The sequence below is a fragment of the Pistacia vera genome, unplaced genomic scaffold, assembly GCF_008641045.1.
Source record: "Pistacia vera cultivar Batoury unplaced genomic scaffold, PisVer_v2 Contig35, whole genome shotgun sequence".
NCBI lineage: Eukaryota > Viridiplantae > Streptophyta > Magnoliopsida > Sapindales > Anacardiaceae > Pistacia > Pistacia vera.
Window position 1 is genome coordinate 1,567,399 of NW_022196168.1, and position 71,292 is coordinate 1,638,690.

Consider the following 71,292-nt stretch of genomic DNA (forward strand, 5'->3'; position numbering starts at 1 on the left):
ACACACCACTTATCTTTTACATTTAGGGATACTTCCCTTTTTTTTTTTTTCCTTTCTATTTCATATATCTTTCATCATTTTATCCCATGGCTATATAAACATCAATGCATACACATACAAATAAGTATGTAAACATAGTACACAGTCATGATATAATATCTAAATATTATCTAACATGAGTATAAATCATCTCATGATGTAAATAACATCATAACTCATGTAGTGCAACTAAATGCATATGAGGCATTTTACGTGTAGAAAATCAGACTTTTTTTAGCATCTTAAGCACTTCATATCATCTAGCCTCAAATTCATCTAGAGCTCATATTATCGGGAGGCGTGCTTACGCATTATTTAACATCTAAAGTATATATTCATCTTTCCTCAACCGATATACGAGGATATGCTTACGCATTTCCCATCATGTCTATATGCATCTCTAACATCTTATGGCATGTAAATACATATTTTGGTGAGCTTAATACTTTTAATTCATCTATGGATTATCAATCCATTTATATTACCTCTTACTCACATACATGATCTTAAAACATGTATTACATTGCATCTTAATGCCATTTCATAACATTAATCATGCATTGACATTATGACCATGTATATCTTTCAAAGATCATCTAACTAATGGGTAAACATTAGTACATGTCATAATTACAATAATACATTAATAATCAATTCATAATCATAGGAATTGATCATGTTAAATCTTAAACTTTAATAACCAAAAGTTTATACTTCAAGCCATTTTCCATCCATTTCTCAACTGAATTGGCTCCTGGCATAAACATAAAAGTTATAGGTCTATGTCTTAAATTTCTAATGCTTTAAGAATCGTCTCATTTCAATTTTTATAACTCAAGTTATGGTCGAAATACTGAAGCATGTTTAACATAACCCCTAAGCTTACCAAATCCGAATTTTTCATATTAACTATGCCACATCAATTCCTATTGACAATTAACCAATATGTCAACTTATGGATAAAATAAACCTCCCCTTAATAGTCTTTAACATCTTAAAGGAAGTGTAAAATCTCATTCCCATAATCATCCATTATTGTTATAACATTGTAAGCTAATGCAAACAACACTTCAACATTTCTAATAGCAACCATTCAACACCATGTGGCCTTCAATACTACAAGTTTTGCCACAATCAGCATCCACACTTCATTTTCTTCAATAACATAACAACTTATAAAACATAAATAGCAATAACTTCATGAATAATGAATTCAAGGCAATAAGTAGAATAAATGAGTTCAACTACACTTGCTATCAACTAATTCTATGCCTTAAAGCCCTAATTTAAGGTTTCATAAAAATCTACAAACCCTTGCATAATCCCTAAAGTCATGGGAGGTTCTTCCTTACCTTTTTAAAGAATTCCTCCAATACATCCTTTGCCTTTGTCTTCTTTTACACCTTAATCCTACATATATAACATTATACCTCAACATCTACTTCAAATCTTCAAATCACATCAAAACTAGAGTTTTTAATCCTTACCTTAAACCCTTCAACTTGAAGATCCAAGGCTCCTATCTTGTTCTCCTTGAAAAATTATGCAAAACTCCTTTAAAACTTAGAAAAAGAAAGCTTGTTTCATGGAAGATTTGAGAGAAAATGGAAGAAATGTTGAAGAAATGCTCTCTCCCTTGGCTTGAACGAATTTCATCTCATTTATAGGAAAATATTTCATTAATTTTCCAAAACTATGCTATTGGCCCAATTATTTTAATTGTATAACTCCTAAGTCCTTAATTCTTCATATAAGGGCATTTTGGTCATTTCGCACTAAACATAATTATTACTTAATTAATGCCATTAAATGCAATTAAGCCTACTCATCCTTGACTTTTTCAATGCTTATCCATGGGCAAAATGACTATTTTGCTCCTAATGCCTTTCTGTGAATAATTGATTCATACCATTCCAAATGAATCGACTATTTTTCCCTTAGTTAGATTTTATGCTTTTTAACATAAAATTAACATCTAAATGACTATTTTGAGTTAGAAACATACTTTTGACATCTTGGGTATTACACCGCACCTGAGGAGAGTCTCAGAAATTGCCACCCATCTGGCTGGAGGGTTTTTTCGAGAGCGTTCTCCCGGGGCCATCAGGTTTAGTTGCAACGCATAAGTTGCCCTGATGCATTCAAGATCCCCAAGGGTGATCGAGGATTGTGGCTTTTTTTCGTAGCCTGTGAGCTGGAGACGGCGAAGATTGAGCCAGTTGGATCGAAGCACAGTTGGACAAGCACGCAGCGTCGAGGTCCGAGCTTCTAGCGACAAACTCTTCGGATATCCCAAGGGACACATCCCCTAGTGCTGTCGAGCCAACTGGTGAATCGAACATTCGGTCTATCATGACTGCTAGACGAGGACATGGTTATAACTCGACTCTAGGTACCTGAAAAAAGAAGTGAACATGTGTTAGAGCTTGAACAACTCGGCGACCATTCCACATTCGCTTCTATCTCAATCACCCAAAATAGCTCGCGCAACACAACGAAGTCACGCGACCTACCCAAGACACCCGCGGCCACTACGATTAAACCCTTTTAAAACTCGAGACCACTGGAAAATCACCCCAAAAACCCCACTAAAATCTTAAAACATCCAATGTGGCCACTACAACAACCACCCTTTAGTACAAAAGTCAGAAAAATGAGCAAGGAAGAGAAAAAAGTCTTATCGTAATAAAGAAGAGCGTTGAGAACTCGTAAGAAAGACCATCGCGATGACATAAGAGCAACGACAAAGAAAAGCAAAAGGGTGGAAGAACTTTCAGAATGGCTGCTCTAAATATTCACCACCTTTTATAGTGAATTTTGCATGGAAGACAAAAGGGCGGAGTTCAATCTCGACCATCTACTCGCAACTGATCCTATCCCTTAATTCGTTGAGCGATCTCAGCCCTTGGACGTGGCCACGTGTCGACCATCCACGAGGTGCGACAAACTGTCAGAAATGATAATCATCGTCGCACGACGCCTCAACTTTGCACGTGAACAGTTGTTATCGTCCACGCGCGACGAAACGTAACTAACAAAGGATGCCGCAATTAATACGACACTACCACATGGAAATTACATTTATACCCTGACTTTTTGTCTTTGAGTTTGATAGGTGGCACGGGTAATACTGTCCTAGTGTGTAGAACGTCGACCAAACGTAAGGTCGGTTGTGGAAGCTCGATCGAGCATGCACTCAGAGACTCACTGTTGAAGCCGAGCTTGGCGTCAGATCGAGCAATAGTCTTCGAAGCCCGAAATGAGCATCGAACACTAGGGGTAGATGTTGTGTGGTTTTTCCGCCAAGCTCGGGCCAACACGAGGATATAGCTCGACCTAGAATGATCTTGGCAACTATGATTGATTGACATAGCATAAGCTCGTCGAGTCGTAGCTCGACCTAGCACAAGCTAGTCGTAGACAATCCGAGGAATCAATCAATCAATCAATCCCCAGATTACTTCAGATCTTGGATATCGCGGGAATAACTGAATCAACTGTTATCGTTGCGTGATCATAGCGCTCAATTGCAAGGATATCGAAATTGTGATTCAAATAATTTGTAATCCCCTTAATTTTGCTCTTTTCTTTATGTAAATCTTGCATATAAACCCCCTAAAACAATGAGGAGGGGGATACAAATTCTGGATAAAAACTACATGGTAAACTCTCACAACATATACAAAAAACACAGTGGACGTAGGCAGTTTAACTTCGCTGAACTACTTTAAAATTTCTCTTTGTCATTTACTTTCTGGCATTATCATTCACTCATTGCCGATTACTTGTAATCACGCACACATCAGTTCCGATCCTGACAAGGTCGATCGGATCTCGCTGGTTGGTGCATAATTTTGTATCAACAATAGATAACATTTTAAAAGCACAACAATTTGAATAGTAAAGTATATAAAAATCCAACATTTTTTACTGATTGATTTGAGTGTTTTGAACTATTAGATGAGTTGACTTTGCAAGTGGAGTCAAATGTAATACCCACATTCAGAAATATGATAGGGATTATTTTATAGTCATAGTGAATATATTTAACTAGATTTATGGAGGAATTCCATAAAAGTTTCAATAGGGGCAAAATAGTCATTTCACATAGAATCACGTGCTCAAGTGAAAAGTGAGTATGATAAATAGAATGTATTAAGTGTGCTAGCCATGAGAATAGAGTGGTAGAAAGATTATGGAAAATACACGTGTATATATATATAAGGCTTCAATTGACAAAACCCTAGCCATTCTCATCCCTTGAGCACGCCACCTTCTTCCCCCATTTCTCCTCAATTTCTTCAAAGTCTTCCAAGAGAATTACATGAGAATTCATGCCTAAGTGAATATATGTTCATTTTGTGGCTTTCTAAGCATGAATTAATGGATAAAGTGAGCAAAGGAAGCAAAGAAAAGGATTCTTGCAAGAAAAAGGTAAGTAAACCCAATCTAAGCTTTAATTTGAGTAGTATATGTGTAAGTTGATTCTTGGGTGTTTGTGTATGATGTATGATAAGAAGTATTGGCTGTTTAGATGTTTGTTTGATGGAGAATAATGTGTAGAATTTTAGCCAAGATGAGTAGTTATGTAGATGTGATGTTTTGGTTGAACTTTGGATGAAATTTTGACGAGTTGATGTTGGAATTTGGAAGTGTTGAATCCGGCCAAATTTGAAGTTAAGTTTGGTGAGTTTTTGCTCCAATTTTGGTGGATTTGGAGAGATGTGGAAGTGTGGCCAACCAAGTATTTGCATGTGCATGTGAATTGTTTGATGAAAATTCAAAGAAAAATGCATGCATGAGTTTGTTAACTCTTATTGAAGAAATTGTTTGAGAAATGAAAGAATTGGAGTTGAAAGGTTATGTTAGGCTTAACCAAGTGTAAGTTTTAGTATTCAAGAGTGCATTTTGTTATGGCAAAATTTAGAATATCACTTGGTCATGTTAGTTCAATGAAATGAATGGCTTTTAGTGCATAGTTCAAGCTGCTTGAACTTTTAGCATTAGTTTGAATGGCATATTGTATTTAGTCATTGAATTATGAGTTTTGAAACTTATGACTTTAGAAAAGTGATGGCCAGAATTGCATATTAAATTGTTGCAATAGTGTAGTATTGATGATAGAATAAGATGGGTGATTATATTATAATATTACAATATGCCACAATAAATTGTCAAGCTTGTATGCTTGAAATTAGAAAGATCATTCAAAGAATGGCTTGGCCAAATGAGTATATTGTTGTTTCTTGTTTTGAGATTAGCTATAAACAATATGTAATAAGTGATTTTATTGTATAAAGAATAGAAAAGCTTTCACAAGTATAAATAACAAAGAAACATCAAAGAAATAGAAGTTTAGTTTATGTATTAAATACATGACCATTTTAGAAATTGATTGGTATGAGTACAGTTTTCATGCCTTATTATATATTACAAGCTATGGAATTGTGCTAGAAGATCTTGAGACTATGTTGTATTGGCCAAGAGTTCAGTTAAGAATGTTAAAAAGAAGTTAGAATTTAGCCAAAGTATATATGTTGTGCCATATGTTAGATTGAATTTACAATGGTTGATATGGCAATATAGATTAATGTTTAGAATGTAGCCAAAAGAAAAGAAGAAAGAACGGCATGTATAACAATGTTGATGGTCATGTTAAGAGAATGAAAATTTATGGCATTAAGATTTGTATTTAGAAATTTGTACAAGACATGTTTGTTACATTAGAAAATATTAGAGAGTAGAATTTGTGAGAGATAATGTAATTGTGTACGTGTACATTTTACATAGCATGATAGAATTGAAGAATTACAGAATTATGTAGAAATTATAGAATCGCGTACGTACACACGATGCATAGAATTCAGAAATAAAGAATGAAATAGAAAATGTTTAAGTTAAGCGTGTTACTAGAATAGAACTTTGGGCTTTCCAGAAAAGTATAGAAATAAAAGCCTTAGAATTAATAGAATACATGCCAGAGTCAGACACGTATTTTGGGATCATGCATACACAGCATATAAATGCATGACATAGCATGGCATATATTTCAGAAATTTTAAAATTATTGGAAAATGTCTAGCTAGTTATTTTGCAGATTTACAGAGCATGTTTTCAGAGGGCTGTTGCGATGGGGAACCTGTGAGCATTTGCTATGTTAGCTAGTGGCAACAGAGATGCAAAAGTTTCCCACATGCACGCCGCCATCAATGAGCAGCCTCAGAATAGAAAACATAATTGTACAGTCCACTAGAAGTGCATGTGGATGAGGACTATACCCAGAAAGAATTTCAGAATATGCTTACACGGCCAATGTTCCAAATCCATGTCTCAGCGTAGTCCGATCGGCAAACCAAAACAGAAAACAGAAAGAGTTTCAAAAAGAAAGAAAAATAGAATAAGAAACAGAAAACAGAATGAGTTTTAGAAAAAAAGAAAAATAGAATAAGAAACAGAAAACAGAAAGAAAGAAAGAAAAATAGAATAAGAAACAGAAAACAAAAAGAAAGAAAAATAGAATAAGAAATAGAAAACAGAAAGAATTTCAGAGAAAAAATGAAAAGAATTTCAGAAAGAATTAGAAAAGAATTTTCAAAAAGAATTAGAAAAGAATTTTTAAAAAGAATACAAACATGATCATTTGCATATGCATTAGACATTTTATGTGCATTGCATCTTATGCATTTATGCATGGATTAAAGAGTTTATTTTATTATTGCATGTCTGACTAATCAAGAAAAGAAAATAGAAGCCCGTGAGAATAAAGAAGAAAAGAAAATAGAAGCCCATGAGAATAGCTAAAAAAAGAAAATAGAAGCTCGTGAGAATAGAGAAGAAGAAAAAAATAGAAGCCTACGAGAATAGAAAAGAAATTAAAGATATACAAGAAAATAACAGAAATTAGATTCATGCTAGAAAAGAACAGAAATTAGAAACATGACAAATAGCAAGGAAACTTAACGATTTGTTGAGTAGAGAAAGAAACAGAAAGTTATAATCTAGTAGAGAAGAGAAATAAAATGATAAATAATAGCACATCACTAGAAGGATTTAGAAAGATTTGAGAAAAATATAAGGCTGCTAAGTAGTACGCCTGGGAATAAAGAAAGAAAGCAAGCAGAAATTTAGAAGCAGTACAGCGAAAACAGGGACACTGGAGTTAGAGCATAGTTAGATTTGGTTTACTTACTGAGCATTTATAACTCACCCCGTTGCTTTCTTTATTTTGCAGGTATTAGATTATAGTGGTTGGGAGACGTCAAGCTGGCAAGATGATTACTCACACTGTCTCAATGAAGGAATTAATGTGGATTTATATATGTGAGAAATAATCATTGTATAATAGTATGTTATAACTGGATTAAAGATAAAAATTATAGATAAACACTCTTTTTTAAGCTAGCAATTATCTAGATTCTTTCTATATGATACTCAATGAATACTTGCCTAGTGAGATATTACATCAAAGATAAAAGACGAACATAAGAGGGGTAGTGAGATGGCAAAAGGTATAGTATAGTTTAAAGTTTTAACCTCAAAGTTTTGATTAACTGAATCAATGACAATTGTTAAAAGAAAAATTGGAGTTTAGACGTTGAGGGTGAGAGGGGGTTAGTTCTAATTAGGGATGGCAAGTTTCCCTGTGTGTACAGGTACCCACGAGTCCCTACCAAAGTTTTGGAGACGGGTCGGGGCAAGGATGGGAATGAAAATAATTAAGTATCAAAAAAATTATTTTAATTTTGTCTTAAAAATATATAACAATTTCTATTACCACATAACAATTTAAGGTAAAAAAAAAAAAAATTAAGAGTTTCAATACAATAACATTTTTTTATTCTAACATTATGTTAATAGAAATTATTCAATTATGATTATAGATTTATCATTCTAATATTATATTTTTAGTAATTTAAAGTTGAATAATTTAATAAAAATATTATTGGTGCTTATTATTGAATAAGTCAATAAGATACACTTTCAAATTTATCATGATAAAATATTAAAATAAAAAGAAAATAATTTTTTTATTTTTAATATTCAGGGAACGGTTCCCTGCCCGTTCGGGGATCGCTCCCCATCCCAGTTTTGGCCAATTCGAGGATGGGGATCAAATTTTCTTTTGGTGATGGGATGATGATCCCCACCCCTACCCCCCTTGATTGCCATCCCTACTTAGTTGCATTATAAACCCTTGATTGCCATCCCTAATTCTAATTCTTAGTTGCGTTATAAAATTTTCAAAAAAAGTACAGAAATACTGGATCCACAATCTTTTATCACAACCCTAATATAACAACTCATCATTGGTTAGTTCGTAAATAGATAATAAGACTCATACAAGCAAACAAAACTTATTTTACAAACTGACTAATGACACGCTACGCATAATGGTTGTGAGAGAAGATTATGAACCTAACTTACTCAAAAAAAAAATAATAATAATAATAAATAACAGCCACGAGTTGGGTCGGGCTGTTTGGACTTTCTACTCACCCAACAGAATTGGATTTGCACCTAAACAACCCAATACCAACACGATCACTGTGAAGACCCGACTCAACCCGATGTGCACTTTTTGTCTATTTCACTTTTGCTAACTACTCCCGAAAAACTCAAATTCACCAACCTTATAAATCATTGACATATGTTACAACAAACAAAACTTTAGAAAGGCAAAGCCCTCATTCTACATGCTTTGAGCTACAAGAAAATAATCAATTGCCATAAATTAGACATGCTCTTCCGACTCCCTTTTTCTTGAGCCAACCAATGCAGTTTATCATGTATGTTCAACTTGTGCAGCAGTAAGTATTCTATTCCTTCGAAATTTTACTTCTCAGCATCATGTCCAAGCATGTATTTCACTTGACTTTTTCTGTTTTTTCTTTTTTCGTTTTTCGGCTTTTGTGTCTGCCCTTGCTTCTAAACGTTTTGATTGATATGATCGGATTTCTTGTAACTTCACCTTTGCATCTTGGAAGAGTGCGTCTGACCTCAAAGCCATCAATTGCTGAAATCACAAATAAAAATTTAAACCTCAGGCTTATTTTTATCAGAATTCCTAAAATTATCCATAAAATCAACCACCCACCTTGAGATGATCCATTGCAGCAAGATTAAAACCAATAGTATCTTTCCGTTCCTGACACAAGATCACAGCCGCTTTAGTCATTGAGTGATCTTCAAATTTTTCATATGTATTATTTATCATGAAACAACCTGACTAATTGAAATCTTGAATAAAAGATAAAAGATGTGTCGTTAAAGGGCCACCATCATTTCAGCAAATTGATTAAAAACCCATTGATACAGCAAATTTAACACAATCATGGATATTACAATAATAGGTGATTTCCTCAGGCATCACAACAAAATTTCATGCAGCAAAATTCTTTGTAACAAGGAATAACATTCAATCAACGACAAAATTACAAGGAATTATCCTATTTGTAAAAAAAAAAAAAATATATATTAATTATTACAAAAGAATCGATAGATGTAACCACTGTACCCACATCAACAATATATAATTTTTTGCAAACATGCAAGCACACTTGGATAAGCAACATATCATCTTCATTTTTTATTTTTATTTATTTTTTATTTTTTATTTTTTTTGAATACCAGTTTTCATTGTCATATCCTACAAAAAGATATTTCGTCCAGAATTCAGAATATAGTGCAATTAAGGGAGCAATAGTGAGAAACAAATTTAATCAGGAGAAGTTCAGATTTTGGAATACTCAGCTAACATATTACAGTATTTCCAGTCACCTACACAAACGTATTCTAAACAGAAATAAGAAAAGAAAAACACATTGTTACCTTGACTCTTGCATATAGGAAGTCTTTCAGAGCAGTCAACACAGGTCTGGCTGCTGGGGTAGTAATTAACTGATTATGATGTATTTGCAATAGCACCGTAGCAACCCTGCAAACAAGCTCAACCTGCATATAAATTATAACAGTATTACAAATTATATTTTACCAAGATAATTAAACCCATAAAAATGAAATTTGCAAGGAATTTGAAGATAGGTCATAAACCTAAAGCAGAGACAGAAAGCTGCCAATGGAAACTTCCAAAATAGTTACCACAAAGTTTGGCCTTCCAAATTAAAAATCATCTGACTTCCATGTGACACAGTAAGCAAGAAATTTTCAGTTTTTTCATTTTTTTTTCAATAGAAAAATTGTATACAGTACCCAAACCAAATTCACAAGCATGTCAATGATCAAACTAAGAGTGGGATGGAATGCAGGGGTAAAAAATTAAGAATGGAAAGAAATATGACAGGCCATAACTTAATTTACATAACAAAAGGCAGTATATTCAATTGTAACACTACAAATGCCAAAAATTCTGTATATTCCAAAGTGCGAATAGAATAACCTTATCAGGATTAGAAGCCCAATCCTTCAAGTAAGACAGAAGCTTCAGAGCATCTGCAAATGGTAACGCCTGAACAGAAAATAAATATCAAACTTTCAATTAGAAATTGATCAACAGTAAAAATGATAAATGGATTACCTCAACAATCCAAGAACTACTGTAAAAACTATTTTTACTCACCCAATGAGAAAATATGTGAATTTTTTACATGCCTGACAAAAACTTTTTTGACTTTTAGAAGCAAAGGTCCAATTTTTCTTCCTCTTCTTTTTCTCCTTTGTCTGATTAGCAATGGTTTCTGAACCCACATAGTATGAGACTATTATAGATGCACTGGATTTCTTACTAGTTTATTTATTTATTCCGAGTAAGCCAAAAACGAGCATCTTTGAGGTAGAGAGGGAAAAAAAAAATACCAAACTCCAACAAAATAAAAATTTAATTGTGGTGACAGTGATGAGATATAAGCTAAATACAACATTTTGATAAGCACCCTAACTTGGGCAACTTACATATGCAGAGCACTTAATCTAGAGCTTCAGTTGAAACATGGGAAATGCAGACCCAAGGTATTAAATAAGCTGATAATAAAACTAACCTACAAAAGGTTACTAGTCAACTACATGAATACTCATCAAGAGCAATTTACGAAAAGCATTGTACTCTAGATTTTCGTCAAGCACAAAATTGTAAATAATTTAGCACACTGAAATTGATAACATTTGGTTCCCCCATTTATATTGCTTTCTTTTTATCCAGAGAACAGAATACTAAGCGGGATGGCAAGAAATGAATGAAGCGCTATTGCTTACCAGCAAGGTCTGCTCCAGATCATTAGTGTTAACATTTGAGAGCGTACGGAGAACATAATCTGAGGGAGACAGCCCAAGCATTCTTATATCTGGTTGAAACTCAGCAACATTTCCCCTGGTTTTCTCTTCCTGAAAATCACAAAAATAAAGTATCAAATGCAATAAAAATGTTATAAGTTACTGTTAAAGTCGGCCCATATTTTATTATAGCAACAGTATTTTGAATACGAGATTGGCATCACGCTGCCCACTTCCATACACTTCATCTGCATTATATATATATATTTTTTCTCTGATCTTTCTTGAAAGTACTGAGTTCTAATAGAGACATATCATTGAATCTTACAGCCTTTTGACTCAAGGTCCTAGATTATCACAGAACTGATACCAGTTTTTGGAACTCGAAAAAGTAAAAAATGTGATACAGACAGGACAACAAAGTAGGCAGAAAGCAAAAACTTATGGGTAAGACCGCGTAGAAAAGAAATAAGAAGACGACTGGATAAGGTTTCTTAAAACTACAAACTTAACAAAAAGCACTAGTAATTGCAGATTAACATAGAGAATTTAAAGCAAAAATTGTGAGCATTTGATCCTAATGATTAACATATTTATGGAAAACAATGCTTTTTTAAGAGCAATAACAAGGACACTCAAGACTTAAAATTTGTCTTAAAAAAACAAGATAAAACTAATTATTTGACTGTGCAACCTGAGGGAAACTGCTCATGAACTCCTATCTTACCTCTCTTCATTATGATAGAGGGAGTTTCATCAAAGAGGGTAAAAAGCAGTACAGTGCACAGTAACTCTTTCTTCTCTGATAAGTGTTGCAGTGGTTCTTTCATAAGGGAACATTAGTACCTCATAAGACTTAGGAGAAAACAGTGCAAGCACAAATCAGATCAGGATGTGCTATGGTTGCTAGATAAAAGGAATGTTACTATACCTCATGTTGAGCAATACGATCCAATTCTTCTTCTGCTATGTCTAGAGCTTCAATAATCAAATCAGATGCTGTAAGGGTTTCTTGAGTTTTCTTCCCAGCTAAGGCCACTGCTCCCTCTTCTGGGATTTCTTCCTTGGGTGCATACCTGTTTTCTATTGCAGTGTCAAGGTCAGACTCAAACATTTCCTCCAGCCTCTTTTCTTTCTCTTCCTGCATTTTCAGGACTCCACTCAGGCAAAAATTATGGAAAAAATAAAAAAGCCAAAGCTTAACATGATTGCAATCAGGAGAAAGGAACAACAGCATCACTTTCTCAATACCACATTATCACTGTAACACTCAGAGACAAGAAAGTACCTCAATGAAAAATGGCTCTTCTGTACGATCCCAACGACGTATAGATCGGTCATGAGATCCTGTGACAATAAAATCACCACGGTTGCTGATCGCAAGACACCAAACATCAGCATGATGTCCTTCTAGAGTTAAAAGCAACTCAAACTTATCAGCATCCCAGTATTTGACAAGGCGATCTTTCCCAACACTAAACATGTAATGGGTATTGCGCACAAATTGCACCGCCATAACACTGCCACAGAAATAGGTTGTTTAAACAAATTTACTCCAAGTTCTACTGTGGCACTATTCAAATTCAATATACTAGAACCTAATCTCATTATTCATTTATATAAATGCATCACCTATCAGCATGAGCAAAAATGGATTTATGACAGTCACCAAAATCCAACCCCCAAATCTTCAAATTTTTGTCTGCAGAGCCAGTCACAATCAGATCTCCATCTGATGAAATATCCATGCATAGGACAGGCAACTTATGACCATATAAGGAAATGAAAAATTTGAGTGAATCCATAAAAAACACCTGAAAGAAAAATGAACGTAAATGCATCAGCAACGCAACATGCTTATGGTAACAAGAGAAAAATGAAGTCATAATGAGAAGATACTCTTAACAACAAACATAAAGATAGGAAGATTATTACAATGAAACAACCTAATTCATATTTACAAGTCCTGTATGAGAAAAGACTTATGTTAGACAGAAGAAGCTATGGAAAACAGAACATATTTTTTTAAAGATTCAAACCAAAAAATTATAAATTAGATATTCTTACCATAATCCCACATATTGAAAGCAATACACAAGTCAAACCAAAGAAACAACTAAAGTAAAAATTCAAATTGGGCACTATTAAAGAAAACAATAAACCTTCACTGTGCAGTCCAAAAGTGCAGCAGCAATATACTTAGCATCAGGACTAACAGCAACAGCTAGAACATCATCATTCATCTTTGTAGTCCTTAGATTTGACAACAAGAGAGGCTTAGAGTCCTGTGAACCAACAGAATCAATTTAGCATTCTAACATATCATATACTAAAAATGCTAGAATCTCAAATCTCTATCATATTACAAGCAAATGTTTCAGGCATGAGCTGCTTTGATTTATCTGCAGATATTATAGAAGTGCGAAAAAAAAAAAAAAAAAAAGGATAAACAAAAAATGAAAAACAAGCCACCTGGGCGGTTTGGGTTGGGTTTTAGGAAACCATTCAGGTTTTAACAGGTAGAATAAACCCAAGTCGTAATTCATTTTAGGTTGGTCTAGGTGTAATTTTATCATACCAAAAAAATGCAAATTGAACAAAAATATATAAATTTGTTAAAAAATAAAAACAGGTATCAATCTATATCTCTAGGGTCAATATATTTATTGACTTGCAAAATTGATTTGTTGAATTACATTTTAGTGAACCTAACTTTTCTAGCTTAGTTTGGATAAGGCCAAAACTCATCCAAATCAAACAGTACACATCCCATAAACTATAAATGTCATAGATGAAAATTACATCTAACATATGATAAGGTCCCAAGTCATGTGTCCTCCCCTATTCGTAAAAGAACATAAACATCCACAAGTATCAAGAGAAGATAAAATTTGAATTCACTTATCAACTCTCTCTCACATATATAACTTTTTTTCTCACGCACTTAACCAAAGGAAATATTTCAAATATACTCTCTCTTAAATAAAAGCACCCAAATAGAACATGAATGTTCTCTATACATTATCATCACACAGTATTATGCTCTGCTTTTAGTTCCCAGAACACAGAATTGGCAAATTAAAATACCGCAGGAGAAGGTATATATCACACCTGACCAGGTTTCTGTTTGAATTGATACTCCCAGAATTTAATATCATGATCTGCACTTCCTGTCACAAAACAATCTTCATTTGGAATGGACGCAATCCACTGAATGGAGCCCCCATGGGCCTCCACTACTTCAATGCAAGTACCACTTCCAATGTCAATGATTTCTATAGTTCCACTTTTAGTTCCAACAAATGCATACTTGTTATTAGGAACAATCAGACCACAGAGTCCATATCCAGAATCAATAGTTCGCAGGCAAGAACCAGTACTAGGATTCCAAATCTTCACTGCATTGTGACTTGTTGACATCAAAAGAGTGTTGTCAGAACTAAGTGTAAGACTTCTGACATCAGAACGGTGTCCCGGTAGCTCAATAGCAAGTGTTTTTGCATTTGAAGAACTCTCAATAGAATAAAATTCCAATAAATTATTGTTCAAAGACAATGCTAAAGTAGCTAGTGAGCTCTTTGGTTTAATTGGACAGAAGGAAATGGAAGAGATTTTTTTACTAGCTCGAATCGTTTGAAGCAGTTTAAAAACATCAGGAACTGTAACCACAAGGTTATTCCCATCCTCTTGAACTCCATGATTTGTGTCTCCATTTTCAGTTATTTCAACTGCCCCTTTTGTAGATTTCTTTTCTTTCTTCCGATGAATCCTACGTTTTGCTTTACGCTTTGCTTCAGCATCATCCAATACACGGAATATCTCAACTGTCTTCCCAGCCACTTGAGATGCCAGTAAATCTCCAGACTTACTGAATCTCACAGTTGCAACCCGATCTTTGTTTTGTCGCTGAATTTCACCAAAGTGCTTCAAAACTTTCCATTTATCTTGAGAGGCTGTATCAGCATTGTTCAATTTTTCATTTCCTTTGAAATCAGATATGGATTTCCCGTAAATTAAGTCATGCTTAACAGTATAAAATCTAAGTTCCACATCTGCTGAACCACTGACCAGGTATCTTTCCTCAGGATCAACATCTATGGACCATATTTCACTATGATGACCACTAATTATTTGCATACAATGCTGGGTTTCTAGATCCCACACTCTTAAAAATTTATCCTTGGAAGAACTAACAAGCTTTTTACCAGCATCCAAAAAAAGGAGGTCCGTCACCTAGAAGACATAAAGAACCCATATCAACACAAAAACAAACTCAGTAACAATCCAAAATATGGGGTATAGATAGAATGCTGAAATAACAAACCTGATCACGATGCCCACGAAGGCGAAAGAGACCTGTCTCACCAACCACATCCCATAATATAACATCATTATCTTTGCTTCCAGATGCAAGCAAAGAGCCAAGCTTGTTATACCGTAAAGCTGTGACAGCCCCTTTATGTCCATTCAATGTGGTCTCGCAGGTTCCCTTGTCACTATCCCAAATTCTTATACTACCATCTGCATACCCACCTGCCAACTACATTAAGAACAATTTTTCAAATTTAAGAATTAAAATGAAATTAAAAAAAAAGATATGTTCCAAAAATTACAACCGTCAAATTTTTTAAAACTTGTAGAAAGACTAAAAAAAAGGCTAACTTCCATTAAAGTTTATTTGTTCCTTTTTTTGGGGAAATTTAATTGAAATATCATGAAGTTCGGCCACATAAATCCCAATTCACTAGTTTCAAAATTCGTCAGAAACCTCCTCGAAGTTAAGGAAACAATCATTTTTTTTCTCCTAAAATCATCGCACACCTGCTCAAGTTTCATGAAATTTATCAAAAACCTCCAATACAAAGAGCCTCTATGTCTGCTTTCCAAATAGATGGGTCCACCAGTAATACAAATCAAATTTATTCATTTTTTTTCTTTTTTCATCATCGACTTTTCTTGTCTCCTAAGCAACAAAACATAAGCTAAGTAAGAAATACATACCAGAGAAGAAGGTGAAGAGGCTAGAGAGGTGACAGCGAGGGAGGGACCGGCTCGTGAGGAGGTAGAAGTGGCTAGGGATTTGGTGCAGACACCTTGACGGACGTGCCAAACTCCGACTTTCTCAAGAGCCGGAGCGAGCAAGTGCTTGCCTGAGCTGTCATATGTGATGTTTGAATCGACGGACACTATCACTCCAAAGGCAGCCGCCGGTTCGTACCTTAGGTACGCCTTCACCATGATTGTGTTCAAATGATGTTGAGCGAGGTTTTTCAAGGGTTTAACGGGTTTATGTGTTTTGTCTCATAGTCATGGGTCAAATCCTAAGGCCCAAATTTAGGCAATTGGAGGATTATTCTTTGGGCTAAGAATAAGCCCAAACTATCACTGAATTTCAAAATGTTAAGGAGCTCCTCTCACATGTTTTTTCCTTTATGATATTGCTGACGTGTATCGTTTTAAAATCTCAATTGAATTTTCATCATAAATTTATTTATTATAAGATTCTTTAATATTAGGAAGGTAAAGAGGTGAAAGTTGAAATACAACTACCTCTGGTTAAGTGGTTCGAGAGGAACTCTAAAGTGTATTTTTTTTTTGTGACCGAGGGTGTATGGGCCAGCTTGTGCGCACCTCAAATAAATCTCTCAGGACCCTGAAGTAAACGACCTGATAAATCTCTTCAATAGCCCCTTTTACTCTTTTACCATCAGATCACCCAATGATGGTTACTCTTAAGTGTATTACTCAAGAGGTCCTAAGTTTGAATCCTTTTAAATAGTCACGAAAACTCTTATCCGATTGATAATTTCAAGATCTCGAAAGATTAATTGAGATACTCATAAATTAGACCGAACCCTAGTTATTTAAAAAAAAAAAAGGTTGAAATACCAACGGATGGTAATAATGAGTTCACCTTCCAGAATAAAATCCTAAATGCGGACTCTCAATGGCGGATTAGATTATAATAAAGGGGTAGTCGGTTGTTATTTAAAATAAATTATTATGACAAGTATATATAAATGATACGCCGAAACATATTTTTTTAGTAGAAAATGATGGAGGCTTTACCTATTTGATATTAGAAACAATATATATATATATATATATTTTAAATGATGAGTAATGAAAGAAGACAAAATTGGCATATATAGTATTGTTAAAATTGTCATGGTCTCATGGAATTAATTTAATGTGGCAGTGTTTTTATGTATTGTCTGGTGTAAACGTACGTACTATGTCCCTCAGATGCCACAATCATTAAAGCATCCGATTCTACAGCAATTGGTTGGCAGCATAGTTATAGTTATTCCCATACATTAGTTAACTTATAGATTATAAATGGCTCATGGCCGTGTAAAAAGCCCCTCCTTATTGTTTTTATCTCTATTCTTTGAAACAAGATTTAATCTGTATCGTATTATTGAATTAGAGTTAACGACTTTTTCCCACTCAAGTAATAGTTTAATGACACTTTCTCACCCACATATTCTTAAAATATCATTTTATTATCCAAATTTTTATTTCGACAGCGAATAAAAAACAAACTCAATCTAGACTGTTGAGGTTTTTAAATAGAGGAGACCGATGAATCTTTTAGTGGTGAAAGTTGACTTTTGGTAGCTGAGATTGATCGAATTTGACTTGGAAATAGCGGTTGCGTAAACCCTAATCGTTTGAATGTTGGTGATTGGAGAGGTCAACGAGAGTAGGGTTTAAGGGATTTTGGTGAGTGATGATCGGAAAAAATAACATTTGAATAATAAAATGACTTTTGGAAATTACCATTAAACCAATATTTAAAGGAAAAGTCGTCTACTCATTATTATGTGAAACGCAGACATGGCACATGAGGCCGCATCAAAAGCCATACTCTACGAAGTTTGGTTGGTGAGTGACAAGTGACAACTGTAAAAAGTTGAAGCATGTAGGACATAACATCCATAAACCGACACCTCCAGTCTTAATTTCTTCATACAAAAGAGTCACAATGTTTCTGAAAAGTTGATAATGCGAGTTTACCTGTATCACTTACAACCAAGAACGTAATTATTCAATATTAGCATGAGGATTTCTTCTACTTCATTTTGACAATCATTATAAAGGGTGATGACGATGTATTACCCACCCCACCAGTAAGATGGATCATCCATCTTCTTCTCTACACCACGCGTTATTAATACAACACAATAAGTATGTTTCAATGATCCCTTAAATTACAGTACCATAATAACCAAATTAGCAATTGGTCCTCTCCTCAATGAATACGTAGGGGAAGGTTGCGACAGATAAAATCAGCAATAGGAATAGGTAGAGAAAGTCATCCCTAATTTATTATACTATGATTTATAATGAAATAATATTATACGTATAACATACTGGTAAACATCAATTAATACATTATCTATAAATAACCCTTTTTAAATAGCATAGTGCCTAAGACATTTTCACACGAACATGATCCTAGCTTATTGGGAAAACCTTATTATTTATACAGGTGGACAAATGAGCATATGATATTTTGGTAATTATATATATAGGACTTATGAGCTCATCAGACATGCTACTAATATTGGACAAATATATATATATATATATAAAAGAAATCGGCGGTGGAGATGGTCGGTAGCCGGCACGAGAGAAGAAAGTGATAAATGGTTTAGTAGAATTATGAACCGACCATTATTTCTCTATCATATAATCATGTGAGAGAGGAAGGCCAAAACCAAAAGACGTATAATTTTTTTTGGTGAGACTGAGTGGCATTATCTTCATCTGTCAAAATCACATGCTACCGACCGAGTTTACTCAGAGATTACCATGTCCATGTGCTTGTACCAGATTGCACATCTATATATAATATATACTAAAAGTGGCACCATTAAAATGCAATTAATTGTTAGGTATAAGGATCATATACCAAATTTGCTCTTCATAAAGTGAAGCATGCATATTAGATTGGATAGGCATCTTAAAAGTGGAGTCTACAAGTGGCGTTTCAAAGGTGGATTGTGGGGTGGGTTGGTTAATTTTTAATTATTATGTAGTTGTGGAAACATTACCCATATTTGACATTATAATGCTACTATATATAAATATCTATTTTGTTTGTGTCAACCATTTTACTTCTTATCTTATCTTCATAGGATTACGACCCTCATTTCATCTAAAAATTAAAATATATATCATGTTGTGTGATTGTTATATTTGCATTTACTTAAAAAAAAATACGTGCGATTTATCCTGGTATGAAAGTCAATATTATTGAAATATTTTTTCACCTCTTTCGTTACAATGAATGTATTTATTCTATGATTTATTATCACACTCATACAAGAAACAAATAAGTTTATATACTTGCTTTAAAAAAGAAAACCTAATATTACAAGAATCCATTTTTCCTAAGCCCAAACCAAGTTAGGAGTTTAATTACTTAGACTCTTCATAGAATAGACATCTGCGTGACCCCTTATTATTGAAGCGACCAACAACTCCAACAGTATTAGGGTTCAAGAGAGAATCTTGATAGGATTTAGAATGAAGAGTTGAAGTTGCACAACTATAAATAAATAATTGAAGGAATTGATGCAAATGTAAAAGAGAGAATACATATCACACTTTGTTCTTCCATTTTGGTCCACAATACGTTACAATATGCCAAACGAATATCATCCAACATGTGGAAGATGATATTAGATGCTGTGCAGTCATCAAATGCGTTCCACATGTGCTACCTAGGTGTGCATGTCTCCTTAATTATTGGATTTAATTAGTATTTGAGATCAAACCATTAACCACAACTTAACTTGCTTTTAGTTTACCTGATCAACTTTTGCCCACCGCTTCTTACCCTACTTAACTAATTCACCTATAACTGGGAAATACATATATTGTATTAACTAACAATTTTTTTTTTTTTTTTTCAATTTCTTAGAAATAATCCTATTCGAAAATCGAAAATGATAGGGTCACTGAAGGTTGTGTACCGAATCTGTGTACCGAATAACGTGACAAAATCCTGACCGTTGATTAATATTAACTGATAATGAATCAACGGTCAAGATTTTGTCACGTCATTCGGTGCACAGATTCGGTGCGTAACCTTCGATGGCTGTAGCATTACTCTTCTAAAATTTCAGTAGTGGTTAGACCAAATTACGACTTGTAATTATAAATTATTAGCTTAACCACAAACTTTATAGTAAAACGAGAAAAAATCATTTATGTACATATTATATTAAGAAACATTTTGATGCGTTCAATGCATTAGCTAGACAAGTTGCAAGGCCATTATCATGGAACTTAATTTAAGTAATGTAATCTCATCTATTAATTGTTGAGCTATAACGATATATTAATTTTTTTTTTTACATCTTTATTCTCAGTTGCTAATGGTATATACAACATGTTAAACCCTTCTAGATTCCACCAAAGATTAGATAAATTCATCATTTACATTAAACAACATCAATTTAACCATTTTTTTAAAGCATAATATATATTACAAGATTAATATCTTATTTTAACATATTTTATAGTTAAATGAAATTAAATCCGGCCCCTGTCCTTAGATTGCCCCACCTGAGCTTACAATAATTAATACATCCAGAGTTGTCGAAAGTTTATGTTTAAAATTCCTGTCATATGCTCTTTAATTTTTTATTGTTTTAAATAAATTTTATTAACTGAGAAATGGCCAACATATAGACGTCATCGATCTACTTCATATTTTTGTACCCCAATAATTTTTCTCGTGGAAATTTTATAATATTCTAACCAAAGAGTGAAAGAGGTTATTAAAATCAATGGGTATGAACACTTTGAGCTATAAATAATTGTTACATATATAATAAACTATGACTTAAAATATTAATTTTTCATGTCGGCATTAGAATATAATAATAACAACATGTAATTAATGTAAAAAAAACAAATTTGTTTTATTTCTTGATGAGTTGAATGCGTACATGCCGAGTACTCTTGCACTGTTTTTGTTTTTCAACTTTCTGATAATATAGTTAATGGTTACAAAAGACAAGTTGCATGGCAACTAGCATCAAAATTAATTTGATGTTGTAATTTAATATATAAATAAATCTTAAAGGATAAACGCGACGATTAAGGAAGTTTGTTCACTTCCTTAAGTTTTTAAATTCAAACGTTAGGACTATTTACTATAATAATATTGTAATTTATCTGATCCTTTTGACTTATAAGGTATTTAATAGATTCTGAAAATTAATTGAAATACGTATAAACTGATCTAAACATCTCGATTAAAATATATATATATATATATATATATTCCACCAAACTTAATCTTCTCAGATTAAATAATCTGATTTGGTAACATAGACTAAAGATATTGTTGCATTAACATATAAACAATATTATATATTTACTGTCATTGTAGATATGTTATTACGGTGAGGTTAAAAAATATAAACCTAATCAGTTAGTTAATGAGTGGGTAATGATCCCTCTGAACGAGACTATATTATAATCACCAAACCCGTACAAAACTAAACTTTAACTTAAATATGTATTTATTTAACATTTTATAAAGCGGAAGAAGCTACTTGGTACTTGAGCACTATTGAAAATTAAAAGTAATCTCCTTTTTAATTACAAGATAAGGTCCCATTATTATCATCATCAACCAATCTCCATTATAAATAGTGGAGGGGACCGAAGTATTCCAAATTAGATAAATATTAGAGAGATTATCAATTCGTAAATCGTGGATAAAATTTCAAAATCATTTAACTAAGGGATAATAGACAGTTAATTATTTAATTTTGTATAGGGATAAAAAAGTAATTGGATTGATTTAATTATTCTTGTCACATGTTTCCGCATGAGGTTTAGAGTAGTAGCAAGTTGATACCATTTGTTTCATTTATTCCAGATTACTACCCTTAAAGTAACACCGTTTGCTAAAATGTCATATACACTGTAGCGTGGAGTTTTCTTTGGTAGGAGACATGCTCACGTTAGCAATGTCCAAGCCAACGGTTTTTGGCTTTTTTCAACCGATTGCGAAGTCCAATGACTTATTTAAAACATTGAGTTTATAAGATGTTCAATTGACCTCGAAGATTAATTGAGGTCTGCGTAAAGTAGTCTGGACATCTCGATTATAATAATCCGTGCAAACTAGTCTGGATACCCCAATTATAATATATATAAGAATCCTTAAAACACTTTTTATAAGAAAAGCATTTTCCTTAATTTTTATATTAAATTAATGTATTTAAAACATTCAGCAGTGCCGTAGGGACTAAACTCATCTCACATTTAAGATGTGTTTGAAAATGTAATTATACCAAACGTTTGCATGTAAAATAATTGTTTAAAAAACGTTTTATGACAAAACTTTACTAGATTTTTATTATTTTTAAAAAGGAAAAAAATATAATAATTACAAGAGTTATTATTAGGTAATTAGCAGTCTACAATAATAATTAGTGAAAAGAGTATTTTAAAAATCTGGTAAACAACTTTCAAATTGATATGTACGCCTGCCCCTGATGCAAGTTACAAAAAAGACGGCTTCCTTTTAGGTTAGAAAACTTTACGTTGATATAGTGGGGCCAAGCCAACAAATCACAATCGAGCACAAACCAAGCCAAGTCAAAATTTTGTTTATCCTACGTGAGCTACAGAGGATCCACAAGCGACGTATTTATCGCCTTCTTATCCCTCTTCACTCATTATTTAATTTTAATTGCCATAAGAGGTAAGCATGGGCACCACCTTCTTGTTAATTGGGGCGCCCCTTTGTTAATTAACACTAATTACATTAGTGATTAAAACATCAGCTCTTGAGTATTTCTTTTCAACTGTCAAAACAGCAAACTGTAGTAAAATTGACCGGCTCCAGAATTGTCTTCTGCTAATGCAGTCATTGTCTAAATATGAGTAAATAAAATAAAATTTATGCATCACTTTTATTTTATTTGAAAAATCAAATTATTCTAAATATAAATTTTATTTTTCTCATTTTTAATTTAAAAATAATTTTTAAAAACTAAAATAAAATTCAAATTTTTTAGTTATATACATTTGATATAATATTAAAAACTATTTATGAATTAAAAATTATTGAACTCATTTTTATCAAGATTTATTGTATTTTTTGTTTAAAAAAAATTATATTTAAATTCTATATAAAACGGTCAAAATTTTGAAAAAAAATATAAAGAATTAATAATTTCAAACCCAAACATTAATGGATAATATATGTTTATGACATTATATAGATATTATTTAAATATATTTTATATAAACTCATGACATAATAATATCAACTATATTATAAAAATTACAAAAAAAATAAAAAAACGGATTTCAGTTAAAATTATCTTCTTGTGCAAGTATCAAACATCTTTGTCAAGAGTATTACAGTCTTGAATTGATTTGATTAAAAGCGTTTACCTTAATGGTTTTACAACTAGGCTTTTCAACAGCGTCATCATTGGGGGTTATTACGCCTCCTACTTTGTGTTAATGTTTGGCTAACGCAAACAGACAGTAAGCTCTACGTCTACATTGCTTGGGATTCGATCCAAATATCGTCAATGTCTTAAGACTTCATAAAAGTAAAACCTTCCATCAAACTTAGTCAGCTCCTCTTAACAACCACCGAACTACCACTTCACCGTCATCTTTTTTTTGTGATTCTCCTCCCTTCTTTTCCGCCATTGAAAGGTACTACTCCTCTTCCTCTCTCTTCATCATCTGCTTATACTTCACCTGCTGTTAAATTTTCAATTTATTTCTTTTTTGATTTATCTTACGATTTGTTATGGAAATGATTTTAAATATTATTAGATATATATATTTTTGTGTGTGTGTTGTATGCAAGCTAAGCTATGTGGCTGGATTTTTGTAGAGAGAAGGTGAAGCTAAAGAAAATTTACTATGAAGCATCTGGTGTGGATTAAATGCGTGTTTTTATTGCAGATTAAAGCTGAAAGGGATTCATTCTTTCTATTTTTCATTTAATAAGAAACATGTAGTAATTTTCTTATGGCTACACGTCTGGCTATGCGAATCAATTGACAGTTTGTGCTTTGTTGGGTAATTTAATTGTCTCTGCTGCATTCTTTTGAGAACTTAAGAGGCGGTTTTTAGGAGATTCAATTCTTTTTCTTCTTTCTTTATTTTTATTTTTACTTTTGTTCCCAAACATGAGTATGAACATGTTTTGAAAAAGTTTCTGAGTGAAATTATTCTTTTTAAAACAAATTATTTGTGAATATCACAAATAGGTTCTCTGCATCGCTATTGGAGAGGCTGAAAGATTTTTAGAAGGAATATTTTAATTGATATGGAAGTTTCTATCTACAGTTACTGGCATGATTTATTATAGTGGACACTCTGCTTTTGCCTCACAGTTGACTTTAATTATTTAACTGCACAGCTTATATTTTTCATTTTACCCCTCATATACATTCTTGTCGTTATAGCCTGGGAATCGTACTTTGTTCTTCCATAACTTTGAATGAGCATATTTGGTGGAAAAAAGTACCTTTTTGTGTTTTGTTTGAATGCATTTCATTTTCTTTTTTTTATTGATCCGTAACTGAGAAGCAGGACTCTTTCTGGGATGTCATCTTATGCTTTTTGAAATCCTTTATTCGGCAACTATTGATAAGTGTTTATCTTCTGTGGTTTTCATAGCTCAAACGACAAGGGATTTCAAAATTATCATCAGATTTCATTGTAAGCTATTTCTATGACATCTCTACTTGTCATAGTGACATATTACCTTGTAAGGAATTGTAACCTTTGAGGCATTATGCATGTCTGGCCCTGTGGCCATTGCTGGTAAAGCCGAAGGAGCACTTACTTGTGCAGATAGAACAAAGTCTCTTGATGCCATCTCTGACAAAGAGCATATATCTGGATTGACCAATGGTGAAGCTGTCCATACTACTGAAAGCAGCGGTTTTAGATTCGGGGAGCTCTTACGAACCAATGGGGAATCTTATTCTGGGTCATTACTGGGCAATGTACCTGAAGCACAAGGGAAATATGTTTGGACAGATGGTTGTATATATGAGGGTGAATGGCGACGTGGGATGAGACATGGAAATGGAAAAATTCTATGGCCTTCTGGAGCTGTTTATGAGGGTGAATTTTCAGTTGGTTATATTCATGGCACAGGAACTTATACTGGCTCTGATGGTTTGACCTTTAAGGGAAGATGGAAGTTGAATCTCAAACATGGGTTGGGGTATCAAGTTTACCCAAATGGAGATGTCTTTGAAGGCTCTTGGATCCAGGGAACACCTGAAGGGCCTGGTAAGTATACCTGGGCTAATGGCAACGTTTATTTGGGAAATATGAAAGGAGGGAAAATGTCAGGGAAAGGAACTCTTACCTGGAGAAATGGAGACTCATTTGAAGGGAGCTGGTTAAATGGTATGATGCATGGATTTGGAGTGTATACATGGAGTGATGGTGGTAGCTATGTTGGAACTTGGTCACGAGGTTTAAAAGATGGGAAAGGATCATTTTATCCCAATGGCAGCCGGGTTTCAGCTTCACAAGAACTGTACCTTGATGCTCTGAGAAAAAGAGGACTATTGCCAGATTTGAGAAAGCAAATGCATGCAAATGCCCATCATACTTCTTCAGTGGATATGGCAAATGCCAAGGTTGGTGGGAACCGAGTATCTCGTCGTATTTCAGCTGATAAACTCTCCAAGGGGAACTTAATAAATTTGGAGCAGTCTCGTGGCAGAAATGTTTCACTGGAAAGGCGTTGGAGCCTTGAGGTATCTATCGAAAAGGTGATTGGACATGATTCATCATTAGAGTTATCTGAATCTTTCTCAGAAGGCAGGGAGAAAGAGAGTGATACAAACGTACCACCAATCTTGGAACGTGAATATATGCAAGGTGTTTTGATCAGTGAACTTGTTTTAAATAACAGTTTTTCACAATCCTCTAGAAGAGAGAAACGCCGACAAAAAAAACTAGTGAAAGAAGTTAAGAGACCTGGCGAAACAATCATTAAAGGTCACAGGAGTTATGATTTAATGCTTAGTTTACAACTTGGAATCAGGTATGCTTTCTTTTTCTTAGTCATATTATGTTCCCTCACTTGACAATTAATTAGAGATCCCTTTTTTGATGAAAAAAAGAAACATATTTTCTGCAAGTATATTGCATGATTTCCTGATAGCTTTATGCTTTTCTTCGTCAATCACTATAGGATTACTTAGTAGTATGCTCTTTGTTTCTATTCTTAACAACCCCATTTAGCGAATTCCTTTTATAGGCAACTAAAAGTGTATCTACTTAGCATGTGTGCTACTACACATTTTTATGCTATTACTTAAATGAGGTAATTAATAATTTTATTTAATGATGTCCATTGTGTGTAACTCATGAAAAAACAGATTACACTTGGTTTAGAAATAATGTAAATGTTATCTTGGTTGTTTTCTGTGTCATTACTCATTATATTGTTTTGAAATCTTGAAGCTACAACATGCTTTTATTTGGTCAGATATACTGTGGGGAAAATAACTCCTGTACAAAGGCGAGAAGTTCGAGCATCAGACTTTGGTCCGCGGGCAAGTTTTTGGATGAATTTTCCGAAAGAAGGGTCTCAACTAACTCCGACTCATCAATCAGAAGATTTCAAGTGGAAAGACTATTGCCCGATGGTTTTCAGGTTACTAAATAATTCTCATTTTGTTTCAGTTCAAAAATTAGTTTGCAGCCCGCCTATGTTATGGGTCTGCTTTGTTTTCTTGGTGGCTCATTAATTTTTCCAGTTTTGACGTTTCATTATATTTGTAAACTGTAAAACACAATTTTTTCAGAAAATAAGTCATGTTTTGAACTTGTTTGCAATAAATCTTATATGACACAATCTCTTCTAAAGAAGTGGACTACTTGCTGTCATATTCTTCATATTTAATTGATCGTAAATGAAGCATAAAATGCTTGTGTGCTTCGTTTCAACTCTATAATCAGTAAGCACTATAAGGAACAATTTATTTTACCAGTATGTGGTCAAATGCTTTAGTTTGCTCTTATAGTAGTGCGTGACAGAGGGAACCTGTATTTAGCTAAGATTTTGTGAATTAATTCTTCTTACACTCTTAACAGATTTTTTTTTTTGTTTTTTGTTTGGGACTCATAAGCATATGCCTGACTGTTCTTTAGATTTTGAAAAAAGGAAAAAAATATTCGGAAAAAGCTATTAGTGATGACTTGTAATTCTTTGCTCTGGTGTTCAAAATATCTATTGTATATTTCTCTGTGGATCTCAAGCTATAATTTCCCATATTTTTCTTATGCATTTCATTCTAAATACTCGTTACAGGAATTTAAGGGAGATGTTCAAAATTAACGCAGCTGACTACATGATGTCCATTTGTGGAAATGATGCTCTCAGGGAACTTTCTTCTCCTGGGAAAAGCGGTAGTGTCTTTTTCCTTTCCCAAGATGATCGTTTCATGATTAAGACACTCCGGAAATCTGAAGTGAAGGTTTTCCTTCTCAGTCTAGTGCTTGTGTTCGTCTTTTGTTTTGTTATTCCAGTTTTTCTGTTTCATTATATTGTAAACTGCAAAAACAAAAATTTTCAGGCAATAATTATTTTTTTGAACTTGTTTGCAATAAATCTTAGTTTACATTATCACTTCTAATACGGATCATTAAAATAGTTTATAGGGAGAAGAAGTAGGATCCAGGATTCAAAAATGGAGAGGAAGAACTTGGGTGTTTTTTACAGTTTGGAGATAACTAACTAATTATTTGTCCTGCCACACACAGCATTCATCGCATGCGTCTTGCATATGCTTTTCAATTGAGCATTTTTATACTAATAAATGATACATTCATAATTTACCATCTTTGATGTTCTATATCTATCTCATTATCTTATTTCTGTTTTCTTTAATGATTTTAGCTTCTAGTAACTGTCTCCTAATGTGTAGGTTCTTCTAAGAATGCTCCCAAATTATCATCATCATGTGAGGTCATATGAAAACACACTCATAACAAAATTTTTTGGTCTTCACAGGATCAAACCTTCAAGTGGTCAAAAGGTAATAAACACTGTGAATTACTGCTTTCCCCATACTGTTAACTTGATATACTGTTAGTTTCAGGATGATCCTTTTCATGTATGCTCTCAGAAATTTCTTTCTCCTATATATTATTACAAGCCAATATGACATTGTTTAATAGTTGGGTTTTCCATGGCTTACCTCACTGCTACTGTTCATGGAACCTGCTTTCAAGAATGTTGAAATCTCTTTATCACAAGACGCTAATAGTTGTAAACTAATTCATACTTCGCAGTTTCGCTTTGTAGTGATGGGAAATATGTTCTGCACAGAACTAAGGATCCATCGGAGATTTGATTTGAAGGGCTCATCATTGGGGCGCTCAACAGACAACATTGAAATTGACGAGAACACAACACTAAAGGATTTGGATCTAAACTACAGCTTTTATTTGGAACCTTCTTGGAGAGAAGCTTTATTAACGTAAGTGATACCTCCTACCTCCTAAACTGCGACATCATTGTATATTTGTCTTCAAAATGACATATGAACTACTGGAGGACTTCCTATTTCTTTGTGTGGTGAGAGACTTTATATAATTTGGAGAGGTGTACTGATGTTATTAGTCTTCCTTTTATCTAAAATATTATATGAACTAATTTATTGGAACTCCATAGCCTTCATTTGCGAGAATATAGATGGCTAGCCTTTCCAAATATCAGACCTAAATTTTTTAATTTACTAGTGTTATACTTGTAATTAACATAAATGCTTTGTATTTTATCAATATAATATCTAACTTATTTGATGCACACCATCGTGGTTCTGTTGGTTATGTTTTTATTTGCATATCTATCATTATGCAGGCAGATAGAAATCGACAGCAAATTTTTGGAAGCTCAACACATTATGGATTACAGCCTTTTGCTGGGTGTGCATTATCGAGCTCCCCAGCACTTGCGGTCTCTCATGAATATGCAAGCAGATGGATTGGGAATTGTTGCAGAGGATGGTAGGCATCAGATTTACAGTCTAATGTTGTATTAGCAATTCATGCAGGCCAGCTTAGTCTGCTTGGAGTAAAATTCAAAAGGAGATAAATTAACTAAATCCTTTCATGGTTATTAGATAACATAGTCGGTGTAGAGAAAAAGATGCATCCAGTAAGGTTGAACCCATGCATAAAATACAGTAGCGTTTTGGTGGATAGAATTGTAATGAAAACGAGAGTTGTTAAATAGAATCTAAGTAGAGTTATTTTGGTCAAAGTTATAATATTGCTCGTTGAAGTTTCCAGATCAAGGTCTGTATGCCTCTGACTTAAATAAAGTGGAACCACCTATAAATTCTCAGTAAGAACCAAGTGAAACAGTGGGCTGTTTCTGTGTGGTGCACAAGAAACTGATTGCTTAGACTGGAATGAGTCACTTGGTTTTCTTACCTATATTGTGTGTCGTCTAATGGGTGGATAAGAAACAATGCATTTTACTCAATAGTACATGACCTAGACACCTCATAATTGATCTATCCTTTGATTCTGCTCTGAAATTAAACATCTTGTTAATATAGCTTGCATAGCTGTGCAATCTATTAGGAGAATAAACTGATATCAATTTTTTGGTGGTGTTCCACTGTCAAATCTATAGAGGACGAAATCTCCAACTACCCAGAAGGCCTTGTTTTGGTCCCTCGTGGAACGGATGATAATAGTGTTGTTGTGGGCCCTCACATCAGAGGTAGTCGGTTGCGAGCATCATCTGCTGGTTATGAGGAGGTGGATCTCCTTCTCCCTGGTACAGCAAGGTATTATATCTTGGCACCTAACAGATGGCTTTTTCCTATTACTATTATATCATCACCAAAGCCATATTAGAATATCCTTGCATTATGAAAACTTAGGAGACTGTTCATCCCTCCAAAGTTGCCTTAGCAGATTTGGGTACCTTATGGACCCCCCTGTCAGATTGATAAATCATAACAAAATGAGGCATACAAAGTTTACTCTCCAATGAAACCAAGAATGCTTGATGTCAAAGTATGAAACACGTTACATGCTATGCAAGTTAAAAATTATAGATACCTAATTTGATCAGCTTCATTTATTTGTTGTAAATGAATTAAGATCTACTAAAAGTTCCGGCAGTATATGAATTTTATCTTTTATTTTGCCTAAACTATTACTTGCTAAGCAGACTGCAGATTCAGCTTGGTGTGAACATGCCATCAAGGGCGCAGCTAATTCCTGGGACGCAAGAAGAACTATTTCATCAGTCATATGATGTTGTTCTGTACCTGGGTATCATTGATATTTTGCAAGATTACAACATGTCTAAGAAGATTGAACGTGCATACAAATCTCTTCAATTTGATTCTGTATCCATCTCTGCTGTAGACCCTACGTTCTACTCCCAGCGGTTCTTGGAATTTATTAAGAAAGTGTTCCCCGTTACAAGTTAAAAGGTTTTGGATATTGCCTAGTCCTTTGGTTCCCCATTTTGAGCATGCCAGGTGACATTCCACGAATGGCTATTGTAGATGTATTGCAAAAGGCGTGATAATTACATGGGGGTTGTAAGTATTGTGAAGAAATCGGCTTGTAGAAGCGCATTAAAGAGCTGAGTTTGATGGTAAGAGATTTTGTGTTGTCTGACCATGAATGGTTCCATTTTGTGACTAATGAAGCACATGCAAATTTCATGTTTTATGCCTTGCTGCTCAGTTTATGATTCGTGAATTTGATATGATTATCATGAGCACGAAGTAAAATAGTCTGGAATTGATGGATATAAGGTAGATGAATTTGGCCGATCTTCCAAAAGTGAACCAAATGATGCACTGGAAGGTATCAGGGTGGGAAGCTCAAATGCCATCCATGATCTTGATGCAAATTGAAGTTTGATGCTTAATCATTACGGTGGAATAACCTCGAGTTTGATATATTTACAGGCGCCAACTTAAGGAGTCTACTTTACATAATATAATCAGGAAAATTTACGAAACATGTTAACTAATTGATTACAATAAATTGGATTAGAACTGCCGATTGGATGAGAGCCTCAATGGCCAATGGTCACCCTTCAGTGCCTGAAGAGACTTTGCAACGTATTACTTACTATAAAAATCAGAGTCAATGATCACTCCAGTTATCAATTTAAAATTTAAATAACGGGTGCACTGGAGTTCTATATTTTCTGCAGATTGAAGCTATAAGACCCAAAACAACAGATTCTGTCAATATTTTAAAGAATTGATTGATTAAATTTTGTATCATACACTTTGCATTTGTAATGTAGCATAAATTATCAGTTGGCTGAGTACAATTCAACATCTTCTAGTCTGATTGATAGTTTAGAGATGGCTGTATCAATCCACAAATGCAGCTCTAAGCCAAATTTTACATTTCACACCAGACTTCGCTCCAAAAACACTTTTGTAAAGTTTACCTTTTTTACTTTTTCGCAACTTCACTTTCTGAACAGTACTCATTTCTTGGGGGAAAAAAATAATACAGAAGTCAGAAAGACAAAAACTAGAAGTACAGTTTCAACCTAACTATTGAGATGCAGTTCTCAATTTAATTGACACATCAGATATGATAACCAACAGTATATCTAATGCATCAAGTATCACGCAACCTGCAATTTGGGATTAGACAACTTGCATCCACACTGCATCAAAACCAGCTGCACGACAACTTCTTTAAGATATGCTATGAACCAGAAGTCAGGGAGACATTACTGTCCCATGTTAGGAGGCGGTGGAGGTGGACGAAGACCCTGATTCTGCATCTGTTGGCCCATAAAACCTTGAGGAGGAGGCCTACCCATTTGAGTACCAGGAGTGAAATTTGCCATTGTCCCGCTGCCACCAGGAGGGGGTGGAGGAGCAGGTGGAGCTCCACCAGGAGGCATGGGTCTAGGGCCATTGCCCATTGGAGGGGGAGGAGGAGGTAATGATCCACTCATTGGCGGAGGTGGGACTCTAGGTGGATTTCCAGTAGGCACGCCTGGTGGTAATCCTTGTGGAGGAGGAGGCGGTGGCGGTGGAGCTTGGGATAGAGGCCTTGGAGGAACACCTGGCGCTGTGGTGCCATTTGCTGCAGGGGTCACTTGCGGTTTACTTGCCTCTGGTGGTTTGGTTTTAAAATACAACTGCAGCTGCACATTTCAAATAGAAAGAAAAACTTCACAAAAACTCGGGGAAAAAACAAAAAAAAAAAAAACTTTTTGCAGTCAGATCAATTCCTATCCTGCCAGTGTCAAAAATTGGATCCAGTTCAGCTAGTCAGCTGAGTAACATGATTTGTTAAGTCATAACATAGGAACGCAGGGAACTATCTATAATAGAAGTCAAAACTAAAACTGGACCCACTAGCTTAAACTTCTAAAATCCATGTGAAGTTACATGCAAATCAAAGAGGACAAAGGTTGAACCCACATAAAACAACCATATCAATGGTCCCATCAAGCAGAATGGACTGGAGCTGACAAAATGGAAGAACAAAGGGCAGTTAGAAGCATACTAACCGTGAACATCTTTGAGTCTGGATCCCAATGTGAGAAGAACTTGGGAGTGGATTTGTCAATCTCTGTGCTAGGAACCTGAGACATAAATTAAACAATAAGAAATAGCCAATATTTCCACAAGATGAAAAGATCAGAAGCATGCAAGAAGATGGTTGATTTACCTTAAAAGCTACGATCTCATATGGTTCTGCTGCAAACAGAAGATACTGAAATCTCTTATCAAATGGTTGAACTCTCTGTGTAATAATAAAAAAAGATTAGTACATGATCTTGTGTAAGCAGAGGCGGAGGATAATTAGAACTTTTTATTAATCTACATGGAGTGCAATAAAATTGGGAAAGGAAAAGATTATAAATATAGAATATCATGAAAAAAGCATTAGGCTCCGAACTTGAATAAAATATGGAACCTGCCTGCTCAAAAGATGACATAAATCGATGCCTTGGTTTTGATAGATCTTCTATTTCAGGATACTCAATCTGCAGCGAAACCAAATTATCATTACCTAGAAGTAATATAAATGATGCATTACAGCATTGAAGAGCAAACGATTAAAACAGTTAAGGGTGCATTTGGGAGGCAGGACTGGACTATTTTTTGTGATTGGAATTGGACTGGACGATCTATAGTTCTATCTCTTGTTTGGTAAAACTATGGATCCGGACTATGAATATAAGTTCTCATATATATGAAAAATTTTAAGTAATACAAATTGGTAGACAATTGAATTTTTATGGTTAATTAATATTAAATAACAATATTTTAGCTTTAGCTTGCTAATTCAATTAGCAGAATGACGTTATAAATAAAATGAAATATATTTATTTGGTTTAGAATAACTAAAAAAAATTAAAAACAATGATTTCAAATCAACTATAACAAAAATGCTTAATTTTTAGAGTTATTAAGTCCAAGCCTAAGGTGTCCCACATATATGGGCGGTCCACTANCATCAATTCCTATCCTGCCAGTGTCAAAAATTGGATCCAGTTCAGCTAGTCAGCTGAGTAACATGATTTTGTTAAGTCATAACATAGGAACGCAGGGAACTATCTATAATAGAAGTCAAAACTAAAACTGGACCCACTAGCTTAAACTTCTAAAATCCATGTGAAGTTACATGCAAATCAAAGAGGACAAAGGTTGAACCCACATAAAACAACCATATCAATGGTCCCATCAAGCAGAATGGACTGGAGCTGACAAAATGGAAGAACAAAGGACAGTTAGAAGCATACTAACCGTGAACATCTTTGAGTCTGGATCCCAATGTGAGAAGAACTTGGGAGTGGATTTGTCAATCTCTGTGCTAGGAACCTGAGACATAAATTAAACAATAAGAAATAGCCAATATTTCCACAAGATGAAAAGATCAGAAGCATGCAAGAAGATGGTTGATTTACCTTAAAAGCTACGATCTCATATGGTTCTGCTGCAAACAGAAGATACTGAAATCTCTTATCAAATGGTTGAACTCTCTGTGTAATAATAAAAAAAGATTAGTACACGATCTTGTGTAAGCAGAGGTGGAGGATAATTAGAACTTTTTATTAGTCTACATGGAGTGCAATAAAATTCGGAAAGGAAAAGATTATAAATATAGAATATCATGAAAAAGGCATTAGGCTCCGAACTTGAATAAAATATGGACCCTACCTGCTCAAAAGATGACATAAATCGATGCCTTGGTTTTGATAGATCTTCTATTTCAGGATACTCAATCTGCAGCGAAACCAAATTATCATTACCTAGAAGTAGAATAAATGATGCATTACAGCATTGAAGAGCAATCGATTAAAACAGTTAAGGGTGCATTTGGGAGGCAGGACTGGACTATTTTTTGTGATTGGAATTGGACTGGACTACCTATACTTCTATCTCTTGTTTGGTAAAACTATGGATCCGGACTATGAATATAAGTTCTCATATATATAAAAAAACTTTAAGTAATATAAATTGGTAGACAATTGAATTTTTATAGTTAATTAATATTAAATAACAATATTTTAGCTTTTGTTTGCTAATTCAATTAGCAGAATGATGTTATAAATAAAATGAAATATATTTATTTGGTTTAGAATAACTAAAAAAAATTAAAAACAATGATTTCAAGTCAACTATAACAAAAATGCTTAATTTTTAGAGTTATTAAGTCCAATCCTAAGGTGTCCCACATATGGCGGTCCAATACCATAGTATTAATTTTTGGATTTGGTACTATTAGTCCAATCGCTTAAAATGCCACAAAACATGGGGCCAACACAAAAATCACTTAAAACAGTCCAATCCAACTTTGTCCCGATCCCAAACTCAACTAAAAGACAATACAGTTTCTTATAAAAGATGAAAAAAGAATTATCATGCACCTGAAAAAGGAGAGATCTCTGCTTCGTCTCTGGATCAAATTGCTTTGTCACACGATACCCAGGCCTACCAATTTTTACTGCATGATCACCACATATATACATATTAGTTTGTATATTCAAGAAAAATATTTCTAAAGTCATGGATAATTGATAAACCACAATTCTTGCAGAATCAAGTGGAAAGGATAATAGAAATCAGTGAGATAGTTAAAACAAAATATATATCAAAAACATTCTCAATGTTATCAACCAAAAAATATAAAAAATGGTTGCACAACTCAAAGTGACCTGAACACATCATTGTCGGCTTATGGATACACCTCTCCTAGCCTTGTTTCTAAATTAAAGTCAAATAACACTCACAAAAGTAATGACTTCACGAGCAGAATTCATAGATAAGGTCATGGATAAACCATTCTTGTGAGTTTTGAAATCAAGGGAGAAAGGAAATACACCAGGGCGGTTAATTAGATAAGAAAACATCTATTTATTAAAACCAAAAATAAAATGACTGCTCAGTCGTTGGAGTACCTTACTCTAAACAAAGCGGTAGTGATCAAACTCCAATAGTTTATGGCTTATTGCTCGCATTCGCTGCGGTGCATCAAATTAGGGCACCTACTTAGCTAAAAAGCTAACTCTCACAAATTTTCGATATAAATACCAACCTGGTTAATTAACCCCACAACAATCACACAGTACCCTTAGTGACGATCACATAATACCCTCAATTCTAAAATTATACGCAATATCATCTATTTTATGTAACTCATGTATACTCAAATTAGATCAAAATTTTCTCCTTTTCAAGAAATTATGCAACGATTTGACCTAAATCAGTTATTTCTCGTCACAATAATCATGCAGACTAGGTGTTTGACATAACGGTTGAGAGAAGTGGGAAAAAATACCTGTCTTGCGAACAGAAACTTTACGCTTGTGGGGCTGAGGCTGAGCAGGAGCTTCCTTAGCTTCCCGAGCAGCTCGCTTAGCCAAATTGGTTTGGTGTCGTTTGCCCTGTGTGTGGGCCAAATAATTACCTTCATTGTTGTGCAATGTCAAACACAGCTTACACTCGTAACTACAAACAAAACAAAACCCACAACAGAAATCACATAATTAGTTTAGTTACTTGCATCGAACAAATTAAGCTGGAAATGGATGGAGTGACCTACCTTCCGAGGTGGTTGCGCATGAAATAAGGGTCTTTGGCGAGATCGATAGTTTCCAGCGCCAGCCTGCGGAGGCGCTCGCGACGGTCGATGGCTTCATTCTGGGCAGAGGCCGCGCCACCGCTGCCGGGCTTCGAACCCCACTCTCTGTCCATTTTTATTTAGCTAATAATCGCTCCCTCGACTTCGACGCTATTTATGTAGTTCGGATTTTCAGAAGGCGGTTTGGGATCGAAATAGGCCCGGCCCAGATCCGCCCAATTTGGAATAGATCTTCGGATTGAAGATCAAACATTGAAAAGAAAAACTACTTAAGTTTAGATAATCACTAATAATTTTAATTTAATTAAATTAATTTATTCACTTTAATATAAAGATAAACCATTAAAAAACAAAAAGAATAAAATATTTTATATTTAAAATAGAAGGTGGAGTTAAAGAAGAACATGATGGGACGAAAAATCAAACCCCTAATTTTAATTCAAAAGACATCATAATATAACAGAATTGGGCCCTCATCACCAAACTTATTGGGCCTGCAATTAAACATGACCATTCCCGTACCAATAAAATATCATCCAATTATAGTTGCCGACGCATGCTACCATGCCCCCATTTTAGTCCACAATTAATGTAATTTGTGATTGGAGATGCCATAGCTATCACAGAAGGTGAGATGCTCATTCTTCCTTTGGTTTATTCCCAAAAAAAAGTGGAACAACACAAAATTAACAAAAACCCCTTTTAAGATTTTATACCTTTCAACTACATTTACTCTTATATATTTATCTTTAATGTGAAGGCTAATCTTCAAAAGTGCGGGCCAAATCTCCAAATTAGACTTATTAATTACTAATTAAAGGACCCATTTTGTTATCTCTTTAGAGAAGATACATATGGTGACGGTCCTGATGGCAAGAGCTCATTTGGGGTATTCATAATTATCGTTAAATTTATCTGTACGAAAAATATCTAATAGATAATTATATGAGGTTAGTCTGACGATTAAAAATGTTTTTTCACTTCATTGAGTTTTTTGATCGAACTTTGTGGATACTTATCACATTGTGACTTATCTGATCTTTTGGATTTGTAAGGTATCTAATAGACTTTAGAGATTAGTTAAAGTACGTATAAACTGACTCAGATACTCCGGTTACCAAAAAAAAAAAAAAATATATATATATATATATAACAAGAGGATTGAAAATTTCTCGTGGTATTGTTTGCTTTTTCCTTTGAAGGGACAAGCTCTACAACAAACTAAAGTAAACAGGTCCTACATGGTGATGATATTTATGTGCCAACAGATGCTTCAATATAAAATTTGAATCAATATTGTTTCCCACATGATCATTGTTGTGTCATCATACTGTTAAAACCACGTGGGATCTTTCAGTTGGCCTAAAAAATTGAACCCCGTTTAGAGTTGTTAAAGAGTAGTATGTCCTTAGGACTTTTTTTGGATCACTTGCTTCCCCAACAACTTGGACAAAACTCTCACTAAGTCAATATCTACTTAAGTACTAATTTTTTCATACTTGAAGAACGAAGACTGCTAATTACAGTGAGATTGTTCTAATTTTCTATTAATGAACATGGGCTTTTTTTTTTCTGTTGAGTTTTGTACCTATCTTAATTAATCTTCAAGATACATGGAATACTTTACAAGCACAAAAACCAAGTAAGTCACATATCATTTGGACGATATTATTTTGATAGATGATCCAAAGTTTAAACAGCAAACCTCTTGACCGTCGGCCAACCCCTTGGGGTTGAAGGGGGCATCTTTTAATATCTCGTATAGTAATGGTAAACCATGAGGTAGTGTTGTATAAATTGCATGGAAAAGGAGTTTGGTTTGGGTGAATGAATGAATGAATCAAAGCTTAATTTTGAATTTTGATATGAAGACAGTTGAGTTGGGCATATATAAATGGAGCTGAACGAGAGTTGAGAATGGCCCCTTACCATACATACAGATACAGTCGGAGCGTTTGATGCCACGCGACAAGAACTCATGAAAGTGCGTAGTGTTTGGAAAGTAAAGAATAACGTTGGTGTCAGGTGTTAGCCGTTTTCTTTAGCTTATCTCTCTTGACAAAGCATATACATTGATGCCCACTACTTCTTAACTCACCTTTTTTCTCTCTTTATATACCATTATTTCTTTTTCACTGTACTTTTTGCACAAACAAGAGAACAACAACATCATTTCATTACATTTTCAAGTCTTGATCATCATTAGAAACAACTCTTGTGTTTGAAAGATACAAAAGTTGGGAGCTTTCACTTCTTTCTTACATATTTATAACAATACCTCAACTGGGTGTTTGTTGATTCAATGGGATCCTCTTCAGGTCAAAGCAATAGCTACGATCTTTCTTTTAAGATCTTGTTGATCGGTGATTCAGGTGTTGGTAAAAGCAGCCTTCTTGTCAGCTTCATTTCAAGCTCTGTAGACGATCTTGCACCCACCATTGGTACTAATTTTCCTTGTTGCTTTTGTTCATTTAAGTTTATTATTTTACTTGGTTGCTGAGAAAATATAAGCGAAGAAAATTAAGTATTTGACATTCAGTAGTAGTAATTAAGATAGTTTTAGTTGATTGGAGGGTTGAGTTTTTTTGAGATGTGAATGATAAGGAATTATGAGATTCAATCATACAGTTTCTTAGCTTCCAAACAGAGAGTATTTGTGATCGATCTCTGATAGTGTTGCATTTTTTAGCTCAGCTGGTGAGTGCCACTGTGTGAACTTGAATTAATTGCAAACAATTTTGTAGTTTAAGTTGTGCTGCATTTATGGTTTATTGAATATTTACTTGGTTTATAAATGTATTCCCCGGTAAATGTTTAAGTTTTGATCAATACTCTAACCATATTATTCATAAATGTTGTTAACAAGATGAAAACTCCTTCCCTTCTTTTAATGCCTGTGTTTACTTTTACATGTTACTTGGATTTGATTAATTAAGATATGGTTGTTTCTTTCTTTGGTTTTTTCTTGACTATGTGTAGGTGTCGATTTTAAGATCAAGTTGCTAACAGTCGGTGGGAAGAGATTGAAGCTGACAATTTGGGACACAGGTATGCAATTACAGCAGTCTATTCTTTCATTTTTGCTGTTCCAGTTTAAGAATTAGAATTTGAATATTATTATCTAATTAATGACCCAAGGAATGCAAAGAATGTTTGATGTTCATCACCAGATGTTTGATAACACGTCACTGTCATTGCCATTGCCATCCTTTGAAGCTTAAATGATGCAACAGTCCTAACTGATGTAATATAAGTCCAAAACTTGAGAATATTTGTTCACCAAAAAGGCCCCAGCAATTTCTTAACAACTTCTTTGGTAGATAACACTTGTTTCAGTTAACACTCAGAATCCAAGTAAATCATTTACTTGTATGGTTGAACTATGTTTATAAAGGATATCTAAAGCAAACAGAAAGTCACAATAACCCAACACTTCCACATTGTTTGTTAATGCGTATTTGTTGACACCATTACGCTATCCAGGTCTTATTCCTAGTGTTCTGAGTTTGACTGATCCGGTCCTGATCCATCATTTCTCTATCCGTTAAAAGATTACGTGCCACATTTGCTGATCTTGTTTCATAAAATCACTAGTTTTCCCTTAATAATGTAACTTCGCATTTTATTGACTGCTATTTTTATATGGTTTCTAAGCAAAGATATTGTCTTTTTTTGTTCAGTTTCTGTAATTAGAATGTGGTGTAACTGTTACGTGCAACTAAACTGTTAATCAGCTTAATTAAATTACTATTTGATTTTGCAAACACAATGAGTGGCAAAGATTATCATTGTATCCTGTTCTAATGTTGAAGATAATAGTCTTGCTTGATAAAACTTAACTTAGCTAACAATTTAAGGTTGTGCTTCTATTAGTGTTAGCGGCAATATGTATCCTTTTTTTCCCCCTTAGAATATTTTAAAGGTTGATTTGCACTGTGAGTAATCATATGGCTAATTGCAAAAGCTTATTCCTTCTTGCAGCTGGACAGGAGAGGTTCAGAACATTAACAAGCTCTTATTATAGAGGTGCCCAAGGAATCATTCTTGGTATGTCATCAACAATATATTTTCATGTCATTTAAGCATTAACGAAAAACTTTACTCTGTTGTTGAGTGGATGATACTGATATCAACTTGCCAATCAGTACTCAGTTTTGGCATATAGCACATTCAAATCAAAGGCATTAACACGTCTGATGACAAATGGGGAAATTGGCTTTGATGCAAGGCTGCCTGCCAAGATAAAAACTGTTGACTGACTTAATTACAACGTAGTATACTACCATACATTAATATAAGTTGCTGATAGATTGCTTTTCTGAAATTGTCTTGATTGACTGAGAAGAAATTCCGTTATTTGGTTTAGATTTTGGAAACTGAAAGATATGGATGTTAGTGGGTAAGTAGATGGAATATGGAAATAACATCATCAGAGATTAAATAAATGTTCGTCTATCATTTTGCATTACTGAATGAAACAATTTCATGACTTTATTCAGACAAAGTAGAACTTGTTTTAGCATGCAATAATTCTATTCTATTATTCCAGTGAAGTTTCTTTTACTATACAAGAATATAATTTACTGTACAAGCATCTATATCTTGTCTCTGCATGCTACTCTGGAAAGTTGGATTATGGCATCTGATTCTCTTGTTCAGCCGAATTAGGTTTCATGGAATTTTTCTTTTCTATTATTCAACTAAAGTTACCTTTACTGTGCAAGCATCTGATTCTCGTCTTTGCACGCAATTTTGAATGGGCATATTGCATTGGCTGGCTTATTGACCTGAAATTTATTTGAATTTCACAACTATAAATATATGGTCAATCATGACTCCAATGAATTATCTAGTTACCTGTTTGTTGAATAATCTTCATTTTTTATCATAATATTCTCCATTTTGTAGATAACAAGTACTGACTTTTTTGGCTGTTATTGTAGTTTATGATGTCACAAGGAGAGAAACCTTCACAAACTTATCAGATGTGTGGACTAAGGAAGTGGACCTATACTCAACCAATCAGGATTGTGTCAAGATGCTTGTTGGAAATAAAGTTGACCGAGTAAGTTTTGTGATATCTATTTTGATAAATATCATTGACTTCAAATGCTCAGCCTGAACACACTGTTATAGAATTTCATCAAACATCGACCGGTATTGGTGTGAATCCTTAGATTATCATGTTAAGCATAGTTGTCAAATTGCGTATCGTATCGTGTATCGAAACCTAATTTTTCGAATCGTTTATCACGTATCGTATAGTAGGATACGTCTTTTTCAAAAAAAAAAAAAAAATAATAATAATAATAAAATTTTTCTAAAAATATTTAATATCATTCCTAAAATTAATTAACGAATTTTGTGATATTATTGGCTTTATATTATAGTATTAAATAATCAAAATTAATCAAAAATTAGGAATCTATATCATTTCCTCTCAACCATTTATATTATTTTCAAGATCAATGTCAATATTTATATCTCCACTTATGTTATTATTATCATGCAAAATGTGTTACACATCTTTCTCCATGCAAAATGGATAAATTTGGGAGGGTTTTAGTGAACAAGTTAGGTGACCCAAATCCAACCCGATCATTTCAGCCCGACCTGAAATTTTGTTTGGGCCTTTGACCCAAATTAATAAAGTTATATCGATTTGTATCGATATTTTTAAGGATACATATCGTATAATACATATCAACGTATCAAAAGGTTTAGGATACACTCTCTGATACGTATCTTTGACGACTCGTATTGAATCATATCGTAAGATATATATCGCGTATCGTAAGATACTAATAACTATGATGTTAAGGCCAATGTTAAAAGGGGTTTCTGATGAAATTCCAATTTAGTAAGTTTTTATGTGTTTAGTTAATCACTTGAAAAACACGCCTGAAGTCTTACTATTTCTTCTTCCTTCTTACTCATGGATGATTTACTTCCCCAGTTAATTATGTATTTACTGATAATATGAGGCTTTTAACTTATAGTCTCATTCTTCTATTATTTATATATTTAATTGGGTGTGATTTCAGGATTCTGAAAGGGGTGTAAGTAGAGAAGAGGGGATGAATTTTGCAAAAGAGCACGGGTGTTTGTTTCTTGAATGTAGTGCTAAAACTAGAGAAAATGTGGAGCAATGCTTTGAGGAGCTTGCATTGAAGGTAATGTTTTGATAAAACCTTTATGCATTTTAACTGTGTTCAAATAGATATGGCAATTTCATACACCAGTTGGGTTGGTTGGTTTAATATATTTCATAATCACGGGATGGGATTATGCAATAAACAGGTTCTATTTTTAATGTAGAATTGAATGAGCATATGGAAGTTAAGATTTAAATTGTGAGCATATCCTTTTCCTTTATGTTGTTTTTCTAAATCTTCTGCTAGCAAACACACCAGTAACACTAATTCCATGATAAACGTTTATGTAGAATAATGCATAAAATTCATTTCCTGTTTCGGACTGTTACATAATTATTTTACAGATAATGGAGGTTCCTAGTCTTTTGGAAGAAGGATCCAGTGCAGTGAAGAGAAACATTTTAAAGCAGAAACCAGAATACCAGGCACCTCCCAGTGGTGGTTGTTGCTCATAAGGCATTAATACGAAAGAAAGACTAAAATACCAGCGCCTACTCCGCCTGTTTAAGGCTTATACGGTGCATCCCCTTTAACATTATGAAACAGATCATGTATATGTAATTTCTTCCTTATTATTTCTTAGTGCTGCTGTCGCTTTTTCTGAGTTGCCATAGTCGTACCATTATTCTGGGAAGTTGGCACTCGAATAACATCTATTAGCTTGTGTAAATGTTTGCCTTTTGTTTAATTCCCTTAATGATCCATGTTAGAAAAACAAAAGTGCATGTATTTTATTGATTTTACGTGAGTTTTCTGATTACTGCTATTTGTAATATACTAATACTTGCGGCATATAGTGTTTGGATGGGCACTTTTAACACAAGTTGTCTCTGCTTCTCGGTTGATCAACAGGAACATTTTAAATGTTCAGATAAATCTGTTTTCTTTTTCTATGGTCCTGCTGAAAGACAACCCTCATTGTAGCCGCCACCATAACACAATGCATTTGCTATTTTTACATTTAATCTTCCCTATCCAAATTGTTTCATAAATTTTTGAAGTTGCTGCTTGTGTCACTCTTTTAAAACCTAGATCGGACCGGATGGGCCGATTCAACCAGTTCGACTAGGAATCAGCCTTGACTCCGGTCCGGTTCACTATAAAACCCAGTATATACTTAAAGACTGTTTCGGACCGATAATAGATCGAAGAAATAGTGTCGAACAGCTGGTTGACTCGGGTCCCAGTCAATTGACCGAGTCACCCTCCGGGCCAGGTTTTAAAACAATTTGTGAATGGGAATGAGAAGCCTGCAATCTGGAAGATACTTTACTGATTGAAATCTTAGCTTAACTCTTTTTTTTCAAGCAAATGATTGATAAAACTCAATTTACAATAATCAGAATGACGAATTTATGTTATTGCCACAATGCTACTTAAGGTTTTTGTTCATAAACTATCAAGATGGTTCACATCCCTAACAAGATAACCATATCAATAATATCGTCAATTAGACATGCATTGACTTTAATATTCAACTCTGCTTAAACTCGTTAATTTGCAAGGGATAATTTCAGTGGCTTAAATATGAAGAATGCACCGCGAAATCAAGAACATATTCCGGCGGTCCAACCGCGGTCCAATCTGGTTTAAATGCAATTAACGATTTTTTAAGTATTCCGGACCGGAAATGCCGCTGGTCACCGGTCGAACCGGTTCGATTAGACGGTCTGGTCCGGTTTTCAGAACATTGCCGATAACAGATCGAAGAAATAGTGTCGAACTGTCGGTTGACCTGGGACCCGGTCAGTTGACCGGGTCCCCGGTCAGTTGACCGGGTCACCCTCTGGGCATTATTTGGTAATTTTTTTGGGGTATTTTTGAAATAAATAAAAATTTTAGGGACTAATTTGAACTTTTTTAGGGAAATTTTTGTAATATATTAAAATTGAGGGATTAATATAATTTTTTAAAAATAAAATTGTCGCTGACGTCATCGGTCCAACCGGTTGGACAGATTGACCCGTGACTCGGGCAGCAAAACGAGTTGCCCTCTGGTCCGAGTTTTAAAACAATGCTAATAAGATAACCATATCAATAATACGGTCGTCAATTAGACATGCATTGACTTTAATATTCAACTCTGCTTAAACTTGTTAATTTGCAAGGGATAATGTTAAAGGTGAAGTCAGAACGCTACCGTTTTGTTTGCACCTTTAGTGACCTTTGATTAAAGAATGATCCAATGGCTCTCAATGTGCCACCTGCCCAGCTGTATAAAAAAGGACCTCTCCCTCACGAAAAAAAGACTATCTCTCCCTCATTTTTGCGTTTTTCTTCTCTGTAAGGGTTCTTTGTCTTGTGCCCAACATTCTTCTTGATTGCTGTATTCTGAGTTGTGATCAAGTGATCACATATTGGGGGTTTTAGTTTACTCCCTGTGAAGAAGTGTCTGGTTGTGTATTTCTTTGTGATTAGTCTACAATTGTGTATCAAGAGAGTGTTGTGAGATCTATTGAGAGGAGTTGAATATTGTTTGTATAAACTAAACAAAGGTTAAATCTAGTGCAGAGAGCCCCTCAATTGTGGAGCTCAACGTGGATGTAGACTATCCCTTAAAAGATAGTTGAACCACTGTAAAATTCTTGATTTGTGGTTTGTTTTGTGATTGATTGTGTGTTTAGATTGTTGTTGATGAGTAGATTGATTTAGGATGGGTTTCTAATAGTGGTATCAAAGCCAGATAGTTGATTTTGTTGAATCTTGGAAGTCTAGGGTTTCACGATCTTGAAAGAGTTATTTCGTCCGTAGCTTGGCAATTGTTAAAGAGTTCTTGATCCATCGTTTCCTAACAACCTAGGGGGTTTTCGACCTCTAGGGATTAGCAATCAGAGAGGTTCTTGAATTCTTAGGGTTTGTCAAATTTGGGGCTTTCTTGATCTGTTACAGTTTTTGGTACTCTAGATTAGTTACGTTTCCTAGCCGAGTAGTCAATTGTTAGAATATCAAACAATCTTGGGTAGAACACTAGGGTTTCTTGAAATCTTTCAAAACCAGTACCAATAAAATTTCTCCATGTCTACTACACGCATGAAAATTACCCAATATGATGGGAAAATAGACTTCAACAGTTGGAAGAAGAAAATGAAGGCGTTACTCTCACATAATAATGTTGTTATTGCATTGGAGAAGGATGCAACGAAGTGGCCAGAAGAGAAGCTGAAGAAGAAGGCAGAGATTGACGAGGAAGCACACAACCTCATTATGATGAACCTGTCAGACAATGTCCTCAGAAAGGTAGACGGTATGGACACAGCATTGACGTTATGGGGTAAACTCGAATCTTTCTATGCTTTACAGTCTGCTCCAAACTTAGCTTTCTTAAAGGGTGCTTTATTTACATATAAAATGGAGAGTTCTAAGTCAATAGAGGATAACCTGGATGAATTTTTAAAAATGACCATAATATTGAAAGGGACTGACCAAGAACTAGGAGATACTACACTGGTCATGATTTTGCTTAATTCTTTGACTGATGATTATCAGGTAGTTAAAAATGCCCTGCAATATAGTGGAACTGTTCCTAGTCTTGATTTAATCATTGCTGGGTTAAAAGCTAGGAAGTTAGAATTGAAAGTCCAGAAACGTAATGGGAGTAATCTGTTTGTGAAGGGTAGATCAGATTCAGGTCAATCAGGAAGTAGTGCTCAAAAAGTTACTAATGCTAAGAATAGAAAGAAAGGGAAGGGTTTTAATAAGAACAAGTCTGAAACTAGGAAGTGTTTTCACTGTAACAAGTTAGGACACCTAAAGAAGAACTGTTATGATTGGATTAGAAAACATAAGCAAGTTAACACTGAAAGTAACCTAGCTTCTAATAGTGGCAGCATAAATGAAACTGAAGTTCTCACTGTATCCAAAACTGATCAGGTTCATGAGTGGGTTCTAGACTCAGGATGTTCATTCCATATGGGCCCTAATAAATAGTGGTTCCAAAATTTTGAAACTGATGAACATGAAATAGTATATGTGGGGAATAATAATGCATGTAGAGTTTTGGGGGTGGGCAGTATAACTATAAAATTAAATGATGGTAGGTTGGTAATGCTAACTAGGGTTAGATACATCCCTAAACTCAAACGAAACCTAATCTCCCTAGGTACCCTAAATGAATCTGGCTATTGCTATAGGGCTGAAAATAGTTGTTTGAATATTTATAAAAATAACAGAATAGTCTTAAAAGGTATAAAAAGGAATGGCATGTATAAACTATGTAGACAGCACTGCGCTGAGAACCCTAACACTACACTTGTTTCTACAAAACCTGTAACTCAAAAGTGGATCTAAGGATGGGCCACATGGCCAAAAGGGAATGAACATCCTCTGGCAACAGGGGTTGTTTGGTAAAGATAACATAACCAACATTGACTTTTGTGAAAACTGTGTTCTGGGTAAACAACATAGGGTGAACTTCACCAAAGGGACTCACCTAGCTACCAACTGCTTAGAATATCTACACGTTGATCTGTGCAGACCTGAAAAGGTCAAATCACATGGGGGAAATAGCCATTTTCTTTCAATTGTAGATGATTACAGTAGAAAGATTTGGGTTTATCTACTTAAAACCAAGGATAGGCCCTAGTTAAGTTTAAGAGCTGGAAATTGTTAGTAGAAAACCAAACAGATAGGAAGGTCAAAGCCCTTAGGACTGACAATGGCCTGGAATTCTGTAACACTGAGTTTGATAAATTTTGCACTGATCAGTGTATTTTGAGGCATAGAACTGTAAGTAAAACCCCTCAACAAAATGGAGTTGCTGAGAGGATGACTAGAACTTTACTAGAGAAGGTGAGGTGCCTTTTGTTCACTTTAGGGTTACCAAAAACATTTTGGGGAGAAGCTTTAGCCACAACAGCTTACCTAGTAAATAGAAGCCCTTCTAGTGCCATAGAGTTCATGTGTCCTAAGGAGAAATGGTCAGAAAGGAAGCCAAACTTGGATCACTTAAGAATATTTGGGTGTGCAGCATATGCACACACAGTTGAAGGGAAGTTAGAACCTAGATCAATTAGGTGTGTCTTCTTAGGATACCAAGAGGGGACAAAGGGCTACAGGCTGTGGGATAGAGAATCCCCAGTGGTAAAAGTAATTGTGAGCAGGGATGTGCTGTTCAATGAAATGGTATTCCCTTGTAGATCCACTAATATTGATGCAGGTACAATGAGCAATATCAATCAACATTCCACTCAACCAGGGACTACACAGATTGAGGTGGAGTCATCAAGACATTACCTTGAGCTGCTCCACCCTGATGAAGAACCTGATCAAGCCACTGCCCAACCTGTTCAACCTGATCAAGCAACTAAAGAAGAAGAAGGGGAGGCTGAAGAACCGCAACCAGGAGACCTGTCCCAATATAAATTGGCAAGGGACAAGACTAGGAGAGAGGTAAGGCCACTTGCTAGGTACTCTTATGCAGATTTAATTTACACTGCTCTTCTTGCAGGTACAGAAGTACAGAAGACAGAACCAGAGACTTATGAAGAGGCAATGAGGTCCAAAGAGAAAGAAAAGTGGCTGGCAGCAATGAATGAGGAAATGGAATCCTTAAAGGTGAATGGCACGTGGTCTTTGGTCCCCAAACCCAAAGATAAAAAATTAGTAGAGTGCAAATGGCTCTTCAAAGTGAAAGAAGGTATGACTCCCTCTGAACCCTTAAGATATAAGGCTCGTTTAGTTGCTAAGGGGTATGCACAAAGCGAAGGGGTAGATTTCAATGAGATTTTTTCACACGTGGTTAAGTTTAAAACCATCAGGATAATGTTATCCATAATAGCTCACCAGACCTAGAATTAGAACAACTAGATGTGAAAACTGCATTCTTACATGGTGAGTTAGAAGAAAAAATATTTATGAGACAATCCACTGGTTTCATAGATAAACAACTGCCTAATCATGTTTGTATGTTGCATAAGTCTTTGTATGGCCTCAAACAATCACCTAGGCAGTGGTATAAGAGGTTTGACTCATTTGTGTTGAGTATTGGGTTCTCTAGGAGCAAATACAATAGTTGTTTTTATTTTGCCTTCATTGATAAAATGCCTATATACATGCTGCTATATGTGGATGATATGCTTTTAATAAGTAAATCTGCATCAAAGAGCTGAGTTGAAATCAAAACTAAATTCAGAATTTGCTATGAAAGATTTAGGGTGTGCTAAGAAGATCCTAGGGATGGTTATTGAAAGGAATAGAAAAAAAACCATGAATTAAGGATCCAGCAGTGTTCTTACCTACAAAAACTAGTCCTGAAATTTGGAATGTCAAATTCTAAACCTGTGAATCTACCACTAGCAAGCCACTTCACCCTAAGCAAGTTACAATGTCCCAAATCTGACTCTGAGCTAATTAAAATGGAAAATGTGCCTTACTCTAACACAATAGGGTCTATAATGTATGCTATGATAAGCACAAGACCAGATCTTTCTTTTGCTATTTCATTACTCAGTCGTTTTATGGCTAACTCTGGAATGAAACATTGGAATGCAATGAAATGGTTGCTTAGATATATTAATGGCTCTTTGCATGTGGGATTGAATTATTGTAAAAGAAACTCTACACTTGATTTGGTTGGCTTTGTAGATTCTGATTTTGCAAGGGATAGGGACACAAGGAAGTCTACAACTTCCTACTATTTTACCTTAGGAGGTAATTGTGTTAGTTGGAAGTCACAACTACAACCATTGGTAGCCTTGTCAACCACGGAGGCAGAATATGTGGCTATGACGGATGTGTTCAAGGAAGCTTTATGGCTGCAAGGAATTTTGAAGGAGGCAAGTCTACTGGACAGTATGGCAGTCATTTATTCAGATAGTCAAAGTGCCATACACTTAAGCAAAAATCCAGTCGATCATGAGAGAACCAAACATGTTGATGTTAGGTTACATTTCGTCAGAGACTTAATTGCAAAGGGCATGATAGAACTAAGGAAGATTTCAACTGAAGACAACCCTGTAGACATGGGAACAAAAGTGGTTACTGTAGCAAAATTCAAGCATTGCTTGAATTTGCTACACATTGGGTGAAAGGGTTGGAAAAGCTAAGAAGCAATTGTTGGAAGGTTCTCTGCACTGGAATGGGTTGATGTGTTATTGCTAAAGATTGACTTCAAGGTGGAGATTGTTAAAGGTGAAGTCAGAATGCTGCCGTTTTGCTTGCACCTTTAGTGACCTTTGATTAAAGAATGATCCAATGGCTCTCAATGTGCCACCTGCCCAGCTGTATAAAAAAGGACCTCTCCCTCACGAAAAAAAGACTGACTCTCTCTCATTTTTGCATTTTTCTTCTCTGTAAGGGTTCTTTGTCTTGTGCCCAACATTCTCCTTGATTGCTGTATTCTGAGTTGTGATCAAGTGATCACATATTGGGGGTTTTAGTTTACTCCCTGTGAAAAAGTGTCAAGTTGAGTATTTCTTTGTGATTAGTCTACAGTTGTGTATCAAGAGAGTGTTGTGAGATCTACTGAGAGGAGTTGAATGTTGTTTGTATAAACTGAACAAAGGGTAAATCTAGCGTAGAGAGCCCCTCAATTGTGAAGCTCAATGTGGATGTAGACTATCCCTTAAAGGATAGTTGAACCACGGTAAAAATCTTACTTTGTGGTTTGTTTTGTGATTGATTGTGTGTTTAGATTCTTGTTGATGAGTAGATTGATTTAGGCTGGGTTTCTAACAGATAGTTTCAGTGGCTTAAATATGAAGAATGCACCGCGAAATCAAGAACATTTACAGATTGTAAGCAATGAACCACAATGGCTTGCTCAGAAATCTTTGAAGATCCACATTTAATGCTACTGAATCAGTGTATTCTGGGTCTGTCTATTGATTCTTAAATCTGCTTCTCCTATTGGGATTGAAAAATTACAAACGAGGCCTAAGCACTTGGAAAACCTGCATTTTAGAACATTTTACTTGAGAGTATACAAATTAGAATATCAACACCAAAATCTTGGAAGAAGATAATGTCCAAAGTATTCGTATCCAAAGTTCCAAGCCAAGTGATGCAGAAAGATCCAAACAACTTAAAGAACAAATAAATGTAATAACCATCAGTCTTTGAACATGGCACAACAATAAAGTAATATTTTGCTTAAGGATCATGACCTACTCATAAATTATGAAGACAAACAACAACACCCAAATAAAAATCATTATAAAGCTATGCAGGCTGCAGGTCAGAAATATAAATCTTGTAAAGCATTTAAAACATTTTCTCCCCATAGTTTTTGGGAGAAATTACAATATCATGCAGATGATTCTACATATTTGCGTCCCTCGGCAAACTGGAAATTACCACCCACAATTGGACTATAACACATGCAAGAGGAACACAAACAACATCGGCCTTCTTTCACTTTAAGAACCACAGCATACTGATTTCTCTGGAGCAGCTGCTGAACCCTTGGCAGCGTCTGGTTTACTGATCTTGATAGTTTGAGGCTGCATGACAATGTCAAATGCATGAAACATCAGTTTAAAATATTAAATCAATCATCATACTCATATGAAAGTTGAGTAAAGAAAATACATACTTCTGCTTTTGAGTCAGTCTCTGCAAGTCTTTGCTTTATATCTCTTGCAATTGAAAAGAAAACCTGCTCCACATTGAAATTTGTTTTTGCACTCTGCACAAGTATCTCAGCACTATCAGAGACTATATAATTTGATAGCTTTCAAATCTCTGCTAGCTAGCTCCCCCCTGGGGTTTATAATCACCACTAAATTTTGTAACATACCGTCTCAAAAAATTTGATACCATATTCATCAGCTAGTGCTTGGCCCTTTGCAGTTGGGACAGCCTACAAAAAGAGTTAAATAAAATAAAGGGTACTTTCCGTTAGGTCTAGAAAAGAAGCTCAAGCTAATTTTATACAAGTGTTTTAACTCATTACCCTTTTGCTCTCATCCATGTCGGCTTTGTTACCCACCAATATTTTGTTGACATTATCAGCAGCATGTTGCTCTATGTTTCTCATCCAGTTCCTGATGTCTGCATAATATTTTGATTAAAGGTTAAGAGAAACATCAAAATTTTGGTTTCCACTATCTTTCAGTAATTTAGCTCACTGAAGAAATGGGGTGAACGAAAAAGGCATGAGTACGATATGCCAAATATGTAGAAACAAGACATGAAGAGAAAGATAAAGGCATACTATTAAAAGATGACTCATCTGTCACATCATAGACCAGCAATATGCCCATGGCTCCTCTGTAATAAGCTACACAAGAAAAAGTTAAGAAAGGTCAAACAATTTGAACAAACAAAAGGAAATGGACATTTAAGAACATCCCGATTCTCAATAACCAAATCAAACATTGAACCGATGTAATAACATGGAAATAGAGTGAGAACCATTAATGTCGTCTCCAAAGGGAGGCCAGGCAAAATTTAAGAAACTTGGAAACGCATACAATCAGATTAGCTATTTCAGAACAAAGAGCAACATTTTTGGCATTCAACAAGCACCCAATTACCAAACCTTTAAGAATACTATGACAAGTAGGAACCTGTTGTAATTGTTCGAAAACGTTCTTGTCCAGCAGTATCCCATATTTGTAATTTAATGCGCTTCCCGTCTAGCTCAATGGTCCTAATCTTAAAATCAATCCTGAAAAGGGCATTAAAAGTTCAGGAGAATGCACAAAAACCATTGACTACTAATAGTACAAGATTTAAGGAGTTAAGAGCAAACCCAATTGTGGTAATGAAACTCGTTGTAAAAGAATCATCTGAGAAACGCAATAGCAGGCAACTTTTTCCCACCCCTGCACATATACGTTAAAGTAAGCATAGAATAGGGCTCATAACTACCGCTTCCCTTGTGGTCGGATGGCAAGCCCTTTAGCCACTGGGGTTAGCTATACCCAGGGGTCTTATATTCGAGTCGCCGGAGAGGCAATTACCGGGTTTACCCCAACAAAAAAAAGGGCTCATAACTTGAAATACATATGTTTACTAAGACACATCAAACATTTACGATCAACTGTATAATAAAAAAACCAAAAAACTTGATCTATTAATTCAAACAGTCGATACGGAACATTAAAACTGCTAGACAAACAATAACTAAAAGCTTGAGCTGATAATTGCAGAAGCTTAGAGTGTAAGTAGCCATGTCACAGGATTAACTTAAACAAATGTTTGAAACTCTAATACTTCCCTGCTTTGCATGCCAAAGGAATAATAGGCGTAGCATGTAGAACCAAATACAGGAAATTAAGAACGAAACGTGCCTGAAAATACATGGCTGTAGTAATAGGTAACCAAACTAGATACAAAATGAAGTTACTTAAATTCAAACCAGAGGCCCGATCATAGCACAAGTAGTCATCTCATGCCATGAACTTAATCAAACGAGATATTCTAACAAAAGCTACATATATCGATGATCACTAGTAAAATAAAATCAACCTCGACAAACTCTAATGAATGTTTAAAAAGCTGAAAGTACAAGAACCAAACAAATTCAAAAAGGCACTTGAAGATTTGGAAGTACTTCTTAAAGACGCTTTATAAGTGCAGTTTCAGAAAGCAATTTTAAGATTGAAAAAACTATTCAAGTGTTAACTCACAAAAGTAGTTTTTCAAAAAGCACATTCAAGTGCTTTTTGCTGAAAGCTCACACCCAAATAACACCAGTAACCGAAAAAACTCAAGGAGTTGAGCTTAAAATTTTTACATTAGAAAAAAAAAAAAAAAAAAAGTAATAATAAACTCTCAATTATTATGATAAGCACAAAAAAGCCTTCAAAGTTATGCAAATTAAGCCATTCAAGCCACCAAACAAACAAATGATTGGATCACAAAACAGCGAACAAACACCTCTAATCAGATTTACACATTTTCAATCAAATAAACGAGCAAAAGCCCGCAGTTTCAGTCAACTGAGTAACTATCACTAAAGCTTAAATTAAATTCAACATAAACAAAGAGAAAAGATACTTGCCACTGTCACCGATGAGAAGGAGCTTAATCAGGTAATCATAATCGGCGCGAGCTCTAGCCGGCGCAGCCGCCATTTCTCTTGAAGCTTTCTCCGATAAACAAGAAACAGGTCTCTCTGTTTACTTTCAGATCTGCAGCTTTAGAGCCTTCTGGTCTCGTATTAGATCAAGAAGGCTGGCTGGCTGGGCGAGCTGGCTCGAGAGAGGGAGGAGTCGAGCAACAAATGCTTTGCCTTTAACCTCACAAGTAACCAGAGTTAAGTACTGTATTTGGTTTTGGTGGGGCAGGAATCTAGTGTCTTTGGGTGTAACGAAGAACCAGTTGTTCGGATGACGTGGCTGTATGGTGATAAATGGTTGGCCTGTTTGTGAGAGTGTTAACGGAATGATTGGTTGGTTTATTGAATGATAATGATTTGGTAATTATATGATCAATTAATTATTATTATCATAATTAGAGTGGTCTTGCTGGGTCAACGCAAGTAATTACTAATTACTAATTACTTGCTTTAATTTTCCTAATTCTGGTCTTAATATCGATAATGAGTTCTACATTAAAACCATTAACAAATAAAAACGGAGTATTTTGGTATATATTAATTAAAGAAAACACATTTTTTTTATAAATTAATGCTATTAATTTTTTTTTTTCTAATGATTTTAACATATCATAAAACAGTTGTAATTATGTAAGACAACTAATCAAAATTAATTACCTCGCGGTGACTAAATGGTTTGAAAAAGATTCTTGAGTATTGTTGATGCTTGATTTTTTACACCAACTATTCGCATGTGCAAAGTGCTAAACTGACTTAGAAATTACACGTGAATGAGAAATGAAATAAATAAATGGGAGATGATTTTTAAAGTAGTTTGGATGCTCAAAATGAATCCTATGTCCACTTCCTTTTTATAAATGAGAGATTATAATCAGGTCGCATATAGCGATCAGAGAGTAGAAATATAGAGAGGGAGAGTGAGTGTTTTTTGTTATCGGAATCCCGAAAATTAGAGGGGAGCCCTCTATTTATAGTACGAGATTTTTGGGTAATAATTACAAATCTGTAAGTGGACAGGTGTCGTACAGTTCCTACCCTGCTTTCTATTAGCTAATTGTACAGGAGATATCCTTAAATTGCGCAGGGCTTGGGCAGGTGGACGACTCTCAGCCACTCATAAACCAAATCTTTACCTGCCAAGTTGATGACAGCCTTACTCCTTCCGTCCTTGGACGACACAAAGCCTTCTTGAAATCTTATTGGTCTTTGTTGACGTAAGCCTACATCGGCCCTGATTTCTTAGGCATAACAGAAGCCCCCCAGTTCTTAAGGTTCAATGTTTGAACTTTGAAAACTTCATGATTATGCCATGATTTGACTAGTCTTGAGGAACGCTTGTTCGAATTGCGAATGGCAAACGGCTGAAATAACATAAAGTTCACGGTCTAACTCGACCAGCGAACTGAGTGGAGGTCGCGATGTGGACCTTTGAGAATTGCACGAGCGACCTGAGGTGATCATCCCCTAAAGGTCCAACGACCTAGGTTGGATTCTGCTTAGTGCTATACCAACTTGCTTTGAACTTTATCCATCACTCGCAACCTGAAAATACTTAGGATATTTTCCGTCGAAAACTGGGAATCACTTCGCTTTGAGCTCAATACACGGAGATGAATGTTTCATTCAAACGACCTCTTCAGATGTTTTCCGTTGCGCTTGACAGCTGACCTGGTCAATAAAGTAAGTTTTATCTGACAGACGTGTCTTTACGCAATAAGTGTTAATCATGAGCATTAAATGCAAGTCATGTTGAAACGACATTCTCTTTTAAAGCATTAAATGCAGATGAGGGCGCATTTAATGTGGAGGAGATAACCACGCCGACGTTTGGTGTCTCCAATGGAGGGAAACGTTGATTGATCTCCACAAAGCGTGAAGGTTACTCTTCATGAGGACTGGTGACACGTGGTCGCATCCAACGGCTAGGAACGTGTCCCGCCCAAGCGTCGCTTGCAAAGGAAGCCAAACGTCGCCTTTTTCCCTATAAAACCCTAAGCCGACTTCAAGCTTTTCACAGAACTCGAATCTTTAGAGAGAAAAACAGAGTTTTTGCACTCAAGAAATCAGTTCATCCTTCTTCCAGTTGATGGGCACTCGCCGTTACAACAGAACGTTCGTCCCTAGCAACCAAGAGGTAAAAAAAACTCTTGCTTTTTTTTTTTTTTTAATTATTTCTATTAAAAACTCAGTTTTTTACAGCAATGGTGGGTATGAATGTCTGGTAAACTTACACGATGCACATTCTTGGATAGTAAAAAGGAACACTCTTAAGAGTTAAAAACCTAGGGCATAGATCCTTGGGAACCCATTCTCAAGGATGTTTAGGGTTTTTAGGGGTTAAGGAAGGGAAACTAGGGTTTCTTTTACTTTTTCAAGTCGTCGTACGAAACACTGTGTACGGAGACTAAGTCACCTCTACGTGTTGCACTTTTTCAAGCTTTAGGAGCAATGGACGCTTTAGAGATGAGGGCAGCCGAAGGGACAAGCTCACAGCCCCCGAGCACCTCGGCAGGTCCCGAACAGGCGGTACTATCAGCAGCCACTACAAACGAAATTCAAAAGGTGGTAGATCAGTTTGCGATCAATGTAAACGTCTACCAGCACAGTTCGCACACCGCTCAGGACCCTCCAAAGGGAATGACTGCAATCTCAGAAGCAATTTTCAAATGCGGGGTGATGATACCCTTTCACCCCTTCATCAGGTCAATCCTCGATCACTTCGAGGTCGTGCCATTTCAACTAATGCCTAATGCGTATATAATGGCAATTGTTATATATATCGCATGCCGCAAACACAGACTTGGTGAGTTAACAGTGTTGGAACTTGCATGCGCTTACTTTCTAAAGAAAAGCAAGGACAAGGATTCTTTTTACCTCTCAAAGCGATCTACGATCGAGGGAGGGATATTTGGTTACCTCAGCAATGTTGGGGCTTACGACACCAAATATTTCTTCTTCGAGTACGATGCCGTTTGTAAATTTAGGGAGCCAAGTAGGTTCTTCCCTTTTAATTTCCAAACTAACTATCATTTCCTTTAACTCTCCTTTGATAATTAAGACTAATGTAATTTTTGCTTTTTCGTAGAGAACAAAACGATCAGGTTGTCGGCTCTGGTGGATTTCAACCACATCAAGGCGTTTGATCGTTTACCTTATCAAAGTCATGACGCAAGACTACTCGTGACCATTGCCAACCTACGGAAGTATGGTTTTTTCAATCCCGAGGCATTTGGAAGCTCTAGCTCGTAAGTATCTTCATATCCAGAAGAACTTTTTTAGACTTGTACCAAAGATGACTTTTTCGCTAACACATTTTCATGGCGTGCAGCGACCATGCCACCAAGGGTTCCAAAGCCACCGACGAAGGCTGGGGGATTTGTGTTCCCCCAGGTCAACCCGACTGAGCCAGCCGAAGTGACCCCCGGTGCCATCCCAACAGGAGGGATACAGATTAGTGCCGAAGGGCAACCATCCACGAAGTAACGCGAAGAAGCTCCCCAACCCGTGGTTGCTCGTGCCACGAAACAGAAAACCATGGGCCAGAAGTCCAGGAAAAGGAAACAACTTACCACCGAGGAGGAAACAGAGTCGAAGCGAAAGGGCATTGGGGTGCTGCTATAAAGAACTCAGCCCTATTACGTCATTCGCTCAGGAATACCCCCGAGGGGTGCCCCCAGCACTTCGGCGGCCCCTAGGAGCTCGCGTAAGGGAGAGGGAGTGGCCACGGCTACTCAGAGGAGAGTGGGCAAGCAACGGGTCGCAGATGTACTTGCCCCCTCAAGGCTAGACCCGTTTATGTTGGATTCTCTAGGACAACTGCCAGAGCACTTGCAGCCGATAATATATACCCTGTTGGACTGCCAACTTACGGCGGCCTTTGAGCAGTTCATGGCTTCCCGACCTACTAATCTGGTGGCCACCGCGCTCCAGCTTCATAGTTAGGTAAAGCAACATGTTCTCTTCAAGAACTTTCTAATATTAGCCGATTTCTCAGCTGTTTTAAGATCTTTAGAAAAGGAAACTAACTTTTGTCTCTTTTCTCATGCAATCCCTGCTCGCCCTGACTATAGCTCAACAGAAGATTAATATGGACTCTACTGACATACTTCATGAGCTGAAGAAGGAGAATGCCAAGCTAAAACAAGATCTCGCAGCCGTAGATGCAGAGGTAAGAGCGGTTCGCATCCAGGCGGATCAGTACCTGGCAAAAAGAGATTCTGCTATTCGGGCTACGAACTTTCAAAAGGTTGAGCTCAAAAAGAGAGACGGGGACAACAAGGAGCTCCAACGGACGATGGCGAGGCTCACCAAAGAGTTGAGCGAGAGAGAAAATGAGTTGAGGGTGAGCACCGATCACACAAAGGCGGCGGAGGAGAATCAAGCTCAGCTATGGAAGAACTCTAAAAAACAAAAGAGGGCGATGGAGGGGGACCTCGAGTTGCTTCAGAGGCGAGTCACTTTTTTGACCGAGCAGATGAAGTAACAAAGCCTTAAGCTTCAGAGGAAATCTACTCATTGGGCAATACAAGCTATTTATAGCTTGCGATCGAGGAATCTGGAAATGGACATCTCCGACCTCCCGGACGAATATTAGTCCATTCTTGTTTCCATGCTCTAGGCTAAAAAGGTTGAGCAGTAGAAGGAATATGAACCTCCTCCGGAAGATGATCAGCCGGAAGCAAACATTCCCGAAGATCGAGCGGATGATCCGGAGGTTGATGATCATCCAGAGGATCGGGAGGTTGCACCCGGGGGGCCTGGAAATGAAGACCAATGATCGATTTCTTTTCTGTTCTTGTAGTTTTTCCAGCTTAACTTTTGTAGCTCTTTGTTGTCTTTTGTACACATTTGCCCAATATATGAAAGAAACTTTTGGCCACCTGCGATAGTACTTTTATAACTTAAGCACTTCACAAAAAAAATATAACTTATCTAACCATTGAACTTGTAAAGTGTTATAAAGAACAAGATTATTAAAAAAGACTTGAGATCACAACATAAGTTTCTCTTCGAGAAGAAGTGGAATAATCTTATTCATAATACTTACAAGAATGAAAACTTTACAAGTAAAAAGGAAATGATCAAAGCTATAAATGAGTTCGAAATTACTGATAATAAGGGCAAAGATGTTCAGTATTCCAAGCCCGCGGCATTTCAGAACCGTTAAGCCTTTTGAGGTGGTATGTTCTGGGTCGTATTACCTTAGCAATGCGATATGGACCTTCCCAATTAGGTCCCAATACCCCCGCTCTTGATTCCCTTGTGCCGAGAAAGACTTATTTTAAGACTAGGTCGCCAACCTAAAAGTCCATTCTCCTAACTTTAGGGTCGAAAAATCTTTTTACCCGCTATTGGTAGGGCTATCCTTAACCGAGCTTTGTTGCGGTGTTCTTCAACCAAGTCCAGACTTGCACGTAAGAGTGCTTCATTGTCTGCCTCATTAAAAAATTTTCTTCAAAGTGAACCAGTTCCTACTTCCATTAGAACCATCGCCTCACAACCATACGCTAGCGAGAAGGGTGTTTCTGAAGTAGAGGTTCTCGAAGTTATTCTATATGCCCATAGAACTTCTAGAAGATCATCAGCCCAATTGCCCTTGGTTGCGCCAAGCTTGGCCTTCAATATGTGCTTAATAGTCTTGTTAACAGCTTCAACTTGACCATTAGTCTGTGGCCTTGCTACTGAGGCAAATTTCTTATGAATCCCCAGCTTGTTGCAAAACTGCTTGAATTCCTCGTTGTCAAACTATTTCCCATTATCAGAGATGAGTATATGAGGAATCCCATAGCGACACACTATGTTATTGAAGACGAAATCTTTGAGCTTCTTGGTAGTGATCGCGACCAAACGCTCGGCTTCGACCCACTTAGTGAAATAATCCACTGTGACTACTACATATTTGACGCCCCTTTTACCAGTTGGCATGGGCCCAATGAGGTCAATTCCCCACATAGAGAATGACCTAGGACTAGTCATTGTCGTCAGCTGGTGGGAAGGAGCTTGTGGGACATTCATGAATCTCTAGCACTTGTCACACTTCTTCACAAAGTTAAAGGTGTCCTCGTGAAGTAAAGGCCAATAATATCCCTGATAGATAATTTTATTGGCGAGAGATCGTGCAGTAGTGTGATTACCGCAGATCCCTTCATATATTTCTCTCATGATGTAGGCTGCTTCATCATCGGTTACACATCAGAAGAAGGGGGTGCTAAACCCTCGCTTGTACAGTTGATCCCCGATAAGAGTGTAACGAGCAGCTCTAGTTCGCAGGATTTTCACCTCAGTCTTATTGCTGGGCAAAGTCCCATCTCGGAGATACTGAATAATTAGAGTCATCCAAGAAGTAGGTTCAGTTGTAGCTACGGCTTGCTCAGGCGAGTTGATGTTGAGTACTTTGATGTACCGAACTGGAATGTTGTCCGGGGCATCAGAGTCAGAGAGGAGGCTATTTTTGCTAAAGCATCTACGACAGAGTTATTGTCTCTCGGGATTTGATTGATCACATAATGCTTGAAAGGCTTAAGCGCGGCCTTAGCTTTCTTCAGATAGCTAACCATGTTCTCTTCTTTGGCTTGATATTCTCCCAAAATCTGATTAACAACCAGCTAGAAGTCGTTATAGATGTCAATCATTTCTGACTCCATTTCTCTTACTAGTTGCAGACCAGAGCGCTTCATACTCGACCTCATTATGCGTAGCTTTGAATTTGAACCTAAGGATTCCATGAGTTCGAGTCCCTTCCAGACTGAGGAGTAGAAGTCCAGCTCTGGCTTTTCTTATGTTCGAAGACCCATCAACATATAGGCTCCAGGTTGACAAGTTTCAAACAATTTCCTTGACAACTTCGCTAGTTGACTGTTTGGGCTCTCGATCTGGCTGATAAGAAAACTTCGAAATAAAATCAGCGATAGCCTACCCTTTGATTGTTGTCCTCGATCTGTAATGCAAATCAAATTAGCTTAATTCCATGGCCCATTTTAGCAACTTACCTGAAGCGTCCTACTTCTGAAGAACTTTCTTGAGTGGGTAGTACTTGGTCAGAATATGGATGGTTTGAGCATGGAAATAAGGTCGCAGCTTCCTATAAGCGATCAGCAAGGCATAGGCCAATCGTTCCATCTCTAGATACTGCATTTTGGCGTCCAATAGTAGCTTGCTTGTGTAATACACTAGTCATTGAACTCTTCCCTCTTCCCGGATGAGAGCTGCGCTGATCGCATATTGAGAGATGAACATGTAGAGAAATAAGATTTCATTGGGAAGAGGCTTGGATAGAAGAGGTGGCTTTTAGAGATGTTCTTTTATGCTCTGGAAGGCTTGCTCACATTCTATAGTCCATTCAAACTTCTTGTTAGCCCTGAGTATATTAAAGAATGGCAAGCAACGATCTGTCACTCTTGATATGAAGTGACTAAGAGCCACTATTCTCCCATTCAAGCTCTGAACTTGCTTCCAATTGGCGGGACTTTTCATATCTAGGAGAGCTCGGATCTATTTGGGGTTGATTTCAATTCCCTGATGGTTAACCATATATCCCAGGAATTTCCCTGAGGATACTCCAAATGAACACTTAAGAGGATTAAGCTTTATTCTATATCTCCAGAGTACGTGGAACATCTCAGCAAGATGAGTTATGTGATCCGAAGCGACATGCGACTTGACCAACATGTCATCGACATAGACTTCTATTTATTTCCCGATCTGCTCAAAAAACATACGATTAACCAAACGCTGGTAGGTTGCCCTAGTGTTCATCAAACCGAAGGGCATGAGCTTATAACAGTACAGTCCTCGATCTGTGATGAACGAGGGTTATACATCGGGATCTGATTATACCTCAAGTAGTCATCCATAAAGCTTAACAGCTTGTGCCCAAAGGTGGCGCCGACGAGCTGATCGATCCTAGGCAAAGGGAAACTGTCATTCGGAAAGGCTTTGTTGAGATCAGAGAAATCAACGCAAGTTCGCCACTTGCCGTTGGGTTTCTTCACCAAAACCAGATTGGCGACCCAACTCAGGTAATGAGCTTCCCGAATGAACCCGTTTGAAAGGAGCTTATTCACCTCAACTTTAAGAGCAGCATAACGCTCTGGGTCCATGGCTCTTCTCTTCTAGCGAACTGGCTTGACCGTGATGTCGATGTTGAGTGCATGACATATTACATTTGGGCTAATCCCAACCATATCAGCATGAGTCCATGCAAAAAACATCGATATTACATTTGAGGAAGCTCGTTAAATCTACAGCGAGCTGAGGATTGAGATTACTCCCGATTCTCAATACTTGTGTCGGCTCACTCTGGTCGATAGATACCTTAGATAGAGACTCAACCAGCCTACTATGGGAATACTCCTCCTAAACACGAGGATCTATGCTGTCTTCCACTAGACCCGATTATGGTTCGATCTTGTTGATCGCTATAGCTTGCTCGGGAATGCCCACCGACCTCTCTTTCCCTTTGCATGTCATCTACACTACTCTCACATAGTAGTCGTGAGATTTTCTCTGAGACCTTTTCATTTCCCCATACCCTGTTGGAGTGGGAAATTTCATCTTCAGATGATAGATGAAGGTGATAGCCTTGAAACTTCATAGTAGAGGTCGTCCTAGAATGCCATTAAAAGTGGATGGACAGTCTACCACTAAGAATTTCGTCATCTTGGTCACTTCATTGGTCTCACCCAAAATGACAGGGAGCGCGATCGTACCCTTGGGAATCAGATGATCCCTAGTAAAACCATAGAGAATGATAAAGGCAGGCTTCAGATCTGCCTCGTCCAATTGCATTTCCTCAAAAGCTCGCTGAAATAGGATGTTCACAGTGCTACCATTGTCCACTAGCATCATGTGGACTTTGCACCGACTTATTTCAAGCGCGATGATGAGTGCATCCTCATGGGGATGATGCAATAGCACCGCGTCTTTCTCTGAGAAGGTAATCTCTTCTTCTCTGCCAACCTTAGCAGGTCGCGACATCATGTTCATCACACTCACGGGGTCATGGCGAGCTTCTCAAGCGTACCTTTCCTAAGCACCTCGAGAATTCCCCGCGAGGTACGTTCCTCCAAAAATGATCCCCATGAAGTAGATACCCTTATGACCATAGCATTTCTTCCCCTGGTCCCTTTGATCCTCCTCCCGAACAGGAGTCGAATCATCAACATACTCCTTGAAGTGCCCCTGTTTAATAAGGTCTTCGATTGCTTGCTTAAGAGCTCGACACTCATTGGTGTGGTGCCCATTATCCTGATGATAATGACAATATTTTTTGTTGTTTCTTGCTGAAGGGGGGTTGTTCATAGGCACCAACTCTCCGAGCAAGCTGACCTCTTCTGACTTATCAAGAATAGCTAATACTGACATGTTCAGAGGAGTATTCTAATTCTTGTCGCGGTCATGACGAGGAACATGACATAAGATATCTTGGGCTCAAACCGTTATTTCTTTCCTTTCTGCTGATCGTCATTAGCCAATCTGCGATCAGCTCTTCTACTACCCTCCCCCCAGTTAGGAGCACTAGTCAAAGGACCAGGGTCATGGCGATTAAAAGCGACCATAGAATTCTCTATTCAGAGGTACTTCTCAGTAAGGTCGTAAAAGCGGGTGAGGAAAATGTCGTCCTCGGATTGTAGCTTTTTCCACAGGTCGGTATGTGGGCAAACTCCCACAATAATGAGAGTTCGAACATATTCTTCAGGTGTGTTAGCCACCTTGTACAGCTCCCTGTGGAACCTGTCAATGTAGGACTGGAGGGATTCACTCTCCTTCTGTTGTATGTTGCTCAGATAGCTCAATGGCATTGAGAACTTCCTATTCGCCTGGAAGTGTCTTAAGAATAACGAGCTCATCTACTGGTGTGTTGTCGTAGGCAACCAAGATTAAAAACCTTCCTAACCTAACTACTGAACTGTAAATAGGGTAAGCAAGGGTCGATCCCACGAAGAGTGTCTAGCCGAATTTTCGATGATGTGAATAAGGCTGGGGGGTTTTGAGTAAAACAGAAAACAATCTTAGCAAAAACAAAAGCAAAATCAATTCGAATCGAAATCAATTAATATAACGAAACTTGGTCTCTGTCAACATCCACCATCGGAATCTTACAATTGATCATTGATGCAAAAATAAATCAATTCTTGCTTTGAATATTCACCGTTTGAACTATTTTCCAATCGCTCCTTAATTGTAATTAATTAAGAAACAAACGATTTTAATTAATCTTACCATTAAACAACGCTAGACAAGCGCTAAAGATTTAATCTAATGGCAGCCTTAAGAATTAGAGAAATCGATTAAGCTAAACAACACAAACACAAGCGGTTGTATTTAATTTAGTTGAATGTTCTTCTTAAGATTACTAATTCCTGACGCAGCAAATTATTAACCCTAATTGCTTCACAAGTTAGAGGGATCAAACAATTACGGATTTGATATCAAACTTAGCAGTAGATTGCAACAAATAATCCACTAGTAGGCCTCCTAGTAATTAAATGCATCAATCATGAAGATATGCACAGAATAACATTCAATACTCAAACACGAAAATTGAACACTAAAATAAAATAGATTAGATCTCACAGTTGGTTGATTCCGAGGTCTCCGTTTCCTTCGACCAAGTTACAACAGTTTAGCCGCTCATGGCCATAAACAAAAACTCAAAAAGACAGAGAAATTGCAGAGAAGAGAAGAGAGAGGCGTGGTGTGTCTTAAAATCTAATCTGATCTCCCTTTTAAAATCCAATTCAAATCTGGAAAAACTACTCAATCTCCTAAACAAATTCTAATATCCTAAAATAACACTTAGCCTAATCTGATTAATTGGAAATAAAATAAAATAGAGTCCTAATAAAATAGGAAAGTGGTGTTTCCAGCTGTAATTTTCGTGCAATAGGTCTTCAAATCTTCCAATAAAAATCTGCCTATTTGAATTGCATGACAAGGCAGAATGTTCCAGAACGTCCAGTGCAGATGTATCAACTTCAAGCTTGATTAAAACCTTGATGCAGCAAGTATCTCTCCAAACTCAAAACATAAAAGTTGTAGATCTCTTTCTTAGCGTTCCACAGCATTTTGAATAATCTCAATCGGAACTCGGATGAGAGAATTATGCCCAGATTACAAAGCAGTGGCGAAACTATCCGAATTCACCTAATTAATTCCGTTTTTCAATTAACACCTCCATTTGCTTCCTAAACCAAAATAAAGTAATAATGAGTACAATTAGGCAACAAATACGTATAAAAGACTAAACATTAAGGGGGGTAAATATGACATTTTGCATTCCCATCATTTGCTGCCACGAGTTAATCCTAGCAGAAGCGATCTAAACCAACGCTTGGTGTGGGCAGTTAGAGTCATTGCTAAACAACGACATTTGGCCAAGTTGGAACTTGGTAAAGCTCCATGAGGTCATTAAACTCATAGAGATGATCCTGCGGATCAGAATTCCCATCAAATGCTCGCATATCGGGCATTCTAAACCTTGACGGGAAAGGAGCAGCTAACACTACTGGAGAAAAGTGAGACGCATCAGCAACCTACCCATGCTCATTTTGCTGAGCTCTAAGCTGATCCAAAGCTCGCTGTAGCTCCTCAATCTAAGGATCACTTTCCGCAATGTGGGTTCGACCCTCACGATTATGGTTGAGGAAAAACCGCAGGTCGGACTCTTCCTCACCTCGATCGGAAGCTCCGGCATACCTTGACACACACTGACTAGAGCTGTGTGAAGGCAATGAATGGTTTGGGGAGTTATCCCGACCTCCACAATGGTCAAAACCGTCCTACGGATGGTAGGGGTTTCCCTCATGACGATGGTCGAGGTCATCCTTTCTACGATAATGGGAATCTCCCTACCTTGCACTCTTGTGGGGGTGCCCATGCGATGTGGCGCGAGACGATTCATGATGCGACATATCGCCAAGTCGCAAAGCCACAGGTATTCTACCTGCTTCACGACTGGTATTCGCTAGTCCCTTGGAGCCCTTTGGCCCATTACCTACCACCTGTTTTCCCTTGTCTTTACATGTTGTAGTGCACGCGGCATGGGCCTTTGCCTGTTTCTGTGCTTTAGCGTGACCTATAGGCATCTTTGGCGGTGGCACCGCCTTGTCGGACTCGAGTGGTACGACCTGATCCAAACGGTTTAACCTTCGGTTAACTGTTTGGAGAGTATTATTGAACCTCTCCAGGTAATTCATCATAGCTGGGTCGAGCTGTGAGCTCGAAGGAATGTCCGTTGTAGTACTTTGCTGAATGGGGGCACTTTAGGAAAAGTGTCATCCTGTACCTGGGGAATCTCCTCGTTGTTGAGGCTAGCTCACTCAGTTTCAAAACCACGAGCCATTTACTAGCGAATAGAACCGATTGATTAGAGATTCCTTATGAAGAGCGGATACTAAATCAGGCTCTTTTTCTAGCACCAAACTGTTGATGCTTAATTTTTGACACCAACTATTTGCACGTGCAAAGTGTTAAGCTGATTTAGAAATTACACGTGAATGGGAAATGAAATAAATAAATGGGAGATGATTTTTAAAGTGATTCGGATGCTCAAAGAGAATCCTACGTCCACTGCCTTTTTATAAATGAGAGATTACAATCAGGTTGCGTATAACGATCAGAGAGTATAAATACAGTGAGGAAGAGTGAGTGTTTTTTGTTATTAGAATCCCGAAAATTAGAGGGGAGCCCTCTATTTATAGTAAGAGATTTCTGGGTAATAATTACAAATTTGTAAGCGGGCAGGTGCCGTACAGTTCCTACCCTACTTTCCATTAGCTGATTGTACATGAGATATCCTTAAATCGCGCATGGCTTGGGCAAGTGGACGACTCCTAACCACTCATAAACAAAATCTTTACTTGTTAAGTTGATGACAACCTTACTCCTTCCCTCTTTAGACGACATGGCAGCGCTTGAGCAATATAAAACCTTCCTAAACTCTGATTGGTCCTTGCTGACGTAAGTTTGCGACAGTCCTGATTTCTTAGGCATAACAATTATATTATTCAAAAGGTTCTGAATTCAAATTCCTCTTCAGTTGCTAATAGGGATAGTAACTGGAGCTCTTACCTGATCAATAATTTTAGAGTTCCAATAGATTAATTGAAATATACGTAAACTAGCTCTCGTTCAAAATAAATAAATAAAAAGTAACTAATCGCAATTTAAATGCAATTTGATATTATATCACCAAAAAATTTTAATTGCGAAGCTCAGACAAGCCCGATAATGGTTTACGTGCTTGAGAATATGCTCAAAAAAAATAATTATAGCAGCATAAATTAATTTGTATGAAAAGCTGTTATAAAATATTTGCATTTGTATTATTTTTCGTATGAAAGCACAACATTGGTGGTGCCGGGACAAGCTGGCCACACTTGGGTGGTCTGACATATACCGCTAGGACCAAAAAATTTCCTCTTAAAGTGCTTAAACTATTTTATTCTGCCCGTTCCCTAGTAAGAGATTCTTGCACTGACCAAGCTCAACTCAGTTATACCTTGGCTTTAAAATTACACCATTTGCAGGTTTGAAGAAATTCCATACATTCATTGTCATCTCCATGAATTTCAAAAGCTTCAGGCATCCAAGCAACCATAAAATTTTGAAACCTGAAATGGCTTATGGTAACGCAAAGCCAGGTGTCAATATTAACTACTGATTTCAAATGAATATTGTCAAGCATACATCAAATATGACAAAGGAAAAAACTATCACTTATATAAGAATTTGTTTATATTAAGTATGTTCCCTCATAAATAAGATGTATAGAACAGTTATCTGCTCCCTTGTTCCATTTAGGGTTCTGAGAGCAGTAGAAAGAAAATATTTCTCTGCATCTAAAACTTGCTGTAACCTAACTATGAAAACAACTAAAAACAGCACCCAAAAGCAAAAAGGTTTACTATTTTCAACTATCAGGTCAAGGTGACTGGCAAGCCTAAGCATTAGCGTTAGCATTAGCATTAGCAGCAGCTTCCAAGATTCTCCTAGCCTCAGTGTGAGGATCAGCTAGCTCGCTTGGGATCTGCCAAATAATTACCAATAAGAAACTAAAAGATGACAAAACAAAATAACAGAATCATAAAAATCCTTTAGTAGACTAACCTTCCCATATAAGTTTGCCTTTGTAGGAGAAGCACCAGAATCTAGCAACAATCTTATAACATCTTCATGTTCACCTCTTGCCGCGTGATGAAGAGGCTGTAAAGGTAACACCCAAACAATGTGAATAACAAGTCCATGTAACAAAGGGTTTTTGGTGAAAAAGGCCAAAATTAAACAGTTTATTCCACCTAATCTAATCATTTTGGTCATCATAAATCCTGGGCAACACCGAAGGGAAAACCCACTTCACTATTCCACCTAAGAAAACAAAAGTCCGTAAATAATTTTAGTTTACTTACTTTGTAGTCAACCTAGTCCAGAAAAAAGAATTGTCATTTTATAATTGACCGAAGTATTAATCAGCTAATTCAACTTTCAAACTCCCTAATAAAACTTGAAATGGATTCAAGGTTTAGAGAATACTCACAGTATCACCTTCTGCATCAACCGTTTCCAACATCCTTTTCACACGTTCTGTGTTGTTAGCACTGTTAATGAGAAATTGTACTATCTCAATAAATCCTGCAAAATTATTCAGCAAATAAATTAATATGATATAAAAAATTTCAATGTAAAAATCATTAGGACATGACGATAATAACAAGTATTATAGCCCACCTCCAGCAGAAGCATCATGCAGAGGTATTGCTCCATCTTCATCCCTAACCTCCATATTAGCCCCTCTTTCCAAGAGTAACTATAAAAAGAGAAAGAACACACTCAAATCATAGAGTTTTCTGGCACTCAAAATTTAGCGAGAAACCTTGCCCAAAGTTTCACAGAATTTATCAAAAACCCTCTTTCTAATCGCAAATATAAGAAAACTGACCTGGACACAAGGCACGTAGCCATATAGACAGGCCAGATGGAGAGCAGTGTCTCCATCTTCAACCGGTTCATCAATGCTACCACTCAAGTTATCTGCGGCAATTCGAAACAAGCATCAGAACACAGGTTACATGACAACCAGCCAAAAAAGTTACAAATTACTTTTTCCTTGTATTTAAGGTACAAAATACAAACAAAATGGTGTGACTCACACCAGCCAAATGCTCAAATCCAGCCACTCTTCACACTTAAATCAATTCCAAGCACCATATTAAATAAAACCTTAGTAACAAATTGTGGTCATTTAGGTCACAATGTCATGAAGTTACAATAAATAAGCAATAACTTTAATTGATAGATAAAATCCTAGGGTTCAGTGATGGCTGAAGCATTGAAAGCGAAAAATAAAGAAGGAAAAGAACAAAGAGAAAAACCTAGAGCGAGACGGAGGGCTTGAACGTCACCGAGCTGAGCGGCGGCGGCGAGTTCACGGAGATGCGGAGGAGTGTCGGATTCGAGGTCGATATTGACGCCATCTTCTTCGAAGAGAGCATTGTCCTCTTCGTTATCATCTTCTTCCATCATTCCATTGCGCGGTACCGCCATTACTCTTTCTATCTCAATTAATTTTAAGTTTATGCTCTTGATTCTTTCAATAGGAAAACAGCAAGAGCTTCTAAAAGGTCCAAGCTTTCAAGCCTAGGGTTTTGTCAGTCAGATCTTTGTCGGGTCGGGTCGGGCACAATCCACATCACCTTTTTATATAAACAGGCTGAACCCTTTTTTTTTTTTATCAAAGAAAGCCCTTTTTTTCCCGAGAAAAAAATTCATTACCCCCCTACAGTTTTAGAAAACATATTCTAGTATAACTATGACTTTTTTAATCAAATTGCCCCCAAGAATTTCATAAATGCATTTCACAAATGGCACCCTAATAGTTTGCCCCCAGTTTGTTTAACTTTTCAAATTATATTCTATTCTACTATCTATTCTAAACAGTAAAAATATGTTTGTTTTAATATTGACTATTCAATTCAAAATCCAATCATATTTTATTCAACTCAAAACATTTAACAATTACCTTTCACAATAAAAGTTTATAAATTAACAAAAACACTCTACCCACCCAAGTCACAGTTACTTGCCAGCAACCACTGCCGACCACCACCAACGCCAAAACGATGCACGATCGATCGGATCTGGCCAATCGTGTGCCGATCTAGCCGATGATGACAACATTATATTGGCCGTTGTTGACGACCAGATTCTGACCATAGATCTGGCCATTTCCGACCAGACACACAATGGATCTGGTTGAAAAAGGCCAATTCAACACACGATCAGCCAAATCCAGTTGGTCGTGCACCGTTCCAAAGATTGTCAGCCACCGTTCGGTGGTGGTGGCCAGTTGTCGGCAGTGGATTGGGTGAGTGGGGGTGTTTTTGTTAATTTATAAACTTTTATTGTGAGGGATGTTAACTAAATTAACAAATGTAAGGGTTAAAAATAATTAGCTTATTGTTTTTATCCATATTCTCAATCCTATTCTTCAAATGTTGTTTGGCACGTTATTCCCAAAATATTAGTCTTTTTTTTAATTACTTTTAGACCCCGTAAGTTTATTCATTTCATTAAATATCCCCCAGGAAAAAAGTTTAAAAACTAACAGAAACACCCCCACCCACAATACTTGCCAGATTCCGACAACCACCGCCGGTGGTAGCCGGAATCTGTCACAACAGTCACACGACCACCGGAAATAGCCGGTAATGGCCAGATCTGGCCATCAACGACGGCCAAAGAAATGGCCGCCGTTGATTGTCAACGACGGCCAAATCTTGGTCATCGTTGACAGACAACGATGGCCATATCTTTGGCCGTCGCTGACAGTCAAAGTTGGCCTTTTCCGGCCATCGAAGGCCACATCCGACCTTAGATCTGGCTTTTTTCTGCCAGATCCGTGGTGGATATGGCCGGAAAAGGCCATATCGATCGAATGCCCGCTAGATCCGACCGGATTTTATGGTTATCTAATTTTCCGGCCAGATTCTCGCGGTGGTGGCCAGAATATGGCACTTTGGGTGTTAGGGGTGTTTTTATCATTTTACAATATTTTAATATATTTGGGTGTTTATTAAATTAGCAAACCTTGGGGGCCTTTTCATAAATTTTTAAATTTTATCTCGTAATACTCCCATATTCAACTATCCCAAAAATCCTACTCAAAATAATAAACCAAATGCACCCCTAAATATTTTCAGAATATGTTTTCAAAAAATGTACCAAATACATTCTATAATCTTTTACCAAACAGGCCCGTTTCAATTTTCAAACTAATACTTATGTAATAAGTATTTAATAAGTATTTAGAGTACGTTTGACACTTTATACTAAACTACGATAGATTGTATTATATTAAACGATACTTGATCATATATAATACTATATTGCGTTTGTGTAACATTGTACTAAAAAATATTTTGTTATATATAATAAAATTAAATTTAACAATTAAAATAATTTAGATAAAATTAATTAATTACTTAGTTATTAATATCAAAATAATTTTTTTTAATTATTATGTTTTTTATTTAAAATTTCATATACAATTTTGGAATTATTTCATGTATCAGTTAATTCATGAATTAATTAATGCTATTCAAATTAATTATTAGATATATGTATATATTATTATATAAAATATTTAATTTTAAATTAATTACTTCATACCATGCTATATCGTTTGAAAGGCATAACGTATTCTTTGTAACAACAAACTTATTTGCTTGGATG

General features: G+C 36.2%; 6 protein-coding genes across 7 annotated transcripts; 2 read left to right on the plus strand and 4 right to left on the minus strand.

Annotated features, from left to right (window-relative positions):
- Positions 1-8,697: 8,697 nt before the first annotated feature.
- LOC116139324 (WD repeat-containing protein 3) lies at positions 8,698-16,518 on the minus strand. The gene is made up of 12 exons (XM_031425003.1): positions 16,267-16,518; positions 15,590-15,805; positions 14,377-15,498; positions 13,428-13,550; positions 12,898-13,079; positions 12,554-12,785; positions 12,197-12,406; positions 11,248-11,376; positions 10,436-10,504; positions 9,868-9,990; positions 9,134-9,184; positions 8,698-9,052 (listed from the first exon to the last, which is right to left on the minus strand). Exons 1-12 carry the CDS (start codon positions 16,501-16,503, stop codon positions 8,885-8,887), a joined length of 2,862 nt encoding a protein of 953 aa, XP_031280863.1. The 5' UTR covers positions 16,504-16,518; the 3' UTR covers positions 8,698-8,884.
- A 7,241-nt stretch (positions 16,519-23,759) lies between these two features.
- LOC116139340 (phosphatidylinositol 4-phosphate 5-kinase 9) lies at positions 23,760-31,461 on the plus strand. Of its 2 annotated transcripts, none has more exons than XM_031425020.1 (9): positions 23,760-23,973; positions 24,949-26,338; positions 26,786-26,953; positions 27,611-27,776; positions 28,313-28,337; positions 28,607-28,781; positions 29,165-29,310; positions 29,945-30,101; positions 30,491-31,461. In XM_031425020.1, the coding sequence occupies exons 2-9, from the start codon at positions 25,071-25,073 to the stop codon at positions 30,753-30,755; spliced, it is 2,370 nt and encodes a 789-aa protein (XP_031280880.1). In that variant the 5' UTR covers positions 23,760-23,973; positions 24,949-25,070; the 3' UTR covers positions 30,756-31,461. The 2 variants fall into 2 exon arrangements, with proteins under 2 accessions (XP_031280880.1, XP_031280879.1); XM_031425019.1 differs by having other exon boundaries at positions 23,761-23,973; positions 28,227-28,337; positions 28,594-28,781.
- Positions 31,462-31,579: 118 nt separating this feature from the next.
- LOC116139341 (splicing factor 3A subunit 2) lies at positions 31,580-36,665 on the minus strand. The gene is made up of 7 exons (XM_031425022.1): positions 36,367-36,665; positions 36,103-36,272; positions 35,192-35,268; positions 34,482-34,547; positions 34,229-34,303; positions 34,068-34,142; positions 31,580-32,455 (listed from the first exon to the last, which is right to left on the minus strand). The coding sequence occupies exons 1-7, from the start codon at positions 36,516-36,518 to the stop codon at positions 32,033-32,035; spliced, it is 1,038 nt and encodes a 345-aa protein (XP_031280882.1). The 5' UTR covers positions 36,519-36,665; the 3' UTR covers positions 31,580-32,032.
- Positions 36,666-38,464: 1,799 nt separating this feature from the next.
- Positions 38,465-43,320, plus strand: LOC116139314 (ras-related protein RABC2a). Its single transcript, XM_031424992.1, has 6 exons — positions 38,465-38,846; positions 39,385-39,453; positions 40,387-40,452; positions 41,349-41,470; positions 42,450-42,578; positions 42,905-43,320. The coding sequence occupies exons 1-6, from the start codon at positions 38,708-38,710 to the stop codon at positions 43,013-43,015; spliced, it is 636 nt and encodes a 211-aa protein (XP_031280852.1). The 5' UTR covers positions 38,465-38,707; the 3' UTR covers positions 43,016-43,320.
- Positions 43,321-50,557: 7,237 nt separating this feature from the next.
- Positions 50,558-53,750, minus strand: LOC116139311 (ras-related protein RABE1c-like). The gene is made up of 8 exons (XM_031424988.1): positions 53,506-53,750; positions 52,252-52,324; positions 52,067-52,167; positions 51,712-51,777; positions 51,451-51,548; positions 51,295-51,357; positions 51,091-51,183; positions 50,558-50,998 (listed from the first exon to the last, which is right to left on the minus strand). Exons 1-8 carry the CDS (start codon positions 53,576-53,578, stop codon positions 50,915-50,917), a joined length of 651 nt encoding a protein of 216 aa, XP_031280848.1. The 5' UTR covers positions 53,579-53,750; the 3' UTR covers positions 50,558-50,914.
- Positions 53,751-67,369: 13,619 nt separating this feature from the next.
- LOC116139347 (poly [ADP-ribose] polymerase tankyrase-like) lies at positions 67,370-69,151 on the minus strand. The gene is made up of 6 exons (XM_031425026.1): positions 68,934-69,151; positions 68,501-68,592; positions 68,290-68,368; positions 68,099-68,193; positions 67,672-67,767; positions 67,370-67,591 (listed from the first exon to the last, which is right to left on the minus strand). The coding sequence occupies exons 1-6, from the start codon at positions 69,103-69,105 to the stop codon at positions 67,505-67,507; spliced, it is 621 nt and encodes a 206-aa protein (XP_031280886.1). The 5' UTR covers positions 69,106-69,151; the 3' UTR covers positions 67,370-67,504.
- Between the last annotated feature and the right edge of the window lie 2,141 nt (positions 69,152-71,292).

Excerpts from the sequence above, each read along its gene's own strand:
- LOC116139347 (XM_031425026.1), bottom strand. The coding sequence starts at position 69,105 with ATGGCGGTACCGCGCAATGGAATGATGGAAGAAGATGATAACGAAGAG. Across the intron at positions 68,369-68,500 it reads GCTACGTGCCTTGTGTCCAG|TTACTCTTGGAAAGAGGGGC; the intron begins GTCAGTTTTCTT and ends CTCTTTTTATAG. Across the intron at positions 67,592-67,671 it reads AGGCAAACTTATATGGGAAG|ATCCCAAGCGAGCTAGCTGA; the intron begins GTTAGTCTACTA and ends ATTATTTGGCAG.
- LOC116139324 (XM_031425003.1), bottom strand. The coding sequence starts at position 16,503 with ATGGTGAAGGCGTACCTAAGGTACGAACCGGCGGCTGCCTTTGGAGTG. Across the intron at positions 11,377-12,196 it reads ATCGTATTGCTCAACATGAG|GAAGAGAAAACCAGGGGAAA; the intron begins GTATAGTAACAT and ends TGTGATTTTCAG. Across the intron at positions 10,505-11,247 it reads ATCTGGAGCAGACCTTGCTG|GCGTTACCATTTGCAGATGC; the intron begins GTAAGCAATAGC and ends TTTTCTGTTCAG.
- LOC116139311 (XM_031424988.1), bottom strand. The coding sequence starts at position 53,578 with ATGGCGGCTGCGCCGGCTAGAGCTCGCGCCGATTATGATTACCTGATT. Across the intron at positions 52,325-53,505 it reads CCTTCTCATCGGTGACAGTG|GGGTGGGAAAAAGTTGCCTG; the intron begins GCAAGTATCTTT and ends GTATATGTGCAG. Across the intron at positions 51,184-51,294 it reads GTATCAAATTTTTTGAGACG|AGTGCAAAAACAAATTTCAA; the intron begins GTATGTTACAAA and ends ATACTTGTGCAG.
- LOC116139341 (XM_031425022.1), bottom strand. The coding sequence starts at position 36,518 with ATGGACAGAGAGTGGGGTTCGAAGCCCGGCAGCGGTGGCGCGGCCTCT. Across the intron at positions 35,269-36,102 it reads AGTTTCTGTTCGCAAGACAG|TAAAAATTGGTAGGCCTGGG; the intron begins GTATTTTTTCCC and ends GTGATCATGCAG. Across the intron at positions 32,456-34,067 it reads CAGACTCAAAGATGTTCACG|CTGCAGTTGTATTTTAAAAC; the intron begins GTTAGTATGCTT and ends TGAAATGTGCAG.
- LOC116139340 (XM_031425019.1), top strand. The coding sequence starts at position 25,071 with ATGTCTGGCCCTGTGGCCATTGCTGGTAAAGCCGAAGGAGCACTTACT. Across the intron at positions 28,338-28,593 it reads AACCTTCAAGTGGTCAAAAG|TTTCGCTTTGTAGTGATGGG; the intron begins GTAATAAACACT and ends CATACTTCGCAG. Across the intron at positions 29,311-29,944 it reads GGGAATTGTTGCAGAGGATG|AGGACGAAATCTCCAACTAC; the intron begins GTAGGCATCAGA and ends TCAAATCTATAG.
- LOC116139314 (XM_031424992.1), top strand. The coding sequence starts at position 38,708 with ATGGGATCCTCTTCAGGTCAAAGCAATAGCTACGATCTTTCTTTTAAG. Across the intron at positions 38,847-39,384 it reads CGATCTTGCACCCACCATTG|GTGTCGATTTTAAGATCAAG; the intron begins GTACTAATTTTC and ends GACTATGTGTAG. Across the intron at positions 42,579-42,904 it reads TTGAGGAGCTTGCATTGAAG|ATAATGGAGGTTCCTAGTCT; the intron begins GTAATGTTTTGA and ends ATTATTTTACAG.